Genomic DNA, 72,089 nt, shown 5'->3' with positions numbered 1-72,089 from the left:
AGCTAACATGTTAGTGACACACACTTGCATCTCATAGCCCTGTGTACATAACGAAGATGAGGCGTCCACAGTTAGGAGGAAGGCAGCAATGTTTTCTTTACTGAAGACTGTTATGTCTCTATAAAACCAAGCATTTAAGAATGACCTTCGAATTTCCTTCACGGTGAAACATGCAAGGACAGGTCTCCTGTTCACCTGAAGAGTTACGATTCACGTCAGGGGGTCTTGTACCCCTTTCAAACTTGCGTGCAAGTCTACTCTCCTTGTGTTTGGTACAAGGCTAATAAAATTGAAACCAGCCTATTCACACCAAACCTCATCTGAATGTTTGGCTAGTATTAAGTAGTAGAGAAATTTGCTCCACTTTACATTGGTATTATAAATGAGATGTTAGAACGGCACCATGGCCTGCAGCTAACTGTGCAACTTAGACACACTTACTGTGTCCTCCTACAAGCGGACCGGTAGCCAGACAGCAGGAGGGGACCAGGACTGTGCCAATGAGTTTAACCTGTTCAATAGATTTGATGAGAAGCCCACTGTCCACTCTACCAGCTCTTCAGCCATCGACCCCCTCAACCCTCGAGCCACGCTGACTCTCCTCCCCCACCATTCCCCCATAACAACACCATACCTGCTATCCTCCCCCTGCCAATACCTCCCCATACCAACACCAGCCCCACGCAGCCACCACCTCCCCCCCACCAATACCAGCACCACTCAGCCACCCCCCTCCCCCCCTCCCCACACACACAAACACATACACATACACCAATACCAGCACCACTCAGCGACCACCTCCCCCACCAGTATCAGCACCACACAGCCTCTCCCCACCCCCATGCCTCACGACACCTCTGCCCCCACCACACACACTGCACACCTATCTTCACAGCAGAGCAGGTCAGGAAAGAACTGTGCAGACTCCACCCAGGTAAGGCTGCAGGTCCCGATGACGTCAGCCCAAGAGTCCGGGAAGCATGTGCTTCCCAGGTTCTGTGGAGCCCTGCAGTACATCTTCAACCTGAGTCTCAGTCTGGAGAAGGTCTCTGTGCTGTGGAAAACATCCTGCCTGGTTCCAGTCCTGAAGAGGTCACACCCCAGCACCCTCAATGACTACAGACCTGTGACGCTGACGTCCCACGTGATTAAGTCATTGGAGGGACTGGTCCTGTCACTCCTTCGGCCCCTGGTCATTCCGTCACTGGACCCTCTCCAGTTTGCCTACCGGCCGAAACTGGGAGTAGAGGACGCTGTCATCTTCCTGCTTCACCGTGCCTATGCCCATTTGGACGGACCCGTCAGCACTGTGAGAGTCATGTTCTTTGACTTCTCCATTCTGCATTCAACAACGTCCGCCCTGCCCTGCTCGGGAGAGCTGGTCGGCCACAGTTTGTCAGACAGCAGGGATGTGTGTGGTGTGCAATACTGGGGCCCCCACAGGTCCTATCACCATTCCTGTACACCTCCGACTTCCAAGTCTGCTCAGAGTCCTGCCACCTGCAGAGGTTCTCAGATGACTCTGCAATAGTGGGCTGTATCACCAAGGGGAAGAATGAGGAGTTCAGGGGTGTCGTGCACTCCTTCGTTCAGTGGTGTTAGCTGAATCACCTTCAGCTCAACACTGACAAAACGAAGGAGCTGGTGGTGGACCTCGCAAGAAGTCAACCTCGCACACCTGTGTCCATCAATGGGGTGACTGTGGACTCAGGTATAACGATGAAGTGCAGGTATACAAATACCTGGGAGTCCATTTGGACAACAAATTAGACTGGTCTAAGAATGCTGAGGCAGTGTACAAGAAGGGACAGAGTCAACTCTACTTCCTGAGGTGGCTCCTATCCTTTAATGTACCATGCTGAGGATGTTCTACCAGTTTTGGTAGCCAGTGCTATCTTCTTTGCTGTGGTGTGCTGTTGCAGTAGGGCGAGGTCAGCAGACCCCAACAGGATCAATAAGATCATCAGGAAGGCTGGTTCCGTCCTGGGGGTTGAACGTGATAGTTGGATCTCGTGTCGGAGGAGGATGCTGCGCAAGCTATGAAGCATAATTAACAATGACTCTCACCCTCTCCACCAGGTGCTGGCCTCATACAAAAGCACCTTTAGTAACAGACTCATTCCTCCCAGGTGTCCTACTGAACGCCACAGGAAATCCTTCCTCCCTGTGGCCATCGGACTTAATAATAAATCTACCTTGGGTCAGGGATGGACAGTGTGGACATAGGGATCTGAGGCCTTGCCCCAACTGTGACCCCTCCTCGCCCTCAAACTGTTTGACTGTCACTTTATAGAATATCTCACAACAAGTTGCTGTATGTCATGTATACACACGTGTATGCTGTACAAGTTGTATAAATTGTAATTACTCTGACCTCCCAGCCAGATGCACATTTTGCACTTTGTACCCTTGTCCTCCTTATGTACCCCTATTGTATGTACTTTGTACCCCTTATTGTGTGTACTTTAGTATCTGCATGCATACTTGCACGTTTTTAATTGCACTAGTATAGGTTATTTCTCGTTCTCGTTTTATTCTGCACTGTACGGTAACTGTAACACAGTAATTTCCCTGGGGATAATAAACTTTTATTTTATCTTATCTTATCTTATGGTCATAGAATACCTCGCTCACCACTTTTTCACGATGCATATCATAGGTGCACATTTTGTGAATTAACATGACAATCATTTTTTCATTGATTTAAACAATTAGAAAGACAAAAAAAAATAATTAAGGTTGAGGTGTTTCTGGGTGTTTCACAGGCGACAGTCAAGAAAACACTGATTTCATGCAAGCATGATGATACCCTTAATCATACTTCATTCCCCTTCTCACCACAGAAACTGTAGAGATCAACCTCTGCTCACAGTTCAGTGGGACACTGAATTAATGGAATAATTGAGGAAAATCATATTCATAAATCTCATTCTGGTTTGGCTCAGCTGCTTTGTTGTGAGTTGTTATGTACAGAAGCCAGACAATAAGAGCTTCAGCATCAAAGTGCAAGTGAGATAAATGATTCATGAGCAGCTGCTGCTCCACTCATATAAAACCACAAGCCTGCAATGTACTTCCAGTGCCATTTAACATGTCAGACCTAGAGAGAGACACAAATGACGTTCATTTCTGTATTTACAGATGGATTTATAAATTGCATTTGAAAATATCTGTTGTAAAATTACTGTGTGATTTTACCTTTTCACCTTACTTTTACTTCTTCTCAAAGGTACACCAACATATTGGTAACGGAATGGCCATGAAAAGTACTTTATGAATGTCACGGAAGGAATAGGTAAACACAAGTGCAGATTCAACAGAACTAGAGCGTTTATTAAATCGGGCAGAGGTATCAAAAGGAGCAGGCAAGAGATGGCATCGGGGACAGGTAGGGTAGATCTGAGTGCTGGAGGCAAAAGACGAGGTTGAGCGTAGGCGTAGGTCAGTATATGGGTAATCACTGGAATCGAGAGAGAGACATTGGCACAGGGAACTAGAAACATACAAGGGAACATACGGGGGCAAAGAAGAGTAACAGGGGTGTTACAAGACAGAGGAGGAGACAATGAGACATAGGTGAATGACATTAGGGAAGGCAGGTAATCATACTGGCAGGAAGCACAGAAGATGCATGCAACAGAGACAAGACAGTGAGTTTCAAAAGAAAACAGGAAGTGGCACATAAGGTAATTGAGCAGAACATTTTCAATCCACAGATTCACTCTGCATGCCTGCAGTAAAATGCAGTGGGTGGGTGGGGGGTTGGAGCTTTTTATTTGTTTGTGGCCAAATTCTGTAGCACATTCATCTTCATTAAATGTTAAACTGGTGAAGCTTCAGGGCAAATAGTAAGGTGACTGACTTGAACTGTAATAAATCTAAACAAGTACAGGGAATACTTTGGATTTGTGTATGGAGATCAGTGTGACAGTACAGTGGACAAAGGTCTGTTTAAGATGAATCACAATCCCTTTGTTTTCAAACTGCAGTAGGTCATGAAAAAAGACAGGCATAAAGGGAACAAAAACAAAAAATGATTCCTCTGCTGAAAACATTCATTAAATCTCAAATAAATAGTGTATACAAAAATATAAAACCACCTAAAATGTTAGTGTTCAATTTACATGTATAGTTTCACATTTAAGATTGGATGACATGAGGAGCACCTGAACTTTTTCTTGTCAAGGCTTGCTGCAAACTAGTGATGTGTCATTCGCGAATGAACCGGCTTTCTGAGCCGGCTCTTTTAGGTGAAGACTAAACATTTGAACTGATGTTGTGCCGTTCGACCAATTCATGGGAAGACAGACAAGGATCATAACATCAAGCAGGCGTGCTGACGGTCTACTTCAGGTACAGAGCAGGATGGAGAGAAGCAGAGAGAGAGAGAGAGAGAAACGTGCAGATGAGTGACAGCTGGAAATAAGCAGCATTTGCATGCATTTTAACCATTCTGACAACATTAAAGCAGAATGCAGAATTTGCTAAATTAAGCTGTAATGTCAAGCAGCATCCACAAAAACCTTCACAGACATGAGAACTGTGCATCCAACAATTCATTTGGAAGTAAAAAAGGCAGGCCAGCATGCCTGCTACTGCCAGTGCTTCTACAACTGTTGGGATTTAGAAGCTCCATCCAGGCCCTCAATCCAGTGTATGTTCTTCCAAACATGAAAACACCAGCAAATAGTGTAAATAGTGTACGATAGGGAACATGCTTCCCTGCAAGAAAGAGTTAAAGAGGCTGCTGCAATTTGCCTGACAGCTGATTGCTTGACATCAACAACAGCCTCTTCCTTCATGTTGGTTACAAGTCATTCTATGGAAAATTGTAAAATGGTGTCCTGTCTTCTAGACTGTTTTGAGTTTTGTGACAGACACACTTCAGAGAACTTGAGTGGCAAAAGAGTGGCAAGTTGAAAACAAAGTGCTTTGCTGTGTTTGTGACAATGCAGCTAACATAATCAAATATAATAAAAATAAATACTACTAATAATAATAGAATTAAGGTATACTGGAAGGTTTAGTATAATTATATTGAATAATTGCAGATATGAAAGAAAGAAAGAACATTTTTTATTGATCCCCAGAGGGGAAATTCTTTTCCTCACTCAGTTGTTTTTTTATGCACATTACATGTACACAGACAAGAAACACACACATGCAAACACGGTCTGTATACAGCAATGGTGGAGAGAGATTGCACACATACCAATCATAGGTCAAAGCCGCAGTATATATATTTTTATTTCATGTATATTTACAAGGAATTTCAAGGTACAGAATGACCATGTGTTTTACTGTGCAAATGACAAATAAATGACTGTATTATATAAGGCAGAACTGTTAAAATAAAGAGACGGTTTCCGAGCTGTAAGGGCCAGCTCTTTTTAGTGAGCCAGAGCCAGTGGCTTAGCAAGTAAGAAGTAAAACCTTAAAATCGGCCCTGGCACTGACAGGAAGCCAGTGTTGCGATGCTAGAGCCGGTGTAATATGGTCAAATCTACAGGTTTTTGTTAGTTGTCTAGGTGCAGCTTCTTAAGGGCAGAGGAGTTCGAAACAGAGAAGAGAACCTTACAGTATTCCAGTCTGGAGGAGACAAATGCATGAAGTTGCGTTTTAGCTTCCGCTTTGCTGAGAAACGGTCTGATTCTGGCTATATTACGGATATGGAAATAAGCAACCTTTGTAACGTTATTAATATGGTTGCTGAAAGTTAGGTCCTCATCAAATGTTACATACAAATGTTTTTTGCCATTGCAGAGCAACGGATGGGATCATTGTCAAAGTTAACTAGTAGATTCTCAAGTCTCTGTCTCTGCTGTTTTGGTCCCAAGATCAGCATTTCAGTTTTATTAGCGTTAAGATGCAAAAAGGTGTTTGTCATCCAGCCTTTAATGGCTAGAAAACAGAACTCCAAATTGGAGATCCCAGAGTGATCGTTGGGATTTATGGAAAGATACTACTAGTAAAGGAGGCAGTGGCTCAGTGGGTAGTGCTTCCGCTTGGGAACCGGAGGGTAGCCGGTTTGAGCCCCTGCCGAGGTGCCCCTGAGCAAGGCACCGAACCCTCAATTGCTCCCCCCTCTGCGAAGGGTGGTAATGTAATGTAAGTCGCTTTGCATAAAAGCGTCTGCCAGATCGTAATGTAATGTAATGTAATACAATTGGGTGTCATCGGCATAGGAATGAAAATCCATCCCAAACTGGCGAATTATGTTCCAGAGAGGGAGCATGAAGATAGAAAATAATAATGGGCCCAGATCAAAACCACATTTCACAGGGATGCAAGATAAAATGATATTGGTTAATGAAATGAAATGAGATCTATTCGTTAGGTAGGATCTAAACCAAGAAAGTGCGAGACCGCAAACGCCGATGTGGGTCTCAAGGCGATCAGGATTTTATGATACACAGGGTCGAAGGCTGCACTTAGATCTAGGAGAATTAGTACCGAAAAGTCACTAGTCAACGATGAGAAAAAGGTAGTTTGAGACCTTTGTTAACGTAGTTTCAGTGCTATGTAGTGGCCTAAAGCCACATTGGTGTGGCTCAAGCAAGTCATTTGCGTCAAGGTAATCAGTAAGCTGACCATGCTACCAGATGCTCGAGAATTTTAGAGAGGAAAGAAAGATTGAGATGGGTCTCTAGTTAATCTAGGTGTCTGGGTTGAAGGTGGGCACCTTTAGAAGGGGTTTAATGACAGCTGTTTTGAAAGCAGCAGGCACAACAGAAAGTGACATATTTATAACTTCAAGAAAAGACGCCCCAAGCACTGGGCATAGATCCTTTATAATTTAAGCAGAGAGAGGATCAAGTATGCAGGTAGAGGGCTTGGAAGAGGCAACTGACTTGTTAAAAGTGGCCAGTGAGACTGTCTCAGAAAGGCTTAGTGTACAAGACAGAGGGTCCCTGGTAGGGGCGACATCAGAAAGTGATATCGTAGTGGTAGTAGAGTTATCAATTGATGATTTTATATCATCAATCTCGCTCGTAAAAAATCTCCATGAAGTCATTTGGTACGAACTCAGAGATGACTGTGGCTGCAGGTTTCATAGAAAGCTGTGCCACTGTGTCGAAGAGGAAATTAGGGTTGCTTTTATTGTCATTAATTAGTTGTTAATAATAGCTAACATGTGCAGAACAAAGTGCTGGTTTATAATCTAAAAGGCTATCAGACCAGTCAAGTCGAAAAACTTCTAGTTTGGTCAGACGGCACTTCCATTATAACCGTCTGCATGCCTGCTTAAGTGACCGAATGTCACTTGAGAACTGAGGGGCCACTTTGTCCTGTTTGCAGGACCTTTGTTTTAGAGGCGCAATAGACTCCAAAGTGCTGGCTAGAAGGTTCATGTTGTCCGTTAGTGTATCCAGTGAGGCTTTATTAGGTTAGGTAGTTCAACAGCAAGCTGGTTAATGACACTGGGACTTATAGCACGGCTAAAGAAGGCATTCGGCTTGCCTTTGTCACAGAGCAGTCCCTCGACACAGAAGTTGATGAGGGAATGATCAATAATGTGGGCAGAATGGGAAATATTTTTACACTAGTCACGCTTTATCCACGAGCCAGAAGTAGATTGAGCGTGTGACCACCTCTGTGGGTTGATTCTTGGACATATTGGGAGAAGCCCACTGAGTCAATGAGGGTGGTGAAAGCTTTACAAAATTAATCGTTTCGATTCTCGAAGTGAATATCAAAGTCTCCCAGAACTATTATATTGTCGACATGAGTGACTATGTCTGCAATAAAAGTGGAGAATTCATTTAAGGACTTAGTTTGAGAGCCGGGAGGGCTGTAAATGACCACCGAATAGGAAGAGGGTTGATTTCCTGTCTTAGAAGGTGCTGGATTTAGAATTAAAAACTTAAACGAGAAATAGTCAGAGTTAACACATTTTCTGGTGGCAAGGTTGAGAGACTGGTTAAAAATAGAGCCTACCCTACCACCCTTTTTGGAGGCGCGTCCAGCATGAGCATGGGTAAAACAGAAGGGAGACGTCTCGTTTAATGGCATATGGTCATCGTCCTTGAGCCATGTCTCGCAGACGCTCAACATATCAAGGCCATGCTCTTGAATTCGATCATTAACCAAGAGTGATTTGCTGGCTAGGGATCTAATATTAATGAGGCCCATATTAATACCAGTCACTCTCACAGGGGGGCTCCGCGAAACCTGCACACATATATTAATCAGGTTGCTAGTGTCGGAGTAATGAGCACCTCTGTAACAATTGTGCTGCAATGACACTACACAGTCAATTATTTGCAGCCTGTTAAAGGGAAACCGTTTTTGCAAAATATTAGAGCCAGGCTCATACAGAGTGGTAGGGCAAGGAAGCACAGTCTCAATGGAGTGAGTTCAACTATTGGAGGAGTCTCCAACCTCAGCAGACGAGTGCCTAACAGGTTGTCTGAGAGCCTGTGACCTGGCAGGCTCTAAACTAGTGAGTCACTTTAGGTTAATATTTTTTGAAAGTAGATGGGCGCCGGAAGCATTAGGGTGGAGGTCATCTCTCTTTAGCAAGCCAGGTTGGCCCCCGAAGGAGGCCCAGTTCTCAACATAAACATAGTTCTGCTCCTTACAGAACTTTGCCATCCACCGGTTCAGAGAAAACAACCTATTAAACCACTCATCGTTACCCTTTGCGAGGAGGGGGCCAGAGACATCAAGTCAATGCTCACACACCTAAGTCCTAATGACACACCTATTTACTGATTCCTAATATCTCCAAAGGTAGAATGGGAGGCAGAGTCTTCAGTTATCCGGCTGCTCTGATGGGATCGCAATACATCAATAATTGAGTGAATGGACATCCAATAGTCAGTTATCAGAATTGTAATAATATTGAGAATTGTCCAGGTAACAAATGTAGGTCTTAATGGACCATATCTTTAATCTTGACAACTAAAGTCAACACACTGACTGCTGCTCAGTTACCGTGCCAATTAACTTCTAACACCAGGTCAGTGGGAAAAGTACACTGACAAGCCTTTCCTCCAGTTTCACCTTCAACACTCTCAAGCAAGAACCTTCCTCACTGGATTATCTTATAGGGACCACCAGCTGTGCTTGGATGAGGACATTGCTTCAGCAATACAGGTTTTGAGAGGTATTTCCAGAAACATCTACAGAAATTAAACCTCCGTATCATGGCTGCCCTGCACTGACTCCTCTGTAATGCATATGTGTGTGTGTGTTGGGATATGTAATAGGGGCATGATTTCATGATGACGTGTTTGCATATGATTTGACCCAATAAGGCTTCTTGAAAAAAGAAAACTTTACTTGAACCAAACAACAACAGCATGTTTCCAGCACCCTCTAATAGCTGTGACTGAGGCCCCCCTCCACCAGGGTCATCGGATGAATTCCTGGTTCAGTACTTTTCAATTCAGAAATCCTGGAGACATTACTTAGTGTGCATTTAGCATATGTAATTTTCACTTGTCCATACATGAGCAGAGTGCATATGTCACCTGCGTTGTGTCTTGCATTAAGGACGAACTTGTAGCTGGGATAAATAGAACTTTATCCTGCAGACAGAAGACATTGATTTTCAAGTAGTTTATAACACACCATATAAAACAACCCAATTAACAATACTAATCCCTTTTTAGCTATAAACCCCGAAGAAATAAACCCCCGTGGCCATAAAAGGTACTGCACTGTGAATGCAACACAAATAAAAGAATAGCAAGTTAACCATGCCCCGAGTTAAATACACAATTCACAGGAACTACAGAACACTACACTACACAACCCATAAGCACTGGTATGAGTTGGGAGCAACAACAAAATTTGGTCTGCCTAAACAGAATAAATATCAAATTAAAATGTACATTACTACAGTGAACACGTGCTTCCAAGGCAAATGAAAATACAAAACCAAATAAAAGTTACAAAATGATGTAAAAATTCACACAAATACAATTTATAAGGGAGGTTATCTACAATATTTAACAATAGGATATATTTATTTATTTATTTATTTATTGACATTCATTGCGGACCGCATTTCTACCCAACTTCCCCTTGAGCACCTGCGCTTTGAGGGAATTAGGCACCACGAAGAGGGAAAGTCGTCTGTTCATGTTGTGGTCTTTTTCCCCCCTTGCATAGCACACCATCGTGAATGGCCAACTTGTGTGCGTCTCGACCTGATCTCAGGACCATCTGATGATTAGTGGTATACTTGAAGGCATGCTGGACAGTGTCATCGACAACACCACTGACATTCCTCAGAAGAGACGTGTATGGCTCTGTGACCAGACGATGACTTATGAGTGACTGGACGAACGGCTCTCTGCTCAAAGCATCAGCGACAACATTCTTGGGGCCAGGGACATACTTCAAGTCAAAGCTGTAAGACGCAAGTTTAGCCACCCATTGCTGCTCGCAAGTTTCCAGTCTGGGCTTTATCAAGATGTATGTCAATGGGTTGTTAACTGTCCAAGCTGTGAAGTGACGCCCTTTTAGCCAATGGCTGAACTTTTCACATACAGCCCATTTCAATGCAAAGAATTCCAGTCTATGAGCGGGTTAATTCATCTGTGAGCGAGAGAGTGTCCTGCTGGCAAAGGCGACTGGCCTTGCCACCTCTTCTCCAGGAGGGACTTGAGATAGAATGACCCCAACACCATCAAAGGACGCATCTTTCTACCAAACTTTGTCTGGGTCAGTCTGAATGCCTTTCTCACTAATGATGTGGCCAAGGAACTTAACAGATCGTCTCAAGAAGAAACATTTCTTGGGGGCCAGCTTCAAGTGGTGACTGGACAGACGGGAGAAGACCATTTCAAGGTGTTGGAGGGCCACAGACTCAGACGGGTCAAACACCATAAAGTCATCCAAGTAGCACAAAACACTGTCATCGCTAAAGATGGACACCATCATCCTCTTGAACGTAGCCAGACTGTTGGAAAGACCCTGAGGCAGTCAGTTGTATTCATGCAAGCCAAAGGGAGATGAAAAAGCAGTGTATTTCTTGCTGGAAGAGCAGGTGATGACCCGGTGATGCAGCCGATGGAGACATCGATGAATACACAGACTCTGTCTCTGCCTACATCACCAAGTGCATCGATGATGTGGTTCCGAAGGTCACTGTCAGGTGTTCCCCAACCAGAAACCCTGGGTATATGGTGAAGTTTGTGCTAAGCTCTTGGCACAGTCGTCCGCCTACAACTCAGGGGACCTGGAGACCTTGAGGAGATCCAGGTACGACCTCCAGAGGGCCATCAGAGATGCCAAAAGAGACTAGAGGGACAAGCTGTCTGTTTACCACAGCCGAGGCCCCAGACGCATGTGGAATGGGCATCACAGGCTACAAGGGGAGGAATAGCAGTGATGCCCTGCCCGCCGACTCTCTCCCAGATGAACTCAACACCTTCTACGCACGGTTTGAGACGAACAACAACACCCCTGCGGTGAGGCTAGCTGAGGACTAGGACGACTGAACTCTGTCCCTAACCACGACTGAGGAGAGCTCTCAAAAGAGTTAACCCTTGGAGGTCTCCAGGGCCAGATGGCATTCCAGGCTGTGTCCTCAGAGCATGCGCCGACCAGCTGGGGGGGGGGGGGTATTCACCTCCATCTTCAACCTCTCCCTGTACCTGTCTGTAGTTCCCACCAGCTTCAAACAGACCACCATTGTCCCTGTACCCAGAAAACCCTCCATTACCTGCCTGAATGACTACCACCCTGTAGCACTGACATCCACTATCATGAAGTGATTTGAACGATTAGTCAGAACCCACCTCTGCACCTCCCTCCCTGACACCCTGGACCCCCTTCAATTTGCCTACCGACGTAACAAATCCACCGACGACGCCATCGCCCTGACTGTGCATACCCCCCTCTCCCACCTTGATAAAGTGGACACATACGTGAGGATGCTGTGTGAGATAGCAGTATGAGTAGTAGTAGTATGTAGTCTCCTTACAGACTAAACATGGCTTGTCATTAAGGCCTGGAATACCAGACATTGCACTCGTCTTTCTACTCGGTCTGTACTGACCGTTGGACATGAGAACTTCCAGCATTCCAATATTCCTTTCCAGAGCAGAGTGATCCATGGTAGTGGGCTGAGGCACAGACTGAATGTTTTGCATGGGGCCTGGGCTAGCGTTCACCTCTATCTTGTTCACAGCCACTACCTTCTCTAAAATAGTCTTTTTCAACCGACAGGCTGTCACACTGCTTACCCTGCTCTTTTAGACACTCTGCAGCAACATCCGCAGCACGGTTAGGTCGTAGCCAGTAATCATAGGGGTCTTCCTGTGGCTTAGGCAGAGTGGTGTAAAAGCTTTCCAGAGAGAGAGGTGAAAACTGCTCGTCACCTCTGAAAGTAGGGGGAACCCTCATTTTTCTCTGACTCCCTAGGTGAAGCTGAAATGCATTTGTCACAGAGTTCTGAGCTGGAGTATGACTGTCACTATGTGCACTAGAAGCAGATACACCTGTAGATGGACTAGGCCTACTCGAGTGCGTGAGAACGCTATCTGCCAGCTGTTGACCAATTTGCTGCACGATGTTACCCATCTGATCTAGAACATCATGAGTATCAAAGGGGGTGGACCTGTAAGGAGACAGGTGAGTGGAGGAGCTATCACCTGTGTGTGCGCAGTGTGAACACTAACACTAATTGGGGTGTGAAAACTCTGTGATCTGGGAAAGTTTGAGCTATCCATTTCAGTCAAGGAGATAGATAAATAGAAAAGAAGAGAAAACACCTATATACACTATCATACACATACTATTACATTCATGGACAATTTCCTAGAGTTATATGTATGCTGCAATTAACCAAGGCTGCTTAACTGAACTAATATGATGACTGGTCCATCGGTCCGAGGAGGTGTTGATCGGCGACCAACACTATATAAAACAACCCAATTAACAATACTAACCCCTTTTTAGCTATATAACACATACAATACAACGAAAATAAGATTGAATGACATTCATTGCAGACCGCTTTTCTACCCAACTTAACTGCAGACAGAAGACATTGATTCTACCGCAGGCTACCCACAATGCCACTGACGTGCCCTAACTTCCAAAATAATCCCATTTCCGCTGGATTTAGGATCATAAGAATGTGTGTATACACAAGTACATGTGTATCCTTAAGTGTTCTGCATGCATGTGTGCTGTGATAGATGTGGATTATTTCATGTGTTAGTATTCTTAAATATACTTTAGTACATGAGTATTCCTCATTATAATGGGATTCATGAATGTTGTTTGTACTGACTACTGTTATGTACAACTATTAGATATATATAGATTGACTGTAGACACAATGGTTATATACATGAGAATGGATGCATAGTTAAGTAAATGTGCATACATTAGTATGTGTTTTGACATCAGTAAGATGCAGAGTACAGTAAGAATACATTGGTGTGTGTGTATACAGTAGAGTTGTGTGTACTAACTGCTGTTGAGGAAGGAGCGTGATTGACTGTGGAAAAACAGGTCACTCTTCCACCGATGGAAACAGGCTATTAATCATTTGGAAAAGAAGGAAATGGTGCCAGATATTTTGGCAAACTGTAAAGGTCAGCTTCAAGTTGGTAGCAGCAGCTGTTTAATTTTGTCAACCCCTCCCCCCAATACACACACACACCTTCAAACACAGACTCAGGAGGCTTCTTATTTTTCTCGCAAGCAAAGCAGGTTGATAGCACTTCCTGATGTGTCATTTATTACCACTCTACTGACTCAGCTGAGGTTTTATTTTTCTGCAGTACATTTTTCTTTTCATCAAATCGACTGTACTGTCAGCCCTGTCAATTTCATACTGTAGTTGAGGTAAGTTTAGTCTCAAATGAGACATTATTCTACTCACATTATCAAGCTCACACACACACATCGCGTTTACACGCATGCACGAAAGTGATGCTGCCAAGGTACTCAGTGTGGGATCAAGAGACCTCTAGGGGCTGTGTTTTAGGACAGTGAGCTGAAAGGCAAGCAAGAAAGAAAGAAACAGGGCACAAGGCTATTTGGTTGTGGGGCCCAGCGGTTGTTGATTCTAGTAAAAACAGTGTTTACAGTTGTGCACAGAAAATGATGCACCTAACAATATTGCACCTCCTACCAACCTATGAATTCAAGATGACACATTGTAAATAATACAAAGAAAACTAGGATGTTTAACTGACGTAATAAAGCATTTGTACATTTTAAATAAAAACACACCTATTCTGAAGGATATCATCATAAAAAACAACAAATCAAAGTCTGAAAAACCTTGAACAATTAGTTTTACCACCATTTTACCAAAGAATCAGCACTACTAGCACCAACGTAGCAAGATCAACCCCTAGGACAGAGCCAGCCCTCCTGACGATCCTGTTGATTCTGTTGGCCTCTGCTGGCCTCATTCTGCTACCCCAGCACAAAACAGCATAGAAGATGGCACTGGCCACCACGGACTGGTATAAAACCCTCAGCATGATGTTGCATATATTTAAGGACTGGAGCCCTTCTTATACACCGCCTCAGTGTTCTTGACTTGGACACTCCAGCTGGGGGGGTGGGAGACGATATGAAACAGTACAGGATGGCAGATCTGTCTGACTGTTAATCAACACCGATTGCATGTGCGCCATTACTCTCGTTCCTCTCGTTCCTTTCTTTCTCTCTCTTACTCCTTTCTTCTTGGTAAAACTGTGATAGTGAGCAACACCGCCGTGTGTCTGACAAAGGTTTTGTGTATTGCAAGACTCCTCTGAGTCTACCAGCCTGCCTCACATATCACCTTCATCAGGACCGACTCAACCCCATCTTCTCCTTCTCTGAGAGCTGTGTCATCCCGCCTACCTCCACGCACGCACAAACACCCCCTAGTATCTATATGTGAATCTGCCATCTTGGCCGTGAACCTTAACCCCAGGGACTCACCCACACATGGTTCACCCGCCATATTTTGTATCATCCCTGTTCTATCCCCATTTTAGTTTAATTCAGTTCCCATTAGTGGGTGTGTGAACATCATCTATCACACACACACACACATTCACACACACACATTCTCACACACACACACACACAATGGGGGCGGCAGTAGCTCAGTCCATAGGGATTCAGCTTGGGAACCGGAGGGTCACCGGTTAGAGTCCTGTATGGACCAAGTAAGTGGACTAGTAGCTGGTGAGTTGCCAGTTTGCCTACAGGGCACTGCCGAGGTGCCCCTGAGCAAGGCACCGAACCCCCAACTGCTCCACAGGCACCGTAGAATGGCTGCCCTGCACCCCCTGTGTAGGGCATGTGTTTGTGTGTGTGATATGTAGGGGGTGCAAGACAAATATCAATTGTGTGTGATTGCTGTGAATTGCATGCAAAAAGACTAGAAAAAGTATCTTAAATCTTAAATAATAATAAAAAGTAAAATAAATAAATCCTTTCATATTTTAACAGAACTGTCTTTTTGTTTGTTTTGAATGTTTGTATGATTCAACCTCTGCAACATCAAGTCTCACCCTTCCAGACTGATTTTGAGCGCAAAACTAATCCTTAAATTGTTCCAATTTGATTAATTAATTAATTTGATCATTTTAATTGATAATTAAGATTCATGGTGAATCTTTGAGGCTGAGGTCAATTATTTAATTTAATTAACGCTCATTTAGCTAGACGCTTTTACCCAAAGCTACTTCCAACACACACATTTGGGATTTTTTATCTTGCACCCCCTCATGTCACACACACACACAAACACATGCACTACAGAGGGGGTGCAGGGCAGCCATTTACGGCGCCCATAGAGCAGTTGGGGGTTCGGTGCCTTGCTCAGGGGCACCTCGGCAGTGCCCTGGAGGCAAACTGGCAACTCACCAGTTACCAGTCCACTTACTTGGTCCATACGGGACTCGAACCGGCAACCATCCAGTTCCCAAGCTGAATCCCTATGGACTGAGCTACTGCCGCCCCCGAAATGTGTTGGAATTATCTGCTATCTTCCCCTTTTGAATAAAGAGTGGTACCCAGAGGACTTTAATTTATTAAAGTTATTTTTATTTTTATTTTTTATCGCAATATTTGAAAAGTGAAAACACCTACACTGTAGGGGCCTAAAGCCAGTTTGGTGCGGCTCCAATAAGTTATTTGAATCAAGGTAGTCAGTAAGCTGATCTGCTATCAGAAGCTGGAGAAAAGGGATATTTGAGATGGGTCTGTAGTTATTTAGGGTGTCTGGGTTTAAGGTGTGCTTTTTAAGAACAGGTTTAATGACAGTCGTTTTGGAAGCAGCAGGCTGCACAGAGAGCGACATGTTTATAATTTCAGGAAAAGAGGCCCCAAGCACCGTGTATAGAGCATTTATAATTTTAGCAGGGAGAGGATCAAGTAAGCAGGTAGTAGTCTTGGAGGAGGCAACTACTTGGTAAAACTGGCCAGTGAGACGGTTGCGAAGAGGCTTAGTGTCTTAGACAGAGGGTCCCTCATAGGGGAAACATCAGAAAGTAATATCCCAGCGGGAGTAGAGTTATCAATTAATGTTATTATATCGTCAACCTGGTTTGTAAAAAACTCCGTGAAGTCATTTGATACAAACTCAGAGCTGACTGTGGCTGCAGGTTTGTTCGAAAGCTGTGCCACTTCGTCGAATATGAATTTGGTCTTATTGTCATTAATTAGTTTTGAAAAATAGCTACTTTGTGCAGATTGAAGTGCTTGTTTATAGTCTAATAGGCTATTAGGCAAGTCAAAACTTCAACTTTGGTCAAGCGCCACTTCCGTTCCAGCCGTCTGCATGCGTACCGGATGTCACTTGAGAACCAAGGAGCCAATTTGTCCTGTTTGCAAGACCTTTTTTTTAGAGGAGCAATAGACTCCAAAGTGCTGGCAAGTAGGGAATTATTGTTGTCTGTTAGAGTAACTAATGAGGCCTCATTAGGATTTAATAACTCTTTCCTCTCTTAACTCTTTTATTCTAATTGTTTAATTGTATATTTGTTGATAATCCTTGCATCCTTCTGTTGATTGGTAGTATCGGTTGTAATTTTGGGATAGTGATTGCTATGATATAGTTCAGTTATCATAACAAAACATGATAACTATTCATACTTGCCTTTGTCAAAGATCAGCCCCTCGACACGGAAGATGATGAGAGAATGATCTGATAATGTTTCAGTGGTCACTCCTAAACCATGTGCCATAACTGAATAAAGTGTGTGACCACCTCTGTGAGTTGACTCTTGGACATATTGGGAGAAGCCCACTGTTCAATGAGGGTGGCAAAAGCTTAACAAAATTAACTGTTTTGAAACTCGAAATTATTATTAAAGTCTCCCAGAATAATGATGTCTACATGAGTTACCATGTCTGTAATGAAAGTGAAGAGGTCATAAAATAATTGAGTGTAAGGGCTAGGAGGACGGTAGATGACCATTGAACAAGGTTGGCAAGGTTGAGGGATTGGTTAAAAAATAAAGCCTTTGCCACCACATTTTTAGAGGCGTGTCCAGCGTGAGCATGGGTGAAACAGGGGGGAGACGCCTCTCCGTTAGCATTAGGGTGGAGGTCATCTGTCTTCATCAAGCCAGCTTTGCCCCAGAAGGAGGACCAATTATAAACAAAAACTAAACCTCACACAACCTCCTAAACCTCTCAAGTAACACCCCCAGCACCAGCACCATCTCTCTCAGCAACGGCTCCCCGCTGGGCTGTGTCTTGAGTCCTCCTGTTCCCCCTGATGACCCATGAGTGCTGTGCCAGGTTCAGTAAAAACCACATTCTTAAGAACATGGACGACGCGACAGTGGTAGGCCTCATCAGCGGCTGATGCAAAGACGCGCTTCCTACTCTCTTACTCAAGGGCGTTTCTCCGAGGTTAAAGGACTGTTTCATTCCTCTCGATCTGCAGGGGGACTTGGATTCTCTCGTCGCCCTCGTCCTCCGAAGTGACAGGAGGAGATGGAGGAGGAAGCAAGAAGCAAGAGCTGATTCTTCTGAAGCCTTCTTCCCCAGCTGGAGCTGTTTTTTCCTTTGTGGGAAAGAAGGATTGTTCCCTACGCCCTTGCATCGATTACATCCTGACGTTGGTGAACCGCTTCTCCTAAATGGTCCATTTTGTCCCTCTCCCCAAACTCCCCAGCGCCAAGGAAACAGCTGAAGTGGTCCTCCACCATGTCTTTTGATTACACGGTATGTCCAGAGACATTGTGTCGGACAGGGGTCCCAAGTTTGTCTCTCGTTTCTGGGCTGAGTTTAGGTCCCTCCTCGGAGCCAAACCTGGCCTCACCTCTGGATATCACCCCCAATCAAACGGCCAAACGGAGCGACTGAACCAAGAATTACAGACTGGGCTCCGCTCCACACTCTCCAAGGTGGTCAACCCGGTGGCGGTCCACCTCAAACTCCCCAGGACTATGGGGGATTCACCCCACCTTCCATGTGTCACAGATTAAAACCCCCATGGAGTCCTCTAGTGCTACATAAAGGGTATTCCAACCTCACCCTAAATACTGGAATCCCATAAGGCTCTGTGTTGAGCTCATTCCTCTACTCCCTTTTCACCCGCAACTGCAGACCTGGACATGGTTCCAACATCATCATCAAGTTTGAGGATGACACCACGGTGATTGGCCACGTCAAGAACAACGATTTGTCGGCCTACAGGGAGGAGGTGGATCGTCTGACTGCGTGGTGCTATAGCAACAACCTGCTGCTCAACACGACGACCAGGAGCTCATTGTGGACAGGAGGAATGCTGACACTCACCCACATCAACTCGCAGGGCTTCACCTAGATGACTATCTGCTCCAACCTGGTAAAGAAGGCTAACCAGCGCCTCTTTTTCCTGAGGAAACTTCAGAGAAAAAAACTCTCTTCAGAGATCCCGGTGAACTTCTATCGTTGCACGATCGAGAGCATCCTGACCAACTGTATAACAGTGTGGTACGGGAACTGTGCCGTCTCAGGAAGGTGCTGCAGAAGGCGTTAATAACCGCCGAAGGCATCGCTGGAGCCTTACTGCCTGCTCCTCAGGACATCTTCCGAAAGCATTGTCTCAGGAGGGCAAGAAACATTAAGAAAGACTCCTGCCACCCAGCACAAAAAATGTTTGCCCTCCTGCCCTCTGGGGGGTGCTACAGGAGTCTCCGGACAAAAACCACCAGGTTCAGCAACAGCTCCCCCCCTCCCCCCAAAAAAAAAAAAAAAGTTTTCAAAAAACTCATCCATCTGATGCTGTGTTACATGACCTTCCACTACCTCACAAGGTAACATTATATTGCACTGTTTTTGGTGTCTGTACTACAGTTTCTCTGTGCAATAATCCATTTACATGCAATTCCCCAGGAAAAAAGCCCAACAATAACAATACATTTCTTTTAAAGGATGGATGGAGATAATCTGCCTGTCGTCGGTCCATAACTGCAAACTACAAGTCTGGATGTGTTACTGATCCTTGGTCCCCTCACCCTCTGTCCTTTCTGTCCAGCTTTTTTAATAGAATAAATGACAATTTTAAACTGCGGCACCACTCTTTCACCATGTCTGTGTGTATATGGTATGTCTGTGCTACATTTCACTTTTTCCTCCAAATTTCTATAGACTGTTGGTATTTTACCAAAACACCTTATGCTATAGTCCAACACTGTTCTTTTATCTCCCTCATTTTTGGAGTGATGAAGCAACTCCCCTTTACCATGTGCACCACTACCATTGCAATGTTCTAAAAAAGCTTGAACTCCAGAGTAATTTTAATCAAAAAGCTATTGTGAAATTTCTCTAATGCCTGGCTTGAAAAACAGGCATTAAAGTGTATATAAATACACACACATATATATATATAAACACACTTTGCGCAATCTGTTACTATCCGTAGTATCTCTGCAATTGGTCACTTAATTCATGTATTGACAGTCGCACTATAGTAATAATATACTTGCTTGCGCGTGCATGTTAAAGTACACAAGATGTTAAGGAGGAAGAACGACACCAACTGTGCACTGCTGTGAAGAGACTGCCGGTGAATTGACACTGTCCCAATGTAGGATATTTATAGTCTGGTTTATGGATAGGAAATAATGGTAGTACACACACATGCAAGCGTGTGTGGTGGCAGATGATCTGGCAATGACGGTGCTGAGAAAAGTCTTCATCTGGGTGAGGAAAGGACATGCGTCTGCCCAGTAAGGGGAGCAGATGGGTGGTGAAGTGACTCCTTGCTTTGTGTGGCAAACCATATAAGTTGATCATGGTATGGTTTATAAAAAGTCTATTCAATAGTACTTTGGGTGTTGTGGGAAACGCAGGGTCTGTTTGAACAAACATTAATTACAAATAAAAATAAAATAGCCCATTCATTTTGTACAAATAGTGTACAGTGAAGAAATGGATGTTCTTTAGATAGTCTGAAATGTAAGGCTACTCAATTCCCACAGTTTCACGAGTACCTCTTCCTAACATGCAGTTAGCAGTACCAAAATGTTTTGCAAAATGTGGTTCAGATGTGGTACAGAAAGGTTGGGAACCCACTGATCCCATGTTGCCTACAGGTGGCACCATAGCAACACCATAAAGGCAAAATCTTCATCTATATTCCCAGAGGAGATTGATATTTTTCAGTAAACATGTCCACCGTCGGCAGGTCTGTCACTGTCATGTGGATTTTGATACAGAACCATATAATTTCTATGGTCAAAGTTTAAAAACTACTATAATTGTGTGCGCTTTGGAGCCATTAAAACCAGAGGGGGAGAGAGGGAAAGAGTGAGTGCGAGAGACGTTGGATGAATTTGCTCCTTCACATTTCTCCCTCTATTCCTCCGCGCTGGAGCTTGGTTAAGTCTTCCCCTTTTTTCTCCAGAGGAATATTCTATTTTTCTGCGGCTGAAGGATGGTTTTACTGAACATAATGAACCTTTATTCTCTGAGCGTCCTCAGCGCAGCATCCGCCGCAACCAACTGTAAGTGCACATTTTAATCTCACACACAAACAGACACGCAGCGGTGCTGCGCGCAGTAACGGATCACCTTTTGTCCGTTTCTGTGGAGCTCGATGAAGGCTAAGCAAACAGTTTCATTTATTTTTTATTCATGACGCGGGGCGTCGATTTTATGCACCTGTCGTTGTTTTTTTTCTGTCTCAGCTTAGTTGTGAAAAACAGTAAGTAATTTAATGATTACAAAAATACACACATCTGTGTTGTATTGGACGATATGCACTTGATTTAAACATTGTACTTAAATGCAAAGCTTAAAACAAATGTAAATATTAAGTAAGTTCAAGTAAATGAATTAAAATAGTTGGAAATGTGCTTCTCCCTTTCTACCAACAGATCCAAAACGTCTGTAAGCACTCAATCTAGAGCATGGATTTCTGAATCTAATGGCACTGCAATGCAACAGCTATGATAAGGGGTCTTGAAGTTCTTGAATCCCACTCCTGGTTCATCTCAGTCTTACCGTCTGCCTACTAGAAACAAAGCAAAGCAACACATCTGTTCTGCAACTACAAATGTATGAAAATATATGAAAAGATTTCAAAAGATTTCCATTACTGATGGAAACAGTCAGGTAGTTTACCAGGAGAGCAGACTAGAAGCAATGCAATACGGACCATAGGATCTCAGTTGAGCTCAGAGTTTCCATCAGCGTTGTGTAAAGGGGAAAATAAGCCTTGCTAATGACACTACACCATTATGGTATTTAACTGTTTTCTGTAAAAGCCATTTTAAAATCTGTTGATTTGAGCAACATGGCTGTAGAGTCTCATGTAACTATAAAATGCTGCATGCATGCATTCATAGCTCAAACCACAATCACTCGAAATCCTGTAAACCGTCAAACCTACACATTTTGCATTTTAACTTGTGACTTTGCTGTGGTGTCAGCTCAGATGAGACCCTGTAGCTCCACCCATCTGTGTTCTGGTCAAGCTGCCTTCCAGTAGGCCAGTGGTACCAACTTTTGGCAAAAGCTCAGTCCATGGGGACTTGGGTTGGGAACCTGATGGTCGGTTCGAGTCCCTATATGGACCAACAAGAAGCGTGGACTGGCAGCTGGAGAGTTGCTAGTTTGCCTCCGGGGCACTGCCGAGGTGCCCTTGTGCAAGGAACTGAAACCCCAAACTGCTCCAGGTGGCGCCAACTATGGCTGCCCTGTGCTGACCCCTCCTAATGCATGTGTGTGGTATGAAGGAGGGGTCATGCGCAAGACAAATCTCAACAGCTTGTGAATTGACGTTTGCATATAGACTGTTGATAAAGAATCTTAACCTAATCTTTTACAAACAAAACGAGCTGGTTTTGGGTCAATACATAATATCCATTTTGGATCTTTTTAAAAATTGTAATGAATTTTCTGCATTTCTGGATGAAAACCATCTGAAGAACACAAACACAACACAACATTACCTTTTGTGAACAAATTTCAAATTTGTATAAAATACAACTGTACAGCACCCATTTTCTATACACTACACATACAACCATCGTCTGTTATTCTTCATTAGATTAGATTAGATTAGATTCAACTTTATTGTCAAGAGCAAGTACGGGTACAAGCTGATGAAATGCCGTTTTCACACCATTCAGTAAGTCAAATCATCCACAATTATTACAAGTTGAGCGTAATAATGGCACACTTCATAATTAAACACCAGCACATATACATTTGATTGTCTATGTACGCAAAATTTAGAACAGTCGTTTGTCGAATTTCAGGTCTAAAGGGTATGTGGCCGGACAGCTTCTGGGTACCATCGCAGCCTCGGCCGCTGCCATGATAGGCGCAGCCGTTCCGTCTTTGCAGTGACAAGGGCAGTCGCGGGGGTAGACACACAAGGGGGGGGGGTTGAGGGGCAGCGTGCGTGTGTGTGCAGGTGGGTTGTTATCAGTGAGTCTTTGGTGGTGTGTGTGCAGTCCGTAGTGTCCTTTTGTCCCAGAGACTGGCTCCATTCACAAGGCAACAACAGATAGAGTGTGTAGAGGGGCGGGCGAAAGAATGAGGGAGATAGTTTGGACTCCGTCAGCAGTGAGTTCTACTGGAGGAAAGGGGGGCAGATGACCTTCGTGTGCTTTGCGAGTGCCATCACATGCAAGAGGCTTTTTATGGTTGTCCCAGTATTTGCTGTTGCTGTATCCTCACTCTCAAGACGCTTGAGCAGTAAGGGACTGACTACTTTTTGAGCTCCGTTAATGTCCTGTCCTTACAGCAGGCTGCTGTAGGTGTGTTACTTAGTGCTTGTGTTTTGTTTTGTAATGGCATTGTGCGTTTGCACTTTTTATGACAGCCCCCGACACTGAACAAACAAGACACAGTGGCCATCCCTGGGGGCGGCACGGTGGTGCAGTAGTTAGCACTCGTGCCTCACAGCAAGAAGATTTAGAGACTAGGGCCTTTCTGTGTGGAGTTTGCATGATCTCCACGTGTTCGCATGGGTTCTCTCTGGCAGTAGTTGTGATAGCAGTTTCTTGTATAGTTTGCATTGTATAGTTGTATTGTAGCAGGGCGGGTTCAGCAAATGCCAACACGATCAATTAGATCGTCAGGAGGGCTGGTTCTGTCCTGGGGCTTGATCCGGATTTGTTGGTGCTGGTGTCAGAGAGGAGGATGCTGTGCAAGCTAAGTAGCTTAATTGACAATGACCCTCACCCTCTCCACCAGGTGCTGGCCTCATACAGGAGCACCTTCAATAAGAGACTCATTCCTCCTAGATGCACCAAACAGCACCACAGGAAAACCTAGGGCTTCACAGACCTCAGTCTTGTGTTTCAGAACACTGTTAAATTAACACCATGTTAAAAGTCAGCTTTGTTATTGCAACGACATGCACGCATTCATAAAAAAGGGTATGAGTTCACCTTTTGAGTTCACCTTTTGGTGAGCTCTTTGTTTAAAATATGACAAGAAAATGTGTTTTTAGATTTAAAAAAAAAATGAGAACGGTCAAACATATTAACATATATATTAACGTGTCTATAGGAAAAAGATGAAACAGTCACGTGCGGCATTCGTGTTTCACGTCAGAGGTGCTTGTGTTGTTTTTGATTCCGAAGTGTACTGAGACATTCGTGTAAATTAACTTTAGTAACTGAACTCTGGATTTAATATGTCTTATGTATAACTGTTTCTTGTCCATTGAATATCACCTGTGATCAATACTTCAGACTAAGCATTTGTCTCATCTTGATCGTTTTAGTTGCAAGATGAGCAAGACATGCATAAATACTGTATGCCTTCCACCAACAAAAAAAATTGCATTGGTAAAGAATTTCTATTCTGTTATCTAAATATCCTCACCACGCCTTATATGGGGAAACTCCCTAAAGACATGTCAAGGGGATTCTGCAGAAACGGTGAGGCTAATGTAACAACCAATATTATTTGTGTCAAGCAAGGCATAGGACTACTTCTCCTTATGTCTTTATTAACTCTGCATTATCAGTGCTCCATTACATACATCCACTCTCACCTTCGCGCCTCTATTCTCTCGTCCTTTCCCTAAATCATTCCCCCATCCTTAGCACTCTACAATTAACGTTCCCTAAGAACAGATAACTTGTCCCTTATAAATGTATTGAACTAAAATAAATATTATAAATTAGAATATTACATGAAATACGACCATCAAATATGTACAACTCGATAAATGAAAATAAATCTCATCTAACACTATTTTCCAAACAAGTTGAACAGGAGGTGCTTAATGTTCCAACCTGACTAAGCTCTGACCAATGCTTCCCCAGAGCAGACTTGTTGTGTTCTGAGAAGCTCGTGAAAAGTTCAAAGAATACGTACATTTGACAACACAACGTCACTTGGTAAAGCTGTTTAAATGTATATCCAATCAAATTCACAAACATCCCGCCCCCTTTTGTCACAAAATGATTATAAACCAATCAGCTGTCAGTCCAACACATGACACTGCTGTCAAGTTTGGTTACGTGACACCGTAACATTCGGGTAGCAAGCGCACGCCGGATTTGACGATGACTGCCCCGATACAAGGAAACAAATAGAGGAATTCATGAGGAATTTTAAAAAATTCCGAATGCGAATGTCAAGTGGCGTGTCTCATCTGTGGTACGAATACATCTGTGTAGCGCCACCTCACCAAAGTCCACAGCAACTTTTCAAGGGACTTTCCGGCTGCTAGCAGGGCGTGATGTGTCATTCGTGAACAGGCCGGCTCAAAAACCTGGCTCTTTTCGGTGAACGATGGGAGCCGGCTGCTGATATGATGTGTTTCTCCATGTGCCATGAACACGGGGAAGACTGAATGTTTAAAACTGATGTTGTGCCGTTCAACCAATTCAGGTGAAGACAGAGAACGATCATAACATCAAGCAGGGAGGGGCAGGGCGTGCTGTCAGTCTACTATAGGTACAGAGCAGGATAGAGAGAGGGAGAGATGAGTGACAGCTGGAAAAAGGTAGCATTTTGATGCATTTTAACAATTGCGACAACATTTAAGGCAGAATGCAGAATCAAGCCGTCACGTTGAGCAGGGTCCACAAAAGACCTTCACAGACATGAGAACCGTGCATCCAACAGTTCAGTTGGAAGAAAAAAGAAGCTCCACCAGGGCTCTCAATCCAGTGTATGTTCTTCCAAACAGTCCCCCGTGTGGACTGTCGAGTTGCCAGTTTGCCTCCAGAGCAATGCTGAGGTGCACGTGAGCAAGGCACCGAACCCCCAACTGCTCAATGGGCGCCATAGAATGACTGCCCTGCAACCCCTCTGTAATGCATGTGTTAGTGTGTGTGTGATATAATATATATATATTTCAATTGCATGCGATTCGCTGTGAATTGCATGCAACATGATGATTAATAAAGTGTCTTAAATATCTTATGATATGGAAACTACAGGGAAATTCCCTGAATTACAGAGAATGTGGAGAGAAATTGTGACCGTAATATGTGGACAGACTGAAAATGTGAAATATGAAAGGTATAGTATTGGTAAAATAGTAAAATATGTAACTAATAATATAAAGAAAATAATAACATTGTTTTGTTTTCTATGAGATGAGCTTGACACTGAAAATGTATACAGAAAAAAACAAGCTCATGTTGCTGAATTGAAGTGTTGGATATCAACATTTTGTAAATGTTCACACAAAAGACGCTTATTCAGCTGGTTTGGGTGGAAAATCAGCCATGTGGATAAATGTTACTAATAATATAAAACATGAGTAGACACTTTTATTTTGCCAAAGTAGCTTTCAGAGAGGTCAAAGGTTCAAAGGTTGGAGACCACTGCTCTTTGGGGCAGTAGTGGCTCAGTCTGCAGAGGGACGTGGCTGGGAGCCGGTTCGAGTCTCAGGAGGACCAAGAGAAAGGGGACGATGGGCTGGTGGCTGGAGGGATGCTAAAGGGCTTGCTTTAGATGAGACAACAGACATTAGCCATTTATCTCAGTTTAGTATAATTGCAGGTATGCTGCAGGTGACACAGGAAAGTTTAGCTGATTTACCAATGAAAGGGTCAACAAGAGGAGAGGATTTATTCACGTCTTTCATGGAATTCGCTTAGGAAAAAAAATAGCAATGGATAAACTTATTCCTGTGTGTACTGATGGTGCACCCTGTATGTTTGGGAAGAATAAAGGATTTGTAGCGATTCTCCGTGAATGGGAAAATAGAGCCATCCTAAGTTTTCATTGCATCCTGTACCAGGAGGCGCTTTGTGCTCAGACGTGTGGTAAGCAGCTTGGTGAGGTGCTGTCTCTGGTCATTCGAGTAGTCAACTTTATTGTTGCTCGAGCTTTAAATGATCGCCAGTTAAAAGGTCTGTTAGACGAAGTTGGAAATAATTATCCCTGGTCTGCTTTTACACAGCAATGTGCTGTGGTTGTCAAGGGGGAAGGTGCTCAGCCGTTTTGCAGCTTGCCTGAGTGAAACTGGACTTTACTCGAAATGAAAGGCGTCAAGCATCCTGAGCTAGGCAACACCGAGTGGCTGCTGCAGTTTCACTATCTCGTGGACATAGCTTGCCATCTGAACTAGCTCAATATGAAAATGCAAGGTATTGGAAATACAGTCTTATCCCTTCAACAAGCAGTGTTTGTATTTGAAAGCAAACTGGAACTCTTTCTCTTATTATAAGTTAGCTACAGTATGACAACTATATTATTGAGAAGAATAAAGATATGTATTATATATAGCGCTTTTATCAGTACTCAGAGACATGTTATACTTTAAAAATGTATGTCTTACTTAAAAAATGCACACATAAAGTCGCATTCAATTTTATTAAATACTATATGGCTCACAAGAAAATACATTAAGAAATATTTGGCTTTTATGGCTCTCCCAGTCAAAAAGGTTCCCGACCCCTGCTGTATACAGACCGTGTTTGCATGGGGGTGTTTGCATGTGTGTGTTTCTTGTCTGTGTACATGTAATGTGCATTAAAAAAAACAACTGAGTGAGGAAAAGAATTTCCCCTCTTGGGGATCAATAAAAGTGTTGTTTCTTTTCTTTCTTAGATCTTCAGTCTCCTTAAAAATGTAGAAGCGGTTCTCGGTGTATGAATGTATCAGTGGTATGACATCATTCTATGTTTGCTCTCTGGGGGCGACTGTGACACCAGGGTTGTGTTAATGTCAGTGATGTAAGCTCATAAAGAGAGCTAAACTGACAGCTACATTACTCATTTATGACATTCCTGTGAATCTCAAATGTCTCCTGTGATCAGAATTGACATGCTGTGCTGAGATGAAGGAGCAGGGTGCTCCTGGAGGACAAACAGCTCCTCATATTTACCAAAAAGAAACTAAAGATGGATCATAGCTGCTTTCTGTGGCCATGTGTCAGGTGACAGATAATGGCAAGCACGTTTAAAGGATAATGTCCTTCTTGAATCGCCTACAAAGAGACATGAGGCTTCTTATGTTCGTCTCTGCTGTGTTTTTCAGCATACTCCCTGTGATCATTGACATTACACAGTAAGACTATAACATATATAAGTATTATTTCAATATTCACAGATCAAACATAACTGCTGGGATTAATTGTGTGTTACTTTTTTAGATTTATCAGTTTCATTCACAGCAAATCCATCGCTGTTCATCGACAGGCTGGTTGACTTTGTTACACCGAGTGGTTCCCTCACAGCTGGTTCAGCGTGCTGTGCTGCTGGACATCTTTTATCAGCCAAAATCTGTATGTGCGGGGATTGGGCATGTTTTCTTTACTTAGAGTGTCATGATACACGTCAGCTCAGTGAGCAAATGATTCTCAGCTGAAGTACTCGCTGCATGCTAGAGCAGAGCTGTGTTCAACATTGCAGTTGAAGCAAAACTGCAGTTTCACTAAAACAAAATGTGAAGCCGCTATTCAGGAACTCCTGCCGTTTTCCATATTCATGAAGGCTGATAAACATATCAGGTGGTAAATGAGGCAGCACATGGTTTGTGGTGGCACTGAAACTTTATCGCAATCTTTCAACATGGAGCACATTTCTACATATGGACAGAAATGGAAAGAGAATTCAAACCCAGAGATGACCTCCGTGTCACAGCTGAAGCTTTGCATGAGTAATAGAAAAACACCTGCTTAACATCTTAACAAAACCAGCCTGAGGCTAGGTACAGTAATTGTAGAATTCAGTTTACTTGGAGGATTTTAGAGTTAAGTCATTGAGGTCCTGCTTAACCGGCAGAGCTCACAGAACCCTTGTTCTTACTCATCATTGAAAATTTTGAATACTCTCCAGCCATGAACCCCCATAAATAATTTCAAAGATTTGTGCAGAGCAGCTGTAGAGGATGGGTTTTGTTCGAAAAGATTTAATATATCCCTTGCCTCCATTTAACCTCGGGCTGTGGCTCTGCACATAATTTCCATAATTTTTCTCAGAACATTTTGTCCTCTTCCTTTGATTTATATTTGTCTATATATGTTTAGTATAAACCTGATACAGCAGTATTGTTCTGCCTTCTCCATGCCATTTTCAAATTGACACTTCAAATTTGATTGTTTGAAATGTTTCATAATTTCAAGAAAAAGAAAATTGTTTTATTTTGTTTTTATAAAATGCCAGTGAAAGGAGAAAACATGGTTACATGATACAAGGCTATTTAGAGCTATAATTTCTGCTTGCTCTCCTGGGAGCAGAAAAATCTATTTTGATGAATGTGGCGCCGGTGGAAGCCTTCCCATTTCCAACACTGATGCTGCACCAGTTCCCGGTCTATAGATGCAATGAATATGCTGCAGTTTCAGCTTATTTTTTCATCTTTTGTGTTACTGGCAGAGGGGTTTAAAGGATCATCAACACCAACGTTGTATTGACCGGCAGACAACTGCAATGATCAGCGAGATGCATTTGTTGTTGCTGTGGAGACCAAAAAAAATAAAATACTTCTGATTTCATGTATGGTTACACTGACCAATACACAATTTTGTGATTATGGAAAAAAACACATCAGCAAAGGAAGACGGCATTGAGGCAATTATTATGAGTTTTGGGCTGAAAACATTGTCAACATTTGTCTCACAGCAAAGTTCTCAGTCACATATATAATTTGTAGAACAGGTGTGTTAAATCAAGGAATCAACAGAATGTCTAGAAGGAAAATACTTCCTTCTCTTAATCATGTCAGGACAAAATGAGCTAAACTGTGTCAACAATGAATGATATAATCACATTTGGAAATAATGGTCTAAAATCCTTACCTGGATTTCTGGATTAATGGCATACAAATATGTTCTGACTTTGGGTAAACCACAATAACACAATCTGACCGCTATTCCCAACACATGAACTATAGCACCTCTAAACGTTCTTAAAACTGTTTTGATTCCATTGTTCCCTGACTGTAAACTGTTCAGATCCCGAGGCAGCAATGCAGCCCCAAAAGATTAGCCTGGAGACCTGGGGTGCGAAGAGTCATTCAACCATAACTTCACTTTCATACACTGGAAGAATTTACATCATCCATTCAGCATTAACAAAAAGTATAATTTGTTCTTTAACTGTTCATTCTGTGTACAATTTTTGCTGTGCAGTTTGCATATCTAATTTATATAGCAAAGATGATGGGCAGAAGTTCAAGATGAACATCACATTTAATCACATACACATTTTGAAATTCACGTAACTCCAAACTTTTTACAGCAACTGCAGTTATGTGAACACTATGTTCTAGGCCTGTCTATATGTCACATTTCTATGGTCCCCTCTTCTTCTATCACAGCTGTGACATTGTAGGACGCTGTGTCCCCTTACCAAATGAACCCTGTGTGCTTTTTTTCAGCTTTTGTTATACAAACCTAATCATTCTACCGAGCTTTTCTGTCCATATTCCATAATAAATTGGGATTGGCCACAATTAACAATACAAAATCAGTTGTGAATTTGAACACAAGATATAACTGTAACAGTTCATTAGTATCTAAAACCAACAAATTCACAGTAAATGAAATTATTCTAAATAATTATCAATAATCTAAGAATCACGTTCTACATTGAAACATGAAGCCACGATTTGAAGAATGTAAATTGAGACTGTATTGTAATTGTTTTGTAAATAACCTAGACTGTCGGGGAATTTTGTATTTCTGCAGTGAAATTAATGGAGGAAACTCACAGAGAGGTAACACTAGTGCCAAACTTATGTGGACACTTTTTTCATCGTCCTGCACACTCTCCAACACTCATCGGCCTCATACACCATCCTGGGACTCTTCAACTTCAACGAAAGCTAAAATTGCAGGCTTGGTTGCAGCAGCTTCCCTGGGGAGACAAAACAGACATCGAATTGGGCTGCTTTCTACTCAACCAGAAAGTAATGCAGATTGTGCCCGTAGTTATTATAAGTAAGCCTCTTATGCACTATTATCTGGGTTTTGAGTGTTGCGACAGCAGCTGAAATGCAAATTTACCAGATAAGAAATATCACCATGTTCATGTCTTTAATGTCTTTCTACTGTCTTAAACCAAAACTTCACTTCACTGTTCCAGTTCGAGCCAGTTATGTGAGTTTTATTGAGCTAAACCAACTAGCTAGTTTTAACTTCTGATGAATTCTGGTATTTGTACTGTGCTCCCACAACCGCGTTTGTTTGCATTCTTTTATTTATACAATTCCATTAGTCTTGGAGAGAATTATCCTGTATTGGTGGACGAAACGTTGCCTGTCATTGTGAACTTCATTGCAGTGGAGGGCATGACTGTTTTCGGAAATTGAATTAGTTGTGAATTTACAAAGTATTTTTGGTTTATTTAAGGCAAACAGTTTATTTAACTATTTGTGAATTAAAACAATGTTCAGGTTTAAGTGAGGTGACTGAAACTTAGGGTTAGAGCAGACTGTGAGAGACTGTGACCCCCAGCATGCACTGGGGCTATGGGGAGACAATACTATCTAACGAGTTAATCCTTATACTCTGCTTGAGTGTTACCTGATGATATTTGACAGAAAGCTAAATGAATGAATGAATGGATTTATTGAGGACTAGTGACAATGGTGCGTCAGAAAATTGTCAGAAAATTTAAATATGTGTAATCCCCATGGGTTTCACTGTAACAACATACTGCTGTAACCTAGACAGAGCTTCTTAATCACTCATATCAATGCTTACTTCCCGCTGTTCAGCCAGTGTTTCGGATTAACTGTTCACTGATATATCAACACATTAATCCATGTTGGATATCAATACCACACGCAGTACTGGAGTTTTCAAAGCAGTTAGGGTGGTCACATTCTGAGGAGGCATTTCAGTACAGGAGTGTGAGATCAAGTAAGAAAGTATTTCATTAGAATAATGACAAACAAACATAGACAAATTTTGTCTTGTTTGGTCTTGGCAGAGGTATGAGCAGAACTAACAGCACTGAATGGGTTTTCTATGTAAATATCACGTGTAAGGAATTGGTAATCTGTATTTCACCGGTCAAACATTTAATAATTGTTATTATATAATGTAAATGTAGCTTTATAGCTGTAGGTGAAAATATCCCCAAAGTCTGTACAATGGAGACACCAGGTAATCTTTTAACAAAAATGACAGTACAAGTGGCACCTGAGCTTAATCACAAAGTTCTGGAATCAAAGTAAACGTTTAACATCCTAGACATTTGTAATAAATTAAGTAAATTATTGATTAGTGAAATAACTTCACCCGTCAAGGATTACAAGGTTTGTATGGGTCATTATTACATTAACCAGCTAGTTAGTTTACGATAAATAATTTTATCAGGATAATCCTGGTTGTCTGGAAATTGGAGTCTGGAGTACGACTCAACAGTCTGGAGGAAAATGACCTATGTTTGAGCATTGCTGTGGTGTTGAACTTAAGTACAATACGGCCGGCCCGATTTGAAGCGCACACCCCTGTCAACAAAAGTATTGTCTGATAATTTAGTATGGCCCCTGCGGGCTGAAGGCAACATCAAAATGGCTTGCGATAGGAAAAAGGTTCCCCACCCCTGTTCCATATGAAGATAATCAGATAGAGTTGTGAGTTGCTCATGTTTTAAAGGTGTAGATTTACATTCAGCAAACACTCAGCGCTCTCTGACAACCAAAATGCCTTTACTAACACACACTGGGTCTATGTATTGGCTCAATTAAACAATATTCAGCCATTTTGTTTCTCCTTTTGTCCTTACAGTCTCTTCAGGGACTATGTTCTACAATGATGAACATCTCAGAGGCCAAAGAGCAGAGTGAAAGCTCTCACTGTGAATCTAAATGTGTCTGTACTCGTCCATCTCTCCGTGCATCAGTGTATCATCGCACCCCTCTGGGAGAGAACGAGGGAGAGAGATGTCACATCTATTATTTTTATCACAAACACAATCAGCCAGAACATCTGAGGTGGAATAAGATCCAGAGTCATCGGCTGGAAGCTGTTTGGCTGAAGGTTAAAAAGCATGTATCTACATTTTTGGGCATCATCGTCTTTCAAGAATTCCTATGCTGTTGGATGATTGAAGGGAGAAAACTAAGATAGAAATCGGAAATGGGTTGAAATAATGAAAAAAGAAATGAAAGAAACCGTTAAAGTTAATTATAAAATGTGACTTTGCAAAGTAACTTCAGCAATCATTCATAGGTTTATGAACAAAGTGGAGCAAAAAGTAGAATATTTGCCTCAGAACCGCAGTGAAAGAAGAGCAGAAAATCTCCTGTAGTACACATCCTACTATAAATGAATGCAGGACTACAGAGAATAACGTTGAATAGCTTTTAATATACATATACTATAAACCTCTTTGTTTATGTTGAATATTTTAATTGAAGAAAGCATTTGACATGACAATGAGCATGTAGTTATAAGACATTTTGTAAATTGTAAATTGCAAAGAGAGGAGGAAAAGAAAGAGAAAATGGAAAGAAATATTAATGAGACTTTAGAAATGTGCTCCACATGTAGACTAGATGCATAAGGAGACGAAGAGACGGTGATTTGAGCTGGTGACCTATACAGTCGGGTTGTATAGGTGGTGAATGATAATGTTATTGCTGATGAAAAATTGTGTTCTGTACCAGAATGATAATAGTAAAGCCACATTGTCATGGTTCTGTTACATGGGTCCATGTATTTAACACATTGCCTTATGGGGATTATTTTTATACATACAAGGGGGACAAACGAAAAGACAGAGAAAAAGAAAAGAACTAAAACCATAAAGAGAACCAGGCTGTGTAATGTTCATGTAAACCAGTGGTTGTCGAAGTGGGGCGCTCGACCCCTAGGGGGGGCGCAGAGCTACTCAAGGGGGTGCGTGGGACAGGAAAAGGACCGATATGAATATGTACCGTTCCAGGAAAATGAATGAGGCGATACGTTTTGCTGCAGGAGAATGAGCGTCCAGAGGGCCCCCATCAGACCGATCAGCCGATATTGTTGACAATGTCTCAAAAGGCTTTAAAGGCCCACAACACCACCAATACTTCTGTTGAGGGGGGAGGGGGCTTGGAAATTTGCGCTGTGCTTTTGTTGACACGGGGCGCTTGAAATTTGCGCTCTGCCCGTCTGTCTCGCGGGGCGGGCAGGCCGGATCGCCGACTTGATCTCTCGCGGACTAATTAAGTGAAGTTGGATAATTTCCCACGGCACACCTGACGATCTCTCACGGCACACCGGTTGAGAACACTGCCTTAATGTATAAGGTAAAAGGAAGAAACTTAGGAAATTCCAAGAGACATTCCCTCTCCACAAATGGCTGGGTGTGCAGTAGGAACTACCAGTGGGATTATACAAAAGTGCAATCAAGCACGCAAAGCAGTAAACACAAACAGTTGTGCATTATAACATGTACAGTAAGACAGAGACGAGGGAGAGAGAGATTGAGAGAATGATGTAAGCACAATACAGTACAATACAATCTTTCCTCGAGCAGCAGTTCATGCAGGTAGTTAGGCAAGCAGGGCTAAGAGTTAGGGCTGAACAGCTTTAATGAATATTTTGTGCAGGCATGTACTGTATTAGTATTTTAAACAGAACACAAAAATAGATCTTTGATGCTATGCAATAGAACCATGTTGTGAAATGTTCTAACTGGTTTTCAGAGAAGGGGCTGGGTAGTATTGTGCAAATTTAAGATAACTCAAAGTGATAAAATATGCTGACTTAATACTTCTGTTGTGGTGAGTTATGTGATAGTTCTGTCAGCCTTTTTTTAAGCTGTCTGTGCAATATGCTGAGGGCACTCTATTCTTTTCTTTTATATTCGATTGATTGATATTTAATTTGTTCCATAACGTATGAATGTATGTGGGGACAGTATAGTACTTATTGTGCCTAGTACATGTTTATGTTTATACTTATGCTGCAACACTGAGCCTAGACCAATGTCCCTGAAGAGACAATAACGTACATGTTTATCTTCAGCGTCTCAGGCAACCATCCTTATACACATCCTAAGAGACACATATTCTCTTTAGGTTGAAACATTAAATGGGACCATGATTATATATATAGAATATTTTCATCCCAAAGGACAAACGTAGCCAAATCTTTCTCCATCCATAAATCTTGATTGACAACAGCATGATTGAGCATCAGCTACCATGGATGAAGACATGGTTCAGGCTTTGTGAGATGAAAATTCTCTGGATGTGTGGATGTGTTAAGTGTGAGAAATGTAGAACTAATGGGTCTTTAAGGTCGTTTACAGAGGTGAGAGTTTACAGAGAGAGTAAGACCTGGCATTTACAGCCATGTTGCAGTGAGCGCAAACAGAGCAGCAAACCCAACAAAGCTGCTGAGTTTTTCCACATTGTCACTGGGAGAAATGATGGACAGATGAATACAGGTAAAAAAGAACATAGGTGATACAGAGTGAGCCATTTCATAATTTCGGCCCCACTTCAAAGCAGCATTTTGAAGATGTGATTTAGGAGCAGTGAAATCAGCTCAGATTAGATTTGGTGAAAAGCCCAGAAATGTCCTGCTTTGAGTCCAGTTCAATCCTATTTGTTTGGCCCAAAGTAACACCGAAAGCCACTAAATCACCTGTGATACTATAACATTTTCAACCAAGGAGTCCATCCAATCAATATTACAGACATGTGTCTTAATTATTAAACATATATGAAATTCCTGAAAGAACAGTTTTTATTATTTCACCAGATTTTATGTTTGAACCTGAGTCCAAATTATTTGTGCAAGAATTTTTGAAATTTGCTCATTGAAAATGCACCAATGAAATAAAGAATGAATATGAATAATTTACAAATGTTGGCATTTGCTCACATGTTGATTTTGAGGTCGTGTTTTGTAGTTTACCTGTGACTAAAACACTCTTGTCTTTGCTAGATAACTGTAATGGTCCTCTTACGTCCTTGCTGCCTCAGTCGTCTTTCATCAGCTCTTCACATTCCTCAGTCACTTCTGCTGCTCACAGCGCTCAGCTCAACAGAGAAGATGGTGAGTACAGCAGAGGAGCATGGAGTATTTTTAGCCTCAAACTGAGGAGCTGAGAATTTCAAATCAGTATAAACGGGACATTTTCGGAAATCTTTTCAACAGCAGAGCAATGGTCCCTAAGGACATTTCAGATATTTTTCAAAGTGAGCTTGTGTATCTGAGTGTAAACCACAATGATCCGCCTTCCACTAATCCATGTTTCATGAATCCAGGTGCAGGAGGTTGGTCTCCCATCGTGACAAACAGAGAGCCGTGGCTCCAAGTGGACCTGAGAAACAGAATGGCGGTGACAGCTGTGTCCACACAGGGGCGCTATCACAGCTCAGACTGGGTCAGCAGCTACCTGCTGCTGTACAGTGACAGAGGCCGGGCCTGGAAACAGTACAGGAAGAAGGACGGAGTCGGGGTAAGCCTTACATTTCATCATGCAGCTCTTGGCTTTTTGATGAATTGGTCTGTATGCAATGATTTTACAAAAACATTTGAGGAGAAATGTCATAGTTCCCAGTTCTTCCCAGTATTTTACAAAAAACATATTTTTGTTTTTTGTAAAATGCTCATGGTCAGATATTGTAAGAAAAAGTTTGGTTAAAGCTTGGTAACCAAATCCACTTGTGAAGTAGAGAAAACAATACTTATAAAAACACTGGGCATAAATCATCTAGCACCTGACACACACACGCACGCACCACAGGCACGCACGCACACACATACACACACACACTTTTCCTGTACTGGGCCGTGATCATCATCACCATCATCTTGACATAACTACCTCACACTGAAGCTCAGCTCAAGATCATGTACATAAGCAGTTGGTTGGTGGGTACCAACAAGATACAAAGTAGTGCACATGTTGAGGCACCACCTCCCTCTTGGTAAATTAATTGATTAATTTGGAAGGAAATTAATCAACTCCAATTCTAGGGTTAGGCTCAGACAATTCATTCAAATCAATGTCACATCAGATTGATGTGAGTAGTGAGCTCTCTGTCACATTGACCCTTTGCACTCTACTTTAAACAAAAGTACACAGACAAACCATTACTAATAAATCAACGTTTAGTCCTAAATACAGTAAATACAGTAGCCGCTCACTGAATGCAAAAATGAATGTATAGCAGTATCAACATAAAAGATTCATAGAATTTAAAGCAGATTAATTAATTAAAAATGAGCAATGTTGAATAATGGAAAGAAATATATATTAACATTACATTATAATATTTTAATTAATATGAAAAATACTTGAACACTGTCGTGAAATTATTAAGCAGTCTGAATTTACTATTAATCTGAGCGAAGTGACAACAACTCTTTAGATCCTCTCTACAGATATTTCATGCAGTTGATCCCAATGCCTGTATTGCTGGAATGTTTTCATTATCTGACCACAGCGCAGCGTTGAGGGGGTCAGCAGTGGTGGTATCTCTCTCTCTCAGTTCACCCAGCGTGCAAGGCTCCTGCTTGTTAGCGTTACGGGTAACAGCAGATGACAGATTTCTGTGGATTTGCACCACTGATCTGTGGTGCACCAGAGTTGGTTGACAGAGCTTGGTTGGGTAATTGCTGTGGCACAGTTCCTGAGAGCAGCAGTTTGAGATCTCAGAGGTTCTTTAAGGTCAGTAATTGAAGATTTGAAAACTAAATTATTCAACGTAATAACTATGAAGGGTACTCTCGCCGGCCAAACAAAACTAGACTTCAAGTTACTAAATGAGAACTGAATAAAATAAATAAATTTGCAAGTTACTATTGCCTGAGTTAAAATTCCATAGCTTGGCAAAGTAGAAGAAAATTAAGACATAAAAGAAGACTTAAAGGAACATTTGGAAATAGTAGGAAATCAAAACTCAAAAACTAAAACTTACAAACAATAACAGAAAAATCAGAGGAGAGTCTCAGCATCTCACATCAAGGCAGGTTAGAGACGGTAATCAAGGGTGTTTTGGGCGCTAAACCCCTTGCTCTGCCTTCAGTCCTTTGTCTTGTCACCACTCGATGACGTGACATGATTGAATTTTGCACATCCAAAATTCACCATGACCCATTGAAATGATGAAGGAAAATGAATGACAGAAAATAAAGACATGTGATATAAAGGCAACATTCCTATAAACATAATTTTTACTTAAGATGTCTAAATTTTAGATAGGATCTATGTTCACCTAGATTTGCTACATGGATTATTTTCAATGTTAATAAAATTCTAATAATTGACCTTTGGATGTCAATAACTCTAATTTATCCACATATGAATATACAAAGTCAATCACTGAAGATGGCAGTGAAACATGAAAGATTCCAAAGGGGGCAATGTTGATGTATGGGGTTTCACATAAATTAGTTCAAATCATATTTAGGTCAATATTTGTCATAGAGATAATCAGAGTTAGATTAATTGTGTTGCTTGAATCCAAGTTTTATCACAGCGGAAGTGAATGGAAGTTCAAATCGATTCTGTCGAGAGATTAGTTGACGTTTAGGAGGCAGTAGTCGAGTGGGTAGAGCTTCCGCTTAAGAACCGGAGGGTTGCCGGTTCGAGTCCCTGCCGAGGTGCCCCTGAGCAAGGCACCGAACCCTCAAGTGCTCCCCCCTCTGCGAAGGGTGGTAATATAATGTAATGTAAGTCGCTTTGGATAAAAAGCGTCCGCCAAATGCTCGTAATGTAATGTTTCTATTTACGCAAGAAGATAACAGTCCATTATTTCATTCCGGTGATGCTCAGTTCCTTCTACATTTCGTTTTTTTAGAATAATGTGATGAGAACAGACAAGGAAATAAAACCTAGATATTCCACGAAGATGTAATATTGGGTTTCCCAGGAGTGAAGCCTGCCACTGAATGCCTATGTTGTCCCTGCAGAATGAGAGGTTGCCATGTTGTGGCAGGGATACTCCATATTTCTGTTAAGGGACTTCTACGCCAATGTGGGCAGTGACTTAGAGACTTGAAAAAGCATGATTGGAAGGAATAGGCTGCATGATCTGAACCTGCTTTGTTATTCAACTTTTGTGCTTGTCATAGATTGTGCTTAGCAAATACCATATTTGGACACAAGGTGATTTTAAGTATACCTGGGTTACGGTTAGGATTACCACTGACTGCTTTCTAACTTCTTCTTCTTCTACTAAAGATAATGAATGATGAAGTATTTTGTTGTAAAATGTAAAATGTTTCTGTTACTCCAGTCTGTCTGCAGATCAAGAACAGTCCCTGAAGGGTGACAGATACATTTCTTAACATTTATCAGCTGATGCTATAATTTTATCTCCTGCTTTGGTCTTCGTTTGACATGTTGTTGTTGCAGGTCAGCCTGACTGCAGTAACATGTATTCATGCTGGGGTTGACACACCTTGGTGTGAGAAGATGTGTCTGCTATAGAAGTTCCGCATTAATATTATAGTGCATTTTATTCTTTAATGCTGTGCCATAGTGTGTTTACCCAGAAAGAGCACAGAAAAAAGGGGGATTATATTTATACATCTGACAAATTCTTCATAATCAGTCATGTTTGCCCCAGTTACATCAGGGACTATTTCCTGAAATGTGTAGGTTGTATTAAAAAACGATCACAGTTATCTTTCTTTTGGTAATCAGTCCTGTTGGCAATGTTTGTACACCCACTGGCATGTCACAGCTGTGTGATGATTTATATTCCAGTGTTTTGACAGCAGAAGTACATGGATAGATGCCCTGTCCAGTGCTTCATGGCATTTTAATTATTTATCATCTTCCTGTTAAAATTTAACATTGGAAACCGAAAAACGGAAATGAAATCATATAGGGCTGCATGTTTTGGAAAAAAAAGATTTGTGATAATATTCAAGTGATTGCTATTGAATCATCCAAGCAAGCGTAGTGAGGTGTTCATATGTGAAACAAAAGTAAATTAACTTATTAAAGCTATTGAGGCTTGGAGAGCAATAACTAACTTATTTTATTTTTTTTATTACATTTTAATTGTGAAGGTTACTTATCCAGCATAATAAACAAGATGTATTTAAAGTAACCAAGCAAGTAATTGTCATGTTCATCGTGTTCACATTATGCCACTGCTTACCTTAACCCACAACATCTTACAAAGACGAACAAGAAATGATTGCCAGTTGTATTTTGCCTGTTAACAATGTCAGCACAAGCAGTAAATAGCTGAATAAAACTTCAAAACAACTCAAGCATTTTAATAAATTTGTTGGAAATACTGTTAACTAATTTATGTTGGGGTACATTTTTGAGGCTCGCGAGGCCGTTTGATCCAGCCCATGAGACAATTATGGCTCTTTCTTTGACGGCATATAAATAATTGTACTGTGATTATAATCCCCCCCGTCAGCGGAAATTTAGAAGAGCACCAGCCCCCGTCAACAAAAGTTTTGTGTTCAATCTAGTGATGGGCATTCCTGCTCTTTTTTTGAGCCGGTTCTTTTGACCCTGCTCACTAAAAAGAGCCGGCTCATTCGGCTCCCAAGTGGCTCCTCCGATTTTTTGTTGCTTTAATTAATTTATTACCAAATTGTGTGTAAAATGAATTGCTAATGTAAAAACATGCATTATATCAAATTTGTATTATTTATATGGCTGTATGAATTTACTCAACATGGAACAGCCCGGCAGCAGTACCTCAGTCCATAGGGATTCAGCTTGGGAAGCCAAGGGTCGCCGGTGAGTTGCCAGTTTCCCTCCTGGGCACTGCTAAGGTGCCCCTAAGCAAGGCACCGAACCCCCAACTGCTCCACGGGTGCTGTAGAATGGCTGCCCTGCCATTACAGAGGGGCCTGTCCCTGTAGTGCATGTGTTGTACAAATGCCTACAAATATCAATTGCATGTGATTGCCGTGAATTGCGTGCAAAATGACCAGAATAAAGTATCTTAATCTTAACAGAGTACAAAAATACAAATAATACAAAACAACTCAATTATTAAAAAAAGTCTATTGCCTTTCTAATCTAATTGCATTCACAATTTGTTGACAGGGGTGCGCCTCACACCTCCCCTCCCGCACATATCTTGACCAATCACATGCGGCTTTAACAGAAGAAAAAAAAAGTGAACGGAAAAAAAAAAGTGAACGGCTCTCAATCAGAAGCCAGCTCCCGTCGTTCACTTCAAAGAGCTTTGAGAAAGACCCATCACTAGTTGAATCGCAGTGCAAATTCTGAAGCAACTAAATTAAGTGCATTTTAGGACATCCTCTAAAGTGTTGTTGTTACTTTTTTTTAAGCAATGTATCAAAGTGCCACACCTGAAACACCACTAAAAGCTGATAATCTCTTTGACATAAGAAAGGAGAGTAAATGTGAAATTGGTTTGATACTTAATAAACGATAGACATCTGCCTATGTGTTATAAATAATTTCTTCTATAGCGGCAAATTGGTTTTATTTGATGCTTGAAAACAATTTGGCATACTGCTTTGATCCTGCTTTCGTAACTATTTCGTAATGCATAATATTTGCAGTCTACACCACAGAAGAAGCAAATATGTCTGATCATTGAAATTAATATTATCCTGGTAGGAGGTCCGGTTTACCATCATCATCATCATCATCATCATCATCATCATCATCATCATCATTGAGTTCTTTCATATCCTGTATGTCTGAGGTTTTTTCTTTTCTTCAGGATTATTTCTAAACATTCACGTTCAAGTTTATTATCTTTTCAGATTTGTTACATTGGAATATCAACACCCACAGGATTCCCAACAAGGAGGAAAATCTGTTATTTTACTGACGGCAAATTTTTCTGCTCACAATTAAATAAAAGCAAATAGTATCTAAATATGTGTAAGTGTAACCCAGCCTGAAAACTGAATTATTGTGCGGATGTGGTTAAAAACAAAATATTTTTGACTTAAAAAACCTGGTTACTAAGCTGGGGACATCTCTAGGTTTTTGTGATGTCTTGTGACCACAGGATTGATCTAGAATGAACTTAAGATGAAAGTTCTGTCTGTGACAAGTGTCACACTGACGAGTGTGTTTGTCTGTGCTTCCTGTCTTCATTGACATAAAGGAATCATTTTCCCAATGAAGGAGGCTTTGCACAGTTGATACAGAAATAGAAATAATGAAGTCACAGTGGGGTTATTACTTTTAATTTTGACCAGGACCAACGATAGACCCGTAGCCAAATGGAAGATCCTCTGCACCCTCAGGATGCTCTCCACACACTCTTACAGGATGTGTTCTACAGTGGAATGAACACACACCTCATGGGTCAGTGGAGTTAATGCATGAGGATCAACAGTCAACAGTCTCCAGTCCCTGGACGGCACCAACATGGACCTTATCTGAGAGGTGCAAAGATGCACAAAACATTTTTCTGTTTTCATTTGCAAAAAAAGCTTCTTGCGGCTCAGAACAACAATAACAGAGATGTGTGTGTGAATCCTGTGAAACACGTTAATGGCTTATCTGCAGACGTGAGTTAGTGTAGGTGCTTAGTTTGCACCTCTTTAAACTTCAGCCACCAGGCTACCCTTAAAAGGCTCCAAATATGAAAGCACACGCATAAATCTCGATAACGGCCTCATCCTGCCCCACTTTCCGTCATTATTTCTGTAGAAGCTGCATCCTGCTGTATTTATTTCATCTGAGTGGATCCCTGCCTTCAAATTGCAGCGAGCCAAAATCCTTGGACAGCCGTTTGTGTCGCTTGTCAGTGAACCTCCTCACATGGCAGCATGTTTGCTGCATTTGGGGGAAGATAAATTATCAGGCTTGTCTGACTTTGATGAGCTTTTCACCAAAGCCTGTAGCTTTGTCCTCAACAATGTACCATTGTGTTATGTTCTATTATGAGTGTTTATTGATTTAGTTCATCAGCTGCTTCAAATTTACTATAAAGGAGCACATGATTAGCTGGTGAGGAGTTTGGAGCAGCTGGGGGATCGTGTCTCTGTTTATGTTTTCATGGTGCTTTGGTAGGCTAACAAATGAAGAAGAAGAATGACATCTACTTTGATTTCGTTGTTCTCCCACAGTGGATTTGATTTTTCAATTTGTATAGGTTGCCATCATGGTAAACACCCTCCTTTTCTCTCTGTGCCTGCAGAGGTTTGTGGGAAATGTGAACTCTGAGGCCGTTGTCCAACACATCCTCTCGCCCTCAGTGAGAACCAGTTTCCTGCGTTTGGTCCCTCTGGTCTGGAACCCCAGTGGCTGGCTGGGCCTCAGACTCGACGTGTACAGCTGCTCCTACAGTGAGTTATGTAAAGTGCAACACTTACAAAAATCGATCATCTATACATCAAACCCCCTGTGGTCACAACACCTACCAGATTAATAAATTACTCTGTAAACATTTGCAGCTCCACCTTTAATGCACTTTTTTCATTTAATTTTCACATGCAGTTTGATTACCTGTTAGGAGGCTAAACAAGGCCCAACAGTGTACAGCAAATGTAGGCAATCATCTCTTCACATTCAGCTGCTGCAAAATCAGTTCCCAGAAAACATGTAATATAAGATGTTCATAAATGCCAGTGTAACACAATGAGATCAGAATGCTTTCTGACCTGCCAGACCACATATGAATGTGTCCTGGCTAACACTGTAAGGAGAGCCAGGTATCAATTACCCAGTTGTAAAGACAGTCAATACATCTCTAGAAACCATTCAGGAGATAAAATCCACCCACAGTTTGAACTTGTTCTTCCTCCTGTACACTCTCATAAAGAAAGTTATTTTGAATCAGGAGTTGTGACTTCCTGTAAATGTGCACCTGCATCTGTGCAGACAGACAGACACAAAGTCTTGAAGGCAGTCACATTGCTGCTCATTCTGCTATCTTACAGGTTGGAAATGCTTAGATTCATGAATCTTTCTGCTGCAGAATGATATTCCAAATCATTACTAAATGATAACAGTTCAGAACGCACTGGAATCAGTTTCATATGAAAGGAGATTGAAGCAGGAGAAGTAAAATCACTACTGTCCTTTTCAGATTTAACACAGATGTTAATATGTGATGCTGCTTGACCTTTTGACTGTAAATCAAGTCTGTATGACCAGGAATTACATTTGTAATCTATTCAGTAACGTTTTAAGTTATTTTTGTTTTCAGAGGAATGACTTTAATGAAGTGGTTTCTTTTAGAGTCTGTTGTGGCTGACTTTGACAGCAGAAGCTCTTTGCTGTACCGGTTTAACCAGAAGTCCACCTCGACGGTGAAGGATGTGATCTCTCTGCGCTTCAAGAGCCGTCAGGCCGAGGGGGTTTTACTGCATGGGGAGGGTCAGAGGGGAGATTACATCACCTTGGAGCTTCATCGAGGCAACCCTCTACCTCAACCTAGGTGAGATGCACAGAGCCAGGATCTTCTGCTGATGGTGAGGGATCACTGCTGAACAAGCTTTACTTCACACGTCACATTATTTCATTGTCATTTCAAACTTTATCTCCAACCAGAAAAACAGTGAGAAGCAAGGAGCTTCTTTTGACATTGGATTAGACATGGGACTGTTTAAATAATTAGACAAGACAACAAAAGCAGCCATTAAACAAATGTAGTCTCACCAAAAATAAAATTGCACTGACTTGACAGTGAAACTGACACATCTCAAGCAGCTAACCCAAGCAAACTAGTAGATGATGTACCATGTGTGGTAAAATAAAAAGTTACCTTATTAAGTATCGTTACGTTATTGTAAAGAAACTGTCAGCACAACATAATCTAGAGTCTAGAGCAGTGTTTCCCAAAGTGTGGGCCATGGCCCAATGTTCAGCCTTTGAGGTACTTCAGGGGGGCAACGTAAAGTCATTTACAATAAATAAATGTAAAAAATGTAATCTTCAATTTTGTTATTAAGTTTAAAATTCCTCTCAAACACTTATTAAATATTTACATTTAAAAATAAATCACTTTGTTTTGTAATCGGTGTGATTAAAGGTTCAGTAGGGCCGCAGAAGATTTTTAGATACACATTTTGCGATACCATTCTCCAATTTGGGAATGGTTGATTCTGGTGCATCAATGTAGCGAATACAGTGTTAAGTTAGATTTCTGCCTGTCAGATGACCTGTAAAAACAACATGTGCGTGTAAACAATTATTCTCTCTAAGGCTCAAAACCTGGGCATGTCTAAGGAACAACACACAGGACTGGCAAAAATGTTTGTAAAGTAATCATTTTGGCATATTTTCTGCTGTAGCCTGCCTTTAGCTCTAATTATAATCCACTTCAACTGCCTCTAGTATTGTTGATGATTTTCAAATGATTGATTCATCATCAGTATTTTCTGAGGAAGGATATTGCTGTTTGTTTTCAATCACTTACTGTACACGCTATGTTCTCTTTGTACAGTCCTCTGTAGCAATGCAGAATTTGGCACAGCAGTTAATCTAATCTAAAATGTGTGAAAATCACCAAAACACATCATATGTGTCAATCAACAACTCAATGACCCAAACACCAGCAAATGCTCTCTAAAAACATGCGGACTTCTTGAATAATTTTATAGTTGGACATCCTTTGAGTTACCAAAGGGAGTTATCTTCCCCAATATTGACCAAACCTGATGCTGTACCCTATTGCATGGGATACAGCATATTGAGCAGCAACCATTAGTGTTTGCACCTGAACTGCTCATACTGTTCTTCATCCCATATCACATACAATATCTCAAAGGGCTTTACAGGCCCACAACATCAGGGAATTCCCGACCCTGCCCAAAGCTCTCTAGGAAGACAAGGAAAAACTCCCAAGAATCCCTAAATGTATAAGGATAAAAGAAAGAAACCTTGGGAGAGGCAATTCTAAGAGAAATTCTCCCTCTACAAAAAGGCTTGTGGTTGAGTTTGAGTGAGAAATTATGTAGGCCTCGTTAGTGAATGTATTCTGTGTGAGAGCTGTCAGCGTCTGTCTCTGCCTATGCTCCCTGCCTTGTGCATGTGTTTTTGTATGTGTTTAAGATAAGATAAGATGAAATTTTTTTTATCCCGAGGGAAATTACTGTGAACAGTTACAGTACAGCATGGAAAAACAAGACCCAGAAATCAGAAATCAGAAATCACCCAACTAGTGCAATAAGGAAAAAGTGCAATAATAAGTACAAGATAAGTACAAACAATAAGGGGGGTCTCTCTCCTTGTGTTTGTTGTTCTTGGCTGGGTGTGGTTACCTGGTCCCTGTCCCTGCCATCTCATCCAAATACCAGTCACCAATCAGCCCTTCATCTGTCATCAGCTGCCTGCATTCGTGCACCTGTTCATATAGCCATAGCCATTCTTCGCAGTCCTTTATTCCGTCAGCTCGTGTGGTATTTCAGTGTATTGGCATTCCTGCGTATCTCTAGTGCTCGTGTTGTTTGTGAACTCGTCTCATCCTGATATGCACTTTGGATCTCCAGGTTCAACACTCCGGATCTTACCTCATTAATTACTTCCACAGGACCCTCTTCTCATTCCCTGCCACAAAGCCCTGCTGTCTCCCTCTCCTCCAGTGCCACCTCACAGTGAGTCATATGCCTCTAATCCTGAGCTTGTGGTGAGTTGAACAAATGTTGGGGTTCTCCCTCCAATGCACCATGATGTTTTGGCAACAACCGTATTCATTCGCTACTGGTCAAGATAGTATGCTATTCTATCCTATCTATGTGTTTGAACTATTCTGGGGTAGAGTGCTGGCTTGGGCATCAATGGTATTTTTGTACGCAATGTTAAACCTGATGCTCTATCTCGCCAGTTCTCCCCAGATACTGATGCCCCAGTTACTGATCTCATCCTTCCACCTTCCTGGGGTGTGGCAGTGACCTGGGAGGTCTAACAAGCAGTCCATTGGGTTAACTGCCCTGTTAACTGCCTCTGCTTCCCAGATACTGTCCATTCCCAGGTTCTGCAGTAGGCACACGGCTCCCACCCATCCCTAGAGACACTTCTGGCGGCTGACACCAAGGTGTTTGTACAGCTCCTCTCATTATTGGTCTACTCCCTCCCCTTCCATTGCCCAGTTGTCCCTGGTCACATATCGGAAGGTAACACAGTTATGCTCACCATAATGGGACGTTTCTCCAAGTCTGGGTATTCCATAACTTTACCTAAACTTCCCTCAGCTCAAGAGACTTCTGGCATCTTCATGTACGATGTGTTTCCTCTCGAATCCCCCTGGGTATCGTTTTGTACCACAGACCCCAATTTGGAAGGCCTTTTGTAAGGTGTTGGGGGCATCCATTAGGCTCTCCTCGGGGTTATATCCCCAGACCAACGAACAGACTGCTAACCAGAACCTGGCCAGCCCTAAGCTGTGTCGTGGAATTCAGCACCTCTGCGTGGAGCACAGTGGAGGACAACAACCGTTTGGCGGATAGGCGTCAGATTCCATCTCCTGTCTACTAGCCAGGTCAGAGGGTTTGATTATCGTCCAAGACATTCCACTTAAGACTGTTTCAAGTCAACGGGCTCCTCGTTTTCTTGGCCCATTTTTCATTGAAAGCGTTATTAATCCCTCTGTTGTGAGGATCAAGCTACCAGCTTCCTTGAGGATTCCCCGACTTTCCACGTCTCTTAATTAAAGCCTTTATCCACCAGTCACCAAAGGGCTCCTGTGAGAGGAGGGGGTACTGTCAGGGTCTGTCTCTGTTTATGTTCCCTGCCTTGTGTATGTGTTTGTTTCCTCTCTGCCTTTTTTATACATTTGGCAAATTGGTGAATACTGGCCAAAATAGCGTTGCTAGCCTTGCTGTGAGGTGACGCAGCTGTAATTTGTCTGGATTCCGCTGTTTGTTTATTTCTTAGAAAATGAAGTAGCAAGTTTTTAGTAAACTCTTCTAAAATTGAGTGCCTCACAACAAAGCTTCACCATCTAAGTAAAACTATAACATGATCACAACAATTTAACACTCGGGTTAGAGTTAGGGTTAGAGTAAGGGCTAGAGTTAGAGTTAGAGTTAGGGTTAGAGGTTAGTGTTAGAGTTAGGGCACAATATTCCATAATTTTGCCCAAGCTTAGAACAAAACTAATAAGGTTCCGCTTAATGAACCAAGCTGTAGGTGTCCATTCCTTTAATTATTGTCAGCCTCTTTGTGTTCCTCTTAGTGAGTCTCTTGTATTTGCTGAAAACCCTCTCACTGTCAACTGAGCTGATTGGAAACTAGATGTAGGGCATTGACTACCTCTGCAACCCTTGGAAATCTCCCACTTAAACTTTTTCAGTAATCAGCAAGCTATAAAGAGGGCATGAAGGCCTCACTCAACAGATGACAAGGGGCAGATCTCACCCAAGTCACCAGTGATGCAGCCTCTGTTAAGCACTTGTAGAGCCGAGTGATGGTGTAGAGCAGGGAGGCACACTGATGGCTCTAAAATAGTAAGTAAGCAGTAAGATGCATTATCAATGACCACTGTTCACACATCACTGATGTCAAGGTTGTTGAAAAGGGATCCCATTATTGTCTGTGGAAAGGTCGAATTCTTTTCCATGAAAATGACATTTGTCAGAAAAGCATGAATGAATAATGAAATTCAAAGACAATAAGTACCATAGTTTATAATACATTTGAGGAAGAGAAATGTAGGAATGGACTTAGCTTCTTGTTTTGTTTTAGCGGGATGTCCACACATACAGCTATGAAATCCAGGGGTGAACTGTTTTCTGTTTGATGTGGTTATTGGAGGTATTCTTTGAGTCCAGTCAACAGTGTAGTGATATATAAGAGCAGTAGCTGCCCTGATATGTATGCCTTGATATGTTGCCCTGAATTTAGCAAAATTCTTAGTTAATTATGATTTTCTAAGGTTTGCCTCCAACACACATACACAAAGACACACGATGTGACACATAAAGAATTCACTCATTTGATTTAATGCTTTGAAGCATTTTTACAAATAGATTCCAGGATTATATTTACCTTTTTCTGCAATGCGGAAATCACAGGGCCCCGAATGGTAAAAGTGGTATGAATCTACAGAGCCGAGGGCAGAAGCTCAACGTTTCATCTGTATGAAGCTGGGAGGGATTCCATTGCTCTTTGCTACCCTGAAGGAAGTGGATCTAAAAGGATTACAGCTGATGGTGTCTCTGTGGGTGCAGGACCCCAACATCACCTCTGTGCTCAATTTGGAAATAATTTCTGAATCCTGTGGAATTCTCACTGTCACCAGAACATGTCTTGCTCCAGTAACAGTAATTAGTTGTATTTTCAGGTTCTAGTTATTGATATTTGGCTTGACACTCTTTCCAGCTTTTTGCGATTCTGCACTTAAATACAACTCTAACCAACTTTTCTCAATTTTCCACCATGTTGCATTAATTCCTAGATTTCCACATATTTAGGACATAATTTGCAAAGATGATCAAAATTGTGTATGAGAAAGTGAAGAAACGTATTCTCCACCAGAGACAACCAGAGCATTCACAGCTGCTATTGAAGCTCATCAAATGGCCTACACAAAGTCTTTTTGTTCAAATCTAAGTAATAGGGAAATAGTGATGTGTATCCAGTGTTGATTGTAAACAGCAGTGAAGAAATTGTGATGGTGTTAAGTAAAATTTCACTTCATTTAAAACTTGAGAACGTATAATATTTGTACAAACAATTGTTTCTATGTGTTCATAATACACACTGGGAGAGTGTAGTGAAGAGCAACTGAGTGTGAGGATGTAGGCACAGAAGATGAAAATCACAAAATGTGACACATAATTCTTCACAAGAATTGTGAAATCCAGGTGGAACCGATTAACTGACATGTAAAAGACATGCTCCTCGTCATACATGTCACATGAAATATTTACATTTAATTTGCCCCCTAATGACGACAGATTTCGCGTTAGATCTCCTAATCCAGTATCAATTTTTGTCTGCACCTTTGTCTTCCTCATCCTGCAGGGCAACGTGACCTTCTCGCGCTTGCCACCTCAGCTTGTGGCCTGCACCTTCCTGAGCTCCAGCAGCAGCTTCCTGTCGCTCCCACTGACCACACCGTCTGCCGTAGTTCTCTGTTCGTTTCCAGTTTAGGACGTGGAACCCAGCCTGGCTAAGCCTGACCATCCATAGCGCCGGCCGACAGAAATCACAGGTGTCTGCTGGTGAGGACACACACACACACATACACACTAGTGTTTATTTGGACAGGGATTTTCACTTCAATTTCTTAGTCTTTCATATAGTATATTTGACTCTGATTATATGGTTACACTTTATCTTTGGTCAAACTTAGTTGATAAAAATTTAAACTAAGTTTAAGCTATTCCATTTGAATTTCTTCACATTCAATTAAAATGTTTTAATTCACTTTAGGTAAAATTTCATCACCATCGTTTAAGTCAAATGTTTTGTCATAGTTTTTGAGGTACCATTTTCAGTCAGATCTGCATCAAATTAGATATGTGTACGTATGTATGTATATAAACATCAAAAAAAGTTCGGAAATTTGTGTACACATATCTGATAAAATTTTATCAACTTAGTTTTACTGATAGACTTCAATCATCCAATCCACCTAACAACAACACCCAACAAGAGTCACTAGCAACAGCAGAATAAGCTGTTTGGCATTGGCAGAGAAGATTTGGCAAATTTTTCATGAACTTTTTGTTCGATGTTTCTATATATATCTTGGCATGACAAATGACTAGCTGCACCACATTTTACTAAATGTCTCACCAAACTTAAGGCATGTATTATTATCAGGTCATGGTAATGAGCCAAAATGATAAATAGAGTATAGGTGACTAAAACCGCTTGGACGAAGTTACATAATAGTTATGGTCAAAAACCTAACAACTAAATACTGCATATGAAACAAACCTGATTTGATATATAAAAGCAACCTCACTTTTATCTACCACGGTCCATGTAATACCAACCCTCAAATGCGTGCTTTACCATGAACCACACAAACCACACTTGGAAATGGAAATAGAATTTTCATTGCAAATTAACTGATTCTTCCCTCTCAGGTCACTGGGTCAATGATGGACTGTGGCCCTCTGTGAGTGTGGACACCTGAAATCCACAGATCACTCTGACTCTGGATAATGAGCCGGCCTCAACAATCCAGCTGTGGGATCAGCTGGAATCCAAAGACACATTTCACTTTGGAGGTCAGCCGGCGCTGAATTTGGTTGTGATGTAAAGCTGCCATGATTTTGTAACAGACAGACAGGTCTGTCCACATGTCTCACGTGTCGTGTCCTCACAGGCTGCCCATCCACCAACTGTCATGACCCCACACTGGCCTTCCAGGGCTGCATGCAGCTCGTATTCATCAACAGCCAGCCAGTCAACCTCAGTCATGTACAGCAAGGAATGCGGGGAAATTACAACCAGCTTCAGTTTAACATAATATGCAACATAAGAGACAGGTATGTATTTATGTGCAAGTCTCATTTATACTGTACATTTTATGAGACAAAATGGCCCCTGAAGTTTCATCATGTGGCAGCAGAGAATTATCAGAGCCCACACGTGTTTGGTTATTTGTGAAAGATTCAGGTAATTTATCAGATGTTTTTATGAAAATGTGTTGATTTTGATGCTGCTGTCACAGCATTATTTCCGTTTCATTTGACTTGTTACTACGTCTCTTTTAGGGAAATGCTTTTTTTCACAGGAAGTGAAGATGAAGCTCAATAAGACTTCATCAGTCAAAGCTCATCACTCACCGTGTGTGTATGTGTGTGTCTATGATTTTATGACCTGTGAGGGCATGAACACAATAGAAATAGCTTGATGGTAATTAAACCAACGGCTGTAACTTAACCGGCACTGCGGCTTGGCTGCAATTAATGGCTGAAAGATGAAAGACTATGAAATTATAGATGCATGCTTGAAAGGCCGCAATTATGTGAAACTCAAGGAGGCTCGAGGAAAGGACTATCAGAAGAGAGCGGTTTGGAATTTCCGTGAAGTGTTTTTTCCATTCAGATCCCGTAAACAGGCCGCGGAGTCGGAGCTGGACAGGAAGGCTTTTATTGTTTAGCTTTGATAAATTGCCATTGATTGTGAAGAATCAGCTCAAATGTGTTTTGAGAGATTTTTAAATAGGAAAGCAACAGAAGCAGCAGAGAGCAGGATTCCTTTGTCTCAGTTACAAATGTCCACCATGATGGCTTCATGTGTTGGTGCTGTAAATGTTCTTCCAGGTGCCTTCCTAGCGTGTGTGAACATGGAAGCAGCTGCTCTCAGTCCTGGACCTCCTTCTCCTTTGACTGTTCAGGAACGGGCTACTCTGGATCCACCTGCCACACCTGTGAGCTCTAGTCCCTTGTAAATGTTATGTGTCTCCTGTCCGTGTCTCTGTCTTTGCTACATGTCTTTACTCCATGTCTTTACTCCATGTCTAGTCCACAATCGTGTCTCTGGACAGCATCTCAAGTCCTTGTTTATGTCTCTCATTGTTGAGTCTAGTGTCTTTTATCCAAGTCTTGTCAGCGTCTCTTGTAAAATTCCACTTGGAAGTTGAAGCTATATTACCTGTTTCCAAGACAAATCCTTAATGAGTTTCTCTGAGTTTCGTGTTTTCTTATAATTTTATGGAAAACTAATTTCCCTCTCATAACCTCATCTTAAAACACATTGAATTAATACACTGTACTGTATATTACAAACATTTCTTTCGCTATGTGTCTTTATTGAAGCAAATATTTTACATGACATTGCACATACAATTCTAGGCTAATTTGGAGATCATTTTTTATACAGAAAGAGGGGGAAAGGGAGAGAGAAAGATAGAGAGAAAGAAGGAAGGATGTATTATTGTTACTATTGTTGTTGTTGAACTTTATACGTAGACCCTGAGGTAGAAACAGGTAGATTGAAATTATGATCTCATAGGGTTAATTACAAATATAATGAAATATATTATCTCCAAGCTTCTAACAGGCTGTTTTGACATTTTGAACACAGGAGATGTGAAATTATAAAATTATTCTTAGAAAGATTTTTATCATAAAGAAAAATATGATTATGTGCAGAGACCAGATATTAAAAAAGGAAAAACAGGAATCAAACTTGCATGAACCAAAATCTTCTGAGAAATTGTTGATGAAAATGAAATGTTGATGATGATGGTGATGAAATGTTTACTGTTTGCCAGCCATCTATGAGTCATCCTGTGAGGCCTACAAGATGATTGGCAGCTCGTCAGGCTACTACTCCATTGATCAACATGGCAGTGGCCCCCTGGGGCCCACACTGGTCTACTCTATTGCAACATGACAGGTGAGCTGACACAAGTTACGCACTGGGAGGTCACCTGGCACTGATCCAGGAAGCTCACAACTAACAGGAAGTAATACCCACTTCCTGTCAGGGATGATGGACAGTCTGAGGCATTTTAATCTCATCTGTGTCTCTAGTACACAAAAGTCAGTGTATGTAGTCCATGACCATGTTTCTGTTCAGTGAACAGTCCACTTTCAATTCTTTACTTAGTCTTAAGTCCATATCCACGTCTCTGGTCAATGTCACGTCCACTCTCATAGATCTTCATGGCTCTCATCAGTATCTGTAATTGACGTCGTTTCTCTCTTGTCCATCTACTAGATAGAGTGTCTGTTTTCCACGTTCAAGTCTCTAGTCAGCCCATGTCCACGTCTGTCATGCCCATAACTCTAGTCACTGTTGCTAGTCCATGTCTCCAGTCAGCTCATGTAGCTTTTGTGTCTTGTCCATATATCTAACTAGTATCTCTAGTCCTACAGTGCCAGATCTCTACCACATACCTCTAGTCTGTGTCTCTAGTCTAATGAGGATTTTTTTCAATGAGATAAAATCTAATAATAAACCAAAGAGGAAATTGATTTAAAAGTGTAGTTTTTTTGGTTAAATATGTTTGAGTGATAAGAAGCCAAGGAGGTGGAAGGGGCCGGAGAAATTAGATTATTAAAATTTTTAAATCATTCTAATATTTGGCTATTTGTTAGCTGTTAAATCTCTAATGTGCTAACTCCTCACTCTTTCCTTCTACGTGCCTGAACTTCTTCTTCATGAACAATAATCAATAAGTGATTATGGAGACATGAGAGGCTGAAGAAGGGGTTGTAATGTGATAGAAACAATTGAATGTGGCCTCAGATCTGCACAGTGCAAGGATATAAGACTGCTGTTAGATTCATCAGTGACTAACCTGGCACTATGAGGCTGAAACGTATGCAGAGATGACTATATCGGAAAATGTAAATGTTTTTTTCATTTTTTTCTGTTTCTGTAGTGATATGCTGCAGGCTTCCACAAATGTGTCAAGGTTTCATAATAAGAGAGTATGTTGTGACGTGATCACATATGCTTTTGTATGTGGAGGACTACAATTACATTCGCTGCAGTGTGTCTTTCATGTTTTAATCCAATTTTTTTGATGGGTAAATATATAGTGTGTGCCCTGCAGCTCCCCTGGCTTCATTACATTTCAGTAAACTATGAAAATGAACCTAAGGGCCTTCAGATTGTGATGCATGAGGGAGCGCATGCGACACAGCCACAGTTTTCCACAGAGTTCTGCGGCTTAGTCATTAGCTGCCCTCACAGAACACAGAGGAACTGCAGCAGCTTCATATATACATATGTATACTGTAAGTCCATAGAAACATGTAGAGTGCATACAGAGCCATCAACCTCAACAAAAATCCAATGTTGAACTTCCCTATGTTAACAAAACAGTCGAGACTTGAATGAGTGGAACACATATATAGATATATATAATGTTTTTAGGAACATTGTCATTAAAAATCCCTCCCTCGATAGGTGATGTAAGGGTTTCTGTTGTTTGAGGCAGCCCTGAGCCGACTGAAGCAAAGTAGCCGTTTGTTCAGTACGAGTGTTTTATTACCTCTGGGCCAGAGCTCCACATCACTGCTCTCACTTCCACCGTCACAAGTTGCAGGTTACTCAAACCAACACCTGGAGGAGTTTTTTACAGACTGCTTTACGCAAACAAGGAACGAACAAACCAAACTCTCTGTGCTGCTGCAGACCACTATGGCTGACTTCTGTGCAGACTGAAAAGGAAAATAAGGCAATAAATCTCATGTCATGTGTACAAATTGATATATGTTTAATAATAAGAGATGATACAAGATTTTGCAATTGTAAATCAATTTATTTAGGCATGTTTACATCTTCATTGAAATATGCCACCCCGTGTGCATTTCCAAAGTGGTCACTTTAACTCATGGTGCGATTACTCAACATGACATGTGTACATGGAGAATAGCTCAATCACACTGACATGTATACATACTGACTTTCATCCGACACATCACATCAGTAATGGACTGATTTATCATTAATACACACAACAAGCTAAAGAAGCCTCAATGAAAGTCTGGTCATCAAAATCCCTTTGTTGCAGATGCTGTCCTCAGTGAGGATGAGGAGTGACAGTAGAAAGTAGAGACAGCTCATCATTAAGATATGAATGTGTTTACAGGTGGTGCAGCCTGCAAGGTCACTGCACTATTTTGTTACTCATTACCTTTAATAGCTGACACTGTATAATAAATGTTAATGGTGTTTTTGTCATTGGAGAGGAGAGGCAGAGAGAGGTCTTCTTTAAGTCTTGATTTAATGAAATTGCAATAGTCCATGATCAGGCTGGGGGCTTACCTTTGATAAGCTTTAAAACCAAGATAATATGTATTGAGATATTGTATTTGCTGTTCATATGTGCTGATAAAATAACTGCAGGGCACAGCCAACACATAGATCCCGTACATCCTATAGATTTGATTTGAAAAAGGTGCTTGTTCAACGAAAAATCTGATTGAAGATATGTGAAAATGACACAGAACACCAATTATTTAGAAAATGTGCAAACTTTTATTAGAGACACTTGAGATGGACATGGATGTGGACTACAGATATTTCTCCTTATAAGTTAATAAGGAGAAATAGGGAGTTAATGCAGTGGTTCTCAAACTTTTTCTGACACACGCGCACACACACACACACACACACACACACACACACACACACACACACACACAAACATCTTTAGCTTCCAGCTCCACTGGAATTTATTTTAAACATTGCAATTCATAAAACTGCAACTTCTTATTTGACAAAACAAAATAAATAATAAAGTGACAAATCACCTTAACAGTGGAATTATTAAAAGTCTAACGGTGTAATACTGTGTAACTTTAACTGTGTAACAGCATTTCTGCTTTCAACACATTTTCTCACTTGTCGTCCCCCCTGCAATACCTCTGTGCAACCCTAGGGGGCGCTCCCCCACTTTGGGAATGACTGAGTTAGTGGTTTATTGATTGTAAATTATAACCTGCTTTTTGGTGTCTGAAATTAAATTTCCAGATTTTAATTCACACCGACAGCTCCCTGTTAATGTAACACTGTAAATGTAACAGCAGCAGTGGTAAACACTGTAAACACGTGTTGCTGTATGTTACTGGTCATGTGTGCACGCTGGCTTCATGCATACAAAGTGTGTTTCTGTGCAGAGGAGAAGGTTTGGACAGTGGTGAGTCACAGCAGCACAGCTCCAGTCAGAGTCCAGGGCTCGTCTCTGCACACACCTTACACCATGACCTTCAACTACAGTGCCTCGCCTCAACAACTGCACGCCATCGTGTCACGGTCCAAGCAGTGCCAACAGGAAGTTATTTACAGATACAGGAAGTCCCGCGTCTTCAACGCCAAAGGTGAAACTGAAGACAATTTTCCCTTATTCCATCATCCCACACCTGCTCCATAATCATGAAACATTAACAAAGCTCTGAATTCCACCATTCTTCTATGCCTGAGTAACAAGCACATTGATTATTAGTTCAGATCAAACACAGACAGTCTCAGCTGTGGTCTGATGTGTCTAATTTGTAGTCACATTATTGTTTTCATTAATTAACATTAACATCAACAGTAGAGCACCCCCGTTTATTGGGGGTTGTTTAAAGCGTCTATAAAATCCAAGGGCTCATCCACCCTGAGACATGAATGCAGATAGTGGAATGTGTCTCTTTGAAGGAAACCCAACAAATAAAATAATATAAGAAATAAAATCTAATTTGTTCTTTAATGGAAAATCTGAATTTGGAAAACATTATTTAGATTGAAATGTTGGCAACATGGAACTGTATTTGTTTTTTGTTATATCTTGTGATTGATGAATGAAACAAGATATTTGACTTATTCTTCAAAAATCAACGTGTTTACATAGTTAAATTGTACGGTGCATTATCCCTCCAACGCACATGGGGGATGCTCAAGGATGTGCACAAGGAATACATCTAGCAACCACAGGACACAGATGATATGTGGACGGATGGACAGATTGATAATGGATGTATTTTGTTATTTGAACACTGCTTCAGCCTCTAATGCAGACTCAAACTGTGTGACAGATGAATCAAACTGCAGCTCCTCTGCTCTGCACTGTCCTCACTGACAGACAGAATGCCCACACGCAGGACACCAACAGCTCTAATGGATAGCCTTACAACGACAGCACCATATCAGTCTTCAGTACCGACCTGTAGGTGTCAGATACAGTTTGATAGGCTAGATAACACTGATATGATGTCTTTGTTTATTAATGTGCATCAGCTCCATATAGACACAAAGACACTACTACTTTACATTTTTATTCCAACAATACCAAAACTACTGTTGTCTTGTTTTTGGTAACTGAGGTAGAAGGTAGGAGGAGGTAATAGGAAGCTGAGAGGACATTGAAGAATGTGTTGGGTTTTTTCTTCTACACTTTTTGCTGCCTGCAACTGTAGAATTCCTCAATATCCAGTTCACCATGTACACGTTAGGCATATATATATAATATAATAATATATAATAATTGATTGAATGATCTTAAAAGTAAGATTGTCTTGTCTTGGATTTGAATGTTTCACCTAGTGTAAGAAGCTTCCATGTTGGAGCAACAAGTAACAGTCAGTGATATAGAGTATGGAAGTAAAGAAAGTTATAGGGAATTTTCAGGGTGAAATCAGAGTAAAACATAGTGAAGTTATGTACGGACTCTTGTCTCCTGACTGTATCCTGTAATCCTGCAGATGGAAGTTCACTGTCCTGGTGGATCAGGGAGGACAAAGGAGTAGCTACTGGGGAGGCTCCCAGTCTGGAGTTCAGCTGTGTTCCTGCAGCCTGGAGGAGAACTGCATTGACATGAACTACTTCTGCAACTGTGACACAGACACGCAATCATGGTACAAATGCGAGAAATACACAACGGAAATACAACATATAGTGTCCCTTCAAATACCTAGTGAGCTGACTACATAGTAAGCATCATGCTGGTGACTTTAACCGCATATTGAGACACCCTGTGTTGCTACAGATACAGTATGTGTAAATCACAGCTTTATTTGACATTTCTTCTTGTTATATTTAACATCCTAACCCCTACATTAGTAAATATGCTTTATAGAAAATCATTAACAGTAAGACTTAAGATAAATTAAATCGACCTTTTCACATTCAGAACCCATTAATAATAGTACAAGAGTACAACACAGACTGCGCATATAAAAACTTTGTCAATCTAATAAAATGTTCCCAAAATCTATTATCCATCCGAGTGTTTTAAGCTATGCCATTTTTATTATCCAGTCAGTTTATTTGCGATGTTATACAGCTGTATCATCCTACATTTGGTATCTTTGACAAAACTGGGCATTTCTTTATAACCTAAAATATAACTTTATAAAGAAGAAAATAAAACCATTGATGTTAACCTCAGTTTAAGTAAAACATTTTACTCCCTATATAATAATATTAACTTTTTTTGTATAGCACCTTCAAAAACATAGTTTACAAAGTGCTTTGACATTCAAGCAGGAATGAGGCGATCAATAGTATAACAGGTGTCCCTTTGATAAATGCGCCGGTTTGGTTTCTGAAAGTGAAAAGAGAACACTTGTGTTTACAGAACAACCAAATAACTGCCCAGCCAGTTACTGACAGAAACCAGTAACCAGTGTCAGTAACCACGGTGGTAGATTAGTTGTTGTTGATTTTAAATGAATTGTTGTATTTCCATGTTAGTGTTGATTTAGCTCTGGCGCTAACATGCTAATCCACGAAAAAGATAGATGTACAAAAATGTCAAAATGGGCATGTGTACAGCTCATTTAAAAATTACACCTTTTTGTGTAACTATTTTTGACAAAATGAATCCAAAATCCAAAATGAATTCAAAAACTCCACAGTAGTTCAAATAATGCCACAATGGCTCCGCCGCATTGCATTATGGGATTGCCTTACTCAGTATGTCAAAATGGCATGATGACTTAAAATTAGATCAAAATAAGGCATCTTCGTAGACAGCTCACTGAGAATTATGACTGCCTTTGTGTCTTAATGCTGAGTATGCAGGCAACTCACTACGTATTGGGACAGAGTATTAACACAGCAGTGTTGGTGCTCCAATCACTATTTGGGTCATTAAAGCTTTTCAAAATAAGAATCCATTTATATTTAGTTCAAACTAAAACTTAATAAATAAACGTAGTTCTGAAAGCACCATTGTAAAATTAAGTCACTTCTTGCATGCGCTCCTGCATGTTTTTTGTTTTTTTGTTTTTTTGCACTAGTGCTGATTCTCGTTCATTCTGTACTTATCTTATCTTAATATGTACCTCTACCCTTTTATAGTGAATAAATAAAACAGTGGATAAATAAGATATATGTAAAATGCATTCAATAATATGCAACATTTGCAGGGGCTAGACCCAGTCCTGTTTTGCACTGTCTGGCCCACAACTCACTAACTTTTATAAAAAATAGATTTGCAGGGCATTCAGGACATTCTCTTGTGATTTTTTTCTCATATCGGTCAAAGGTCAAGGTCACAGGGAAAGGTCAGAGTGTCAGCCCAAAAACATGAATATTCTTTCTGTGGGCTTTCCAACTGCCATTATTGCTGTAAATTATATATGTTTTTGAATGTGGACATCTCATTTATGTTCCCGCACAGTCCACTGGATGAATATCAGTAACTGCTATATCTTTTCAGAGCAGACATGTCATGATTTTATTCCCCATTGTAATTTTGCAATGCTGGCATGATCTTATTAATATTCAGGATGGAATTCCCTGTTTTTTTCTACCCGGTCAAAGGCACATGTGATGATGAAGATCCTTAAAACCAGTGCAGTCACAAGGGTGTAGCATCTCTCTGAGTGCATGTCTAACTTTACATGACATGATCTCTCTGCTCCAACTCATTTTACTCAGGGACAGTACTAATTGCAAGGTTACTTCCACTAAATAAAGAGCCCCAAAGTTGTTGTCTACCCATATAGTGCTATATGGTTGTCCAATTAATCTTGATTTACTTTGGGTATGTTATGCGGATAACTGTTATCTGTTTCTCTATCTGCACTGTATCTATGTAGTTTAATTATGTTAGAGACTTTCTGTGACAGTAAACATTTGATATTGTCTTCATTATTCCTTTATCATTCATATAATGATGGTATCACTAATCCTATTTCTATCGTATTTCTGATGAATGAGATAATATAATTGTAAATTGTAACTTTCCATGATTTATGGTAATCATCACTTTGACGATCCTCTTTGGAACTCCACACTGACTCAGAGCTCTGTCAGTCTCCATGGTGATAAATTGCTCCATTTTACTCCAGGTAATTGCAGGGAATGAATTGTTTTATATGGAGTTGTGGTTGTTCCCTGTCACAGGGCCAATGACACAGGAGTCCTCTCCTATAAAGACCATCTGCCAGTGAGCCAGATTGTGATCGGAGACACAGACAGAACCGGATCGGAGGCCATCTACCAAATGGGTCCTCTGTGTTGCTATGGAGACAGTAGGTGACCTTTAGATTTGGCTGCATGTGGCTGCTTGTGCTAGATGTTGATCTGAGACACACCATGTTCCTCCTTTGACCTTTCACCTAAGAACTGTTTATGTCCTTATCCCTGAGAGAGGTCACACCAGCTCAGCTTTTTATGATTCTTTTTTTTCTGTTTGACTTTGACTTCAACTTTATTACCTCTATTTCATTTTCCTGTATTAACTGTTTTGTTTCTTTTCTGTCTGATTCTTGGTTTGAAGTTTGTCTATGTAGAATATAACTATAACCTCTATCAGGAATCTGACCTCTACGTTACGTCCGTCTTTTCTTTCCTTACAGAGTCTATATGGAATGCTGCCTCCTTTAACCTGGAACGTTCCTACCTGTACTTCCCCTCCCTCCAGGCAGAGCTTGGTTTGGATGTCTCCTTCATCTTCAAGACCAGTGCTCCTTTAGGAGTCTTTCTGGAGAATCTGGGCCTCAGAAGCTTCATTCGATTAGAGCTGAGCTGTGAGTGAACCTTCAGAATAAGACAGAAATGACATTAGGACAGAGTTGAGGACGTACTGAGAATAAATTGTGAAAAGCACAGATGCACCTAGGAACACCCACATAGAAGCTGTCTGTCATATTTTTGCTTCTCTCAAATCAAAACCTTTCCTACAGCTGACAGCTCCACTCCCTGAGAAAAGGAGCTTTCAGGTGAACATCAGCAACGTCATGCTGTCAAAGGAGCCTGAACAGCTCAGAGACATTGGGTCGACACCAACGAAGAGAAGATGAACTCCTCTGAGTGTGGCAGATTTGACAAAATTTGATTTTCAAGGACATTTTGTCTGAACCAGATTGCTGAAGTTGTTAATTAGAGCATTTGTGTCATTATTCAGCAATTTTACAATGTCACCAGATAATGTGAAGTAGAGGAGAGGATATTTCGGAGACATTCATGCGGTACCAAACGATAATTGATTTTATGCATTACCGTCATTATGGCATAACACAGTGCTGTTTGGGAATAAACAAGATGGGTTTAGCTTTTAATGTGGCTTTGCACTGTTGAAGAAATCGAACAACAGGATCCTTTCAAAGGCAGAAGGACCTAATAAGAGAATTGAGTTTGCATGTTCTCGACATGTTTGTGTGTGTTTACGTGTGGTCTTCCAGGATTCAATGGAAGCAGCGATAGAGAGTTTATACATTGTCACCGTAACTGTTGTATTTGTCACCGTAACAAACAAACTGATGGTTAAGTCATCATGGCCATGTTTATGTGCTGTTACACAGTGAATGTCTGTAAGGAGTTCTCACTTTTTCTCAGGATATTTGGAGCCTGAATGTTTTACCGCAGGTTCCTGCTGCAGGAGAGATATGGTCAAATATTGACGAGCTGTCAGCTGAGCCTCCTCATAAATCCACTCAGGTCATCAAGCTTCCCCATCGTCTTTGTATCACATTGCATCAGCAAGGGAAGATATATGGGAACATAAAAAAACAAGTATCCCCTTCAGCCTGACCCGGCTGTCTCTGTGTGTGTGCTTGTGTCCGTGTGCGTGTGTGTGTGTGTGTGTGTGTGTGTGTGTGTGTGTCCGTGTGTGTGTCCGTGTGTGTCCGTGTGCCTGCCTCAGCTCCCTCTGCGGTGACTTTCTCCTTTGATGTGGGAAACGGTGCGGTGGTCCTGTCCATGAAGTCCCCCCTCCCTCTGAATGACAGACAGTGGCACTACGTGAGGGCGGAGTGGAGTGTGAAGGACGCCTCCCTGCAGCTTGACCAGCTTCCCCTTCGCTTCCTGGAGGCAGAACCTGACAGACACCTCAGCTTACAGCTCAGCAGTAAGCAGTTTGTTGGTAATAAAATATGACTATTGTGACCAATAAATGATAAGCGTCAATATTAAACTCTGTATGTACATGTGATGATGATGAGTATACATCAATAAGTAGATAGTGTGTGTATTGTGTTTGCAACATTTGCCTGTTTGTCAAAACTCATTTAACAAACTCATACACGTAATTTTAATTACAGCTGAAAATCAGTCTGACAGACTATTAACTTCTGCAACAAAAGAAATTCGAAACAATTACTAGTAGATTGAAATAGCTTGTATGGATGAGTTGACAATGCCTACAGGCTGCAGATTAATGGGGCGTGTCTGGTATTGAAGCGAGATCTTTGCTGATCACAGAGACACTAAACAAGACGCATGTTTTTTTAAGGGACTTATTTAAGACTTGATGTATTAGGCTGCAGTAATTAAGGACATTGGAGGTCATCCAATGTCCATTTAATTATTGCTGAGGAATCACAACAAACACAGTTAGAGATACAAAAAATCCTTTCGGAAATGAAATTACGTTTCAAGGTAATTTTTTTACTATTTATGTGTTAACAGCAAAGACGATAAACCTCTTAATAAACCCTTCAACTAAGAAATAATGAGATTTTTAACAAAGTCTCATCTCCCAGAAATGAAAATATACTAACAGTGAACTGCTTCTAAATGAATATTGTACAATTAATACGTTATCCTCCTTAACAAATTTTGCAGTTACTCAATAAACTAACAGATTAGTTTGAGATAATTTGAAGATATTTGTGGTTTGCAAAGATAATGACAGTTGACTATGTATCTGTATGTTTCACACACTGAAATCCTTCCCCAGTTTCAATAGATTTCCCTGGACTGATTATTATGACAGTAGTAACACAGCACTGAGAATTATGGGTAAATAATGGCCATCCTTGTCCCAGGGGGAATGGCCTCATTGCAGAGAGGCTTTCTGGGCTGTATCAGGGCTCTGACCATCAACGGCGTGACCTTTGACCTGGAGTAGAAGGCCAAGGTGACGGCAGGGGTGAGTGCCGGTTATCCCGGATACTGCAGCGGCTCCAGCAGCCTCTGAGGCTGAGAACAGAGGGAGGTGCATGGAGAAGAGCAGCGGCTACACCTGTGACTGCTCCCTGTCCCTGGCCCATCTGTAAAGAAGGTGAGTACCAGTGACACCAGCTGCAATCTCCACGAACAGATCATCTCACTGGATGAAACGGACACATTTGATAGGTGATTGATATATTTCCTTTTACATTCTAGAAAGCATTTGTTTGTCCTTGTTTAGAAGACAGGAAATGACTGTGGCATGATCAGAAAGGTTCAATTCAGATTTGGTCCCTACAAAGGCTTATCCCGGCCATTATAGCGCAGTAACGGACTCGTCATCTGTTGTTTACCTCACCGCTACCTCCTGCCTAAATACGAACGAAACGGAACTATGCTTGATTATATCTGATGCTGCAAAATATTTAATGGCACTGATCAATGAGAAAGGGTCATTAGGTCCATATGTTCCATATTAGCTTTAAGTAGAGAGATTAGTAAAGAGTGACAGTAAGCAGAGTTTTACTGTGTGGAGGTGATCAAAGTGGTAGATTGTGGCTCTGCAGTCTCTGCTGTGTCTGCCAGTATCAAACTAGTTTTGTGTTCGCTTGCCAGAGGCCAGTGCCACATGTCAGCAGTATAAAATCGAGTTGATGCTCCCTTTGGTCCAGTAGTATGAATGAGTCAGCTAATAGAAATGTGAAATACAGGAGTAAAGAGCAGCTGTAGCTATAAACTCAGCAGAATAGCTCTGTGCCATTGTCAGAAAAAACTACATGAACATTTAAATTTCCACATTCAAAGCAACACTACAATAAACAGTTTCCTGTGATATTATTTATTCATAAGCTTCATTGTCTGTTGTTGGAAAAATGAACAAAGCAGCCCAGAGATGATCTGCTTCATGGATCTGCTCAGTTCACTGCGGCATTCTGAAGCAGCCCTCAGGTCATCACCATTATCAGCATCATGTGTCTTAAATAACAATGATTTCATAACATTTGCTGTCACGGTTCATGGTGCCAAGATCAGCAATCTTTGTGTTTTATGTGACCCTTTGATTTTTCCTGTAGCAGCAATTATCAACAAGCAGGGGATGGATTCTACATTGTTGCTACCCAGAGGATGAACTTTTCTCATTAGTACTCTCCATGATATTTCCATGTGCCCATGTTACACCCTTAGGCCAAAACTTGTATTTGTAGCCCCGCTACTGTTGGGGCTGTAAGAATTGTAAACCTGTCAGTGTGTAGTTCATCTAATTTTCGTGGGCTGCAGCTGTAATGGAGCTGAGCTGAGCTGAACTCCTTTCAACTTCCTTTATGTACAGAGGTGTCGGTGTCCTTCGACAGAGAGTCCTCTGTGACCTACACCTTCCAGGAGCCCTTCTCAGTGATGCGGAACAGAAGCTCTCAGGCCTCCAGTGTGTCCAGAGAAAGCAGCAGTAGGGCCAGAGAGAACATGGCCTTCAGCTTCGTGACCTACCAGAGCCCGGCCATGCTGCTGACTGTTAGCACCTTCAGCCAGCAGTACATCACTGTCATCCTGGCCACCAATGGTACTTTCACACTGTGTTTGTCTGGACAGAGAATAAAGAAACACAATAGAGCTTTGACTTATAATGACAACATCACTACACATCCTATTAAACCACTATTTGAATATGAGGAATAATAGCATAATATAACTGTGTGTCCACTGATTGCTGATTGCTGTATGATAGCAACCATTTTAAAGTCAAAATCGCTTAATTTGTGTTTCTTTCTTTCTTGTTCAAATACGGGGAGAGATGCTCACCTGGAATTGCCCAATCCCTCACAAACTGGATTGAGCACATGTAATTGCCCATTGCCTGTCTCTTGCTTTCTCCATGTATATTTATAATATAAACAGAACAATAAAATGTTTGTAGACACTTTTATAATTGGTCCTCTCTTTCTTCAGTGTAGGTTGTGTTTTTTACGTTTGTGTTTAACATATTCAGACTTGCTGATCTGACATAAAACTGCACTGAAAATGCAGGAGGTGAGGCAGCCAGTACCTCTGCCTCACTGAAGGAGGTGTGTGTGAGGCCACGGTTTTATGCTTGTTCTGTGCTTGTTCTTTTCTTCCACACAGAGATGGAATCGATGATAACTTTCCATCCAATGAATGCAACTTTAATCAAATACATTATATGAGCAAATCTATTAAAAAAGTCGCCACTTAAAAAGATTTATTTTTTCATATCGTATATACTGTCATTTGTACATGGAGGGTGCAGAGCTAATCTGCGCTCTCTCTCTCTCTGAGCGCAATACACTTAACATTCTTCCTTGGCCAAATATGTACCTTACCTATATGTGTGTGTAAAAAATGCTGATGTGAAACATGCTCACATCATGAGATATTTGTCACCTGACTGCACCCCTGAGCCCACACTAGTCCACACTATGTACTTAAGCCACTGAAATTGTCCCATTGCATTATAATGTATGCAATTATGCATATTATGTTATTAGTGCTCCTCAAATTTATAGGATTAAATAATGCCATCTGTTGGAGGGTTTGTAGCTCGCTGCAATATTTCAAGCCACCTCAGCAGCCAGCGAGTTTTATTGTGTGTGTGTGTGTGTGTGTGTGTGTGTGTGTGTGTGTGTGTGTGTGTGTGTGTGTGTTTGTGTGAACATTCTGATCAGTGGTCATCACAAAACATGACAGTGGCACCAGAGGAAGGACATGGAGATATTTCACATATTCAAGTTTTGCACAGACCGGTTATTTCTATTCTGTCAAAGAAAGTGTCTCAATTATCAAAGAGAATAAAAAAACATAAAGCCAGTGGCCCCCCAACCGGCCACTTGACCTTCCATCACTCACACTATCTCGTTGCCTGAGCACTCACGGGTGAACTCAACCACTGCACAACCCCTCCCCCCTGTCAACGAAGATCGTTGGCCACCCCAAGATTTTCAGTGGCCCAATCTGGCCCCCCCAGGAACAATATCTGCAGGCGCCACTGCATAAAGCTGTGGGAGTTGTTAAGGTTGTGAAATTGAGGTCTTCGTGCTCTATGCGTATGTACGAGTATGATCATGAATGTGTCACACTCAGAGCTCTAAAGAAGAAGGTACAAATGACTCAGGTCTCTGTAAACACTAAAGCCTCAACGAGACACTTCATCACTTTCATCATTTTTATTTGTAGAAGCTAAAACAACACGAAGCCTTCTGAGCAACAGCTGTAATATTGACCCATGTCCACTTTGTGATGCTCAGCTTTCCGACTCTGTGATCTTTCAGCTTGTGTGTGTGTGGGAGGAACACTCAGCACATATTGACACATTCAGTATGGGAGCAAAGACCTGTGAGATATATATTTATATCTCAAAAGGCAACTGAAGTACAGCAGATATGGAGGTCTATTATAAATAAGCCACCAGTCAATAGGTGCATTCTCCTCTGTGTGATTCTAGATTGCAGTGTGATGAAAACACGACACCAAAGTTAGAATGGGGGAAAAGTAAGACTCGCTTCTGAACTCCAGTCTGTGGCTTTTAAATCAATCTGTGTGACAGAACACTTTAGAATCCGTCTTTTCATGTTGTTTCTGTGGCTTTGTGTGCAGGGACTCTGCAGATCTGGTATCACCTTCAGGTGGACCGGAATCCAGACGTGTTCAGCCCCACCCATAGCAATCTGGCATACGGACGACTACACCGAATCAGAATTCACAGAGAGGTCAAAGCTGTCTATGTACAGGTGAGTGATGGACCACCAAGTCCTGCATGTGGACATTTGTTCTGAATCACTGAAAATAACGCAACCATCTTCAGAACTTAAAATAAAGCTGGATAGATTTTTACCAGCATAAGTAGGAGACATCCCTGAACACAAACAAACATCACGTCCCGTATACTAACAGTAAAGTTTGGATTCTATTTACAGCTGGAAAATCAAAGTTCCCTTTTAGTCTCCTTTTGGCTGAGAAAGGGGTTTATGTTGTAAGAGGGTGTGCACTGTTTTAAGGCTTCATGTTTTTGCTGTTTTTTTCTAATGTCTAACTCAGCCAGCCAAAGCTACTAGCCTAGTATTTATGTATTTGTGATGATTATTGTGATTTGTTGTGACGCCAATATATTTATATATCACTTTGATAATATCGATGTTTAACAATATTTTTCAGCACCCCCTTAAATGTTTACATTTGCCTTAATAGTTCCTTAGAGCAGCAAATCTAAAATAATGTACTGGTGTTTTTTAAATGAAAACACAAAACAGACAGATTAGGCAAACCAATATTCATTATTCTGATGCTAGTGATAGTTTAGTGTAGTTAGACATTTCAATCAAAAAAAACATCTTTGCTTATTAAAGATAACACAAAATATTTATATTATTATATTTATTTAGTACTTATTTCCATTGTGTTCCAAAGAAATAAGCAATACAAAGTTGTGCAATTGCCAGAAATTGAATATTGAATATATAGGCTAATAACACCATTTGAGTTTCATTGTCCATTGTCCCTCACACACCTGACACCTGAACTATCGAGCTGCAGGAAACATAGACAGATGTCGAGCTGAAATCCTGAATGGATCTCGTTCAACACAGACAACAGTGTGGGAGTGGCAGTGTTGCATTTCATAGTGCTCTTTCTCACCAATTCCTCATGCTAATATCCCCAACTGGAGCACACAGAGATTCCAAACATCAATTCAACCCTTTCACTTTTTGTGAGAATTGAATAGTATAATAATGCTAAGGCTTTGCTAATGTGTTCCAGCGCTCCAGCCTTCCGTCAGTCATTGAAGAATCCCCAGAGCAATAGGAGGGAACATTTAATCGACTAATTCTGCATAATGCCTGTCTGCAGTTTCAATCACTTGCAATAATCGATAATATTTTACCTATTGATTTTTTCTGTGGACTGGTTTATGTGCTTCATAGCAAAATATTTGTTCAAACAATGAATATGAAACATGCTAAAGGCAAAGGAGTGAGTAGTAACAAACATTAACGATTAGTTTCCCTTTGTCCCTTTATTTTCATATGACATTCCCGAAGTGAAGTGGAGAGCAGCAGCGCTAAAGGGCGGCTGTTCGTCTCTGGGAGCTCTTAAAAACAACAGGGGTGAACACAGAAGTGTAAAAGTGATTTATAGAAGACAGTGACAATTTGCCGCAAATTCAGAGACTTGTCACAGCAAAATCAATGATTTTGATCATAGTGTAATCCTGGGAAGTCTGGCTTATGGAGACCCCCAGAACTTCCAAGAGCATGCAGTTTAGAATGCTACTATAGAATAATACCAGATGGTGTTTTGCATGTGTGTAAACATCGATGTCACCACATGTACAATAGCTCACCCCTACGGCCACCACTATTTTGCAAAGAATCAGTAAAAACTCTAAGTAATGGCAAAATATAAGTTGATTTAGATTTAATGATGCGTCATTAATGTCTTATAACATTGTATGTTGAAAAGACATTATTGAAACAAAGAATTTGAATTTCATCTTGTTCCACCTGCAGATGATGTGTGAACTATAAAGAGATGTGGGGGGGAAAAAAATCAATATTCCATTTAATACACAGTGAAATCTGCTGTCAGCAGGAGCTTCAGTGGGTCTATACTGCAGTAGATGTTTCAGGCGTGACTTCTAAACAATGACCTGATGAAAACACTTCAGTGCTGGGGGAGCATGTTGGTGTGGAAGCTGAAGGTGTGGAGCACTTAAAAGCTCAAAGTGATGTGTGAAGCAGTGAAAAACACAATACTCCATCTATAATGTATTGAAATGTGCTGCTGTTGCTGCCTCGGCTGGGATTTCTTGTAACCGGCTTATTATTTGATTACTTTCCACTCATCCAGACGGACCAGGACATCCACAGGAAGTACACCCTGTCATCTGATGCAGAGCTGATCCTCATCAGATCCTTGACACTGGGAAAAGTCCTCCGTAAGTCCTTTAATGATGCATGGTTTTAAAAGGAAGCTGGAATTACATAGCATTAATAACATTGTCAGCCACCAATGGTACAGAATATTTCCATTTATTATTTCTGCAAACATTTCTGATACATTGTCAGAAATGTGACTGCACTGGCACAGATGACAGACTTTATCATACATACTGAGGGAGATTTTACTTTAATTATCATCAATGCTGCTATTCAGATCTTATAAACAGCAAGAGGCTACAGTATACGTCTCCAGTTCCTCTTGATATATGAGCTCCTCTGTCTCTGTGTTTGTGAACAGTCCACACTGACTTACAGCTTTTCATTTCCCTTTGCTTACAAATGAGGACATAGTTTTCTTTCTGAGAGAATTGGCATAAATCCCCATTGTCTGCTCACACTTCAAATGGAATTGAATCTCTGTGTCTGCAGGAAGAGAACATTTCAATGAGGAGGTGATGCAAGCAGCTTCAAAAGGTTTCATTGGTTGCCTGTCCTCAGTCCAGTTCAATCACGTGGCCCCACTAAAAGCTGCACTTCTGAATCGAGGAAGCTCATTGGTCACCATCCGTGGTCCGCTGGTCCAATCCAACTGTGGAGCATTGGCGGACTCACACACTCTGCAAGGTAACACAACTACAGTGCTGAGGTGGCGTCACAATGTATAAATAAAATAACTAAGGCCAAAGAGAAATGTTGCTAATTAGGTTCAAAGTTTTGGTGACTTATATTCAAAATGAGGTTTAAGACCAAAAAGTTTAGTTTGATTTTGCGGGTGGTAAAATAGGCGTTGGTTATATAAAGGAACAATTTTATACATCCTGGGTGTTTGTGTGCAGCAGCAGCTGTATAGCTCTGACTCACTGACAGATGTTTACAGTCTTTATGTCCATTTCGTTTCAAAAATCATTCAGGAACAAGCCAGAACAAAAACAAACTAATATCTTCCTGTCTGCCTCATCATTGTTAAGCAAACAGTCGTTCCACAGGCTGCACGGCTCATTCACTCATTACAGAAAATTCCTCTCTTTACCTGTTTCTCATTTCTGCTTCTCCAGATCAAAGTGCAACAGTCAATAAAGAGAAGGAGCAACATGGCAGCCAGAGAGATTTGGCTCTAATAGCAGGTCTGTTTTCTTTCAAAGGAAAATGATTATCATATTAATTATTATTTAGATGAGTTCCAGCCATCCGTAATATGTCACTGTCTCCGTCTACTGTCGTTTCCTTCTCTCTGTTCCTCTCTTGTTCTCTCTGTCTGTTCAGCTCATTCTAAAAAAAAAAAAGATGTTTGGAGATGAGCATGAAGCTGCTGCTGATCATTTAAATTGCTCTCAAAGCAAAATCTGTGTGTGCATTGTACTAAATGATCATTCTGCTCTCCCCTGATGCTCCATAATATTACAAATCAGTGTTTGCACTGCAAAGTCAGCTGTGTGTTCACATTAGTGATGTCTCCAGTCAGTTTTCAGGATCACTAACGGGGCTGATCAAGCCCTGTGTGAATGGATCCTATCGGCTGGGAAGCATGATCCTTTTCCAACTCTTTGGCTATTGTAACCTACTGTTCTGCAGGTGCATCAGCTGTCAAAAACAGCATCAGTTCCCAATATGCAGCTTTGAGAGCAAATGAAGCATGAAGTTTCATGAGCAAACAGCAGCCAACACTTTAGATGAATGAAATCCACAGTGACAGCAAGCAGAGCTGCTTGTTTCTCTTTGTTTCAGTGACATTGCTCAGGTGAAGCACACCTCTAAATGAGATTCAGAGACTTTCCAACACCTGCCAAAACATCAACCACACACATTTACACTGACAGTCCTAACACAAACTATACACAGGTAAAATGAAGGCAGTGATGCTGGTTGTACTTGTTTGACTGTCTGTGTTCTTAATCTGTTGCACTGTATTATGCAGGGAAATAGAAATGGATGAGGATGTATTGAGCTGACACCATTCGCACTGGGACCTGCTGACGTGTGTGTGTGTGTGTGTGTGTGTGTGTCTTGTCTGCTCCTCAGGTGTGGTGTCAGCAGTGGTATTCATTGCAGTGTGTGTGTTGGCTGTGGTGACCCGCCTCCTGTACCGACAGCAGCAGGCCCAGAGGAGCTCCAGCATGAAGCAGAAGGAGCACAGACACAGTGTGGACACAGCCTACCGGGCAGAGCTGCACCTCCACAACTCAGTCAGGGACAACATGAAGGAGTACTACATATGACAGCAGCATGCCGTCTGTGGGCCCAAACCACATACCTCTGGGCCAGAAAGGACTGACAAGGGGACGAGCTGCTGCAGCATTCCTCACAACCACAAATCTGTGCCCCGAACACTGCAGCAGACTGAGGACTGTCCCACTGTCCAACCCTCCAGGACATCAAGGAGCTGTATCTGTTTGAGCCTGAGATGATTGACAAGCAGGGTGGGGGGATGGATGTGCCTAATATACCTCTAAGTGTTTATTCCCCTTTTTTGGAGTAATAACACATTCACATATACATCTTACTGTTCTTCTTTGTGTAACACACAATGGAAGGAAACTGAGAATAGATGAAAGACAGAATTGCACAATAGCTCAGCCAAAACATTTGCTGTTTGCCTTTGAGCAAAAGTGTGACTGTAAGTAATGATTCTTTGCACTTTGTTTGAAGATGAAAGGATGTTTGTTTTTCATTTAATCACCACAATAATCAGTTT

General features: G+C 41.3%; 1 pseudogene; it reads left to right on the top strand.

The window, feature by feature from the left end:
- The first annotated feature begins 36,107 nt into the window (after window positions 1–36,107).
- LOC143004167 (contactin-associated protein-like 5) lies at window positions 36,108–71,613 on the top strand (annotated as a pseudogene).
- The last annotated feature ends 476 nt before the right edge of the window (window positions 71,614–72,089 follow it).

This window comes from Genypterus blacodes, unplaced genomic scaffold (assembly GCF_046128005.1).
Source record: "Genypterus blacodes isolate CSIRO-AG114 ecotype Tasmania unplaced genomic scaffold, CSIRO-AGI_Gbla_v1 ptg000008l_1, whole genome shotgun sequence".
NCBI lineage: Eukaryota > Metazoa > Chordata > Actinopteri > Ophidiiformes > Ophidiidae > Genypterus > Genypterus blacodes.
This window is presented reverse-complemented; position numbering and strand designations above follow the sequence as displayed.